The sequence below is a fragment of the Phymastichus coffea genome, unplaced genomic scaffold (assembly GCF_024137745.1).
Source record: "Phymastichus coffea isolate CEN01 unplaced genomic scaffold, Cenicafe_Pcof_1.1 PCOF00120, whole genome shotgun sequence".
Taxonomy (NCBI): domain Eukaryota; kingdom Metazoa; phylum Arthropoda; class Insecta; order Hymenoptera; family Eulophidae; genus Phymastichus; species Phymastichus coffea.
The window spans coordinates 1-69,529 of NW_026706931.1; the positions used below are offsets into that span (position 1 = coordinate 1).

The following is a 69,529-nucleotide window of genomic DNA, read 5'->3' on the forward strand; positions in this document are numbered from 1 at the left end:
GTTCCCTGTTTAGCGGGCGCCTTACGTGTGCCGCGCGCGACCCCGCGGCCCCCGGCTCGTTGCGGGCTGCGCAGCCCGCTGGGCATCGCCGCGACAATTAAAACGTCTGGCCTGCCCGGCAAGACCAGCCCGGCCTCTCCCATGGCGATTGGCGCGAGCTCAAGTGCGGCCCGATCCCCGCCCGCGTCTGCAGCTTTTTGCGCCCGCCGACTATTAGATTTGCTCTCTAGGACACTTTAATCAGAATGTAGCTATGTAAATTTTTGAATACACATCCCCTCGGTCGCCGCCGCCCGCCTCGCGGATGTTTGCACAGGTCAGCGGCGAAGCTATTTTCCTGCGGTCTTTTCTCTGCCCCGTGCCCCACGCGCGCCGGCATTCTCGGCAGTGCCGGCCGGCCAGCAGCCACAGCCGGGAATTAAAGAATTTGCAATTCTGAATCCGAGGCGATCGCGTCTGCCTGTCGCGGCTCGCTGCTCTAACTTTGGGGCTGGATTTTTTGCGTTTTCTTTCGGGCGTCGCTGCAGCGCCTTGCTCGTCGATAGCGGATCGTCGAGAAGCAGCGAAAATCGCTCGGCGCGCGACCGACTACACAAAGGAGCAGCGCGCACATTTGTCGAGCGGGGAGGGCGGAATAAAACGAGCGGCCAGAAAGGAGTCGGGGCCGCGCCAGAAGTAAAAGTAAAAAGGATGCGCCTGGGGTCGGGGGTGTAATCAACAAAACGCGGCCCGCGCACATATCCGCGGCCGTATATTCGAGAGAGAGAGAGAGAGAGAGAGAGAAAGAGAGCGCGCGGCAAAGGAGTGGTTGTAAGGGAGAATCAGTGCTCCTCGTAACAGGTCGTTCATTATGATTTAATACTAACACGGCGGTAATGTCGTCAGAGCTAGTCCTGCGTATAAATAATTCGCGTGTGTCCGGACGCCCACCCAGAGGACCGCCGCCTCCGCCGCCTCCGCCGCCACGGGAGGGGCGCCCGGGCTACTCACTCGTCCGTTCGCGCTTTTTAATGTCGCGCCTCGCTCCAGGATTACCCGCTCGCCGCTAAAAAGCAAGTTTTTAATAATTTTTCATTTTCTCTATATTTATTATCGCGCGCCCCGAGCCCGAGTCGCCGCGCTGCCACGCTGCCACGCTACCGCGGCTCGCCAATGTTACTTGGCCGCGCGCTCCGCAGTCGAATTTGCCAGTGTCACTCGTCCTCGCGCCATTTCTCATTTGTCATCTCGCTCCCCTTTCGGCGTCGCGCGCGCTATTTGTTGCTCGACGAGCAATCGCGCTCGCGCCGGATTGGCCGTCGAAGCGGCCGCGACTCAAGTTGGCCACCACTCGCCGCGGAGCCGAGTTGCGCGCAAACGGAAAGACCGAAAAAAAAAAGAAAAAACAGACGAGCAAATTGCTCGGCATCGCGCGCGCGGCGAACGTCTCTTTCGCGCGAGATCCCGGAGGAGCGATTAGCGCGCCAAGCTCCGGTTGCGGAGCGCACGAGAGAAAGAGAGGCGGAGGGAGGAGTCGCGGGGCTGACAGTAGAAAGCAAAATCGACGTCACGCGCGTCGAGGGAGGAGAGCCGAACGAACGAGCGAGCGAGCGAGCGAGCGAACGAAGGAGCAACGAGCCAAGGGGAAATTTGTCTGTGCTAATTTGTCGCAGAGATCGCGGAATTGAAGCGAGCAGCGCAGGCGGCATCGGCAATCCGAGCGCGCGCGGCTCTCTCGGCGGAAAAGAGGCGAGGGCGGCCAGGGCGATCGGCGCTGCTGCAGCCACGGCTCGCAGCCCGACGGCAGCCTTGTGGCAGCCGCCTAATTAGACGCAGCTAGCTAGGCATGTATGCACATTATCGAGCTGCGCGGAATATTATGAGATTTTTGCGATGGGAGCCTCGGGGGCTCCTCGGCTGGTTGCTCGGGGAGGCGAGGTAGCTCTCCGCGCGATGGCAGGCAAGGAGAAACACGAAATGAATATTCAGAAGTTATTAGTCTGTAGCGAAATGTGACGCGGGGTGAGGCCTCGGCTGGCGTCGAAGCAGCTTCGCTCCTCCAGCGCCTTTCGACGCCCCTGCCCCGGCTGGAGCGCGGCGGCGCGGCGGCGGCGCGGCGCGACCCCTTTGATATAGATTGAGCGATACACGGGCGAAAGCCCGAGCGGCGGAAGAAGCTGAAGAAGGAGGGCGCAGGCGGAAGCAGAAGAGCTGCCGAGGAAAGCACGGCGTACCTGCGGATCCGTTGGGCGGCTGATTACGCCGCTTGACGCGCTTGATCGATCTGCTGCGAGCAGCAGCCACGTGTTTATTAAAAACACACCGGCAGACAGCGAGAATAGTCGTCGAAAGGGAGTATTTAATAACGATCGATTTCCATCAGGAATGTAATAAAAGCGTCACGCGAGCTGTTATTTTTTATTTCAGCCGAAACGCCCCTTGTCGACGAGTCCGCCAGGGCTGCTGCGCCTGGCGTAGCTTATATATTACGTATACAATACCTGGCTGGTGTATCGAAGCCGGCTGATCTGCAGGCAAGTGCGAGTTTCTTCCCTCAGCCGGCAGCCCCCATACATCACACCCTCTTCTTTATTAAACTCATATTTTTCAGCGAAGCCCGCCGCGCTCGAACTGCAGCGCCCGGAGAGGGCCAAGCGAGCAGCCGGGCTGCCAGCCCCAACGTCCGCCGCCGATGCGCGCGCTATTCCGACGGTTAATTGGCGTTTCACTTGGAAAATGCGCTCATCGATAATCCAGCGGAGCTCGAGTTTTGGCGAGCTGCCTCTGTCGTCGGCCGCTCTCCATTATACGCCGCCGCCGCCGCCGCCGCCGCTGCCGCCGCCGCCGCCAACATCCGTCCAACTATGACTCGGAGTCGCATTGAATATTTCATCAGCGAGATTTCCTTCTTTTTTTCGCCTGCTCGTGCTCCCTGCCCCTGATTGTCACTCCAAGTGGTCCAGCCTGCCGCTTGCCGGCAAAATATTCGATGAACGAGACAGCCCGACAAGCGAAAATCAATTATTCATCCAAATTGGCCGGAAAAAAGTCCTAATTATCCGGGGCAAACAGCGAGTGTAGGTCCCGACTTAGTCCAAGCAAGCCAGTCGTCTTCCGCCATTCGCTCGACTCTCGCTCTCGTTCTGAATAACCATTTGTATTTCCAATTAGCTTTGCTAATAAGAAGATGGAGGCATCGCCGACGTCGTAAAAAAACGACGAAAAGAGCAACAGCAGAAAGGGGAGCTAGTGAAAGGAGAGAGCGAGAGAGAAAAGAATAAAATAAAATGTATAACCTCATCCAGCCACTGGGGAAATAAAGAAAAGCGGCGCGCTCGAGCTATGACAATACCGAGAGTCATTCGCTGTCCTCCCACTTGTATTCTCGCTGCTCGCTCCGCGCCGCTCGCTCCGCGCTCAGCTCTCCTCGACGACAATTAAAAACACTCCGATTGATCCGTTTGCTTGGCCCGCGCTCCTCTCATCGATGCTCGCTCCCCCGACAGCAGCCTCTCTCGTCCTCGCTATCCTTCCGCTGCGCCAGCCGCAACCGTCGCGCCATGCCTTGCGGAACGCCGTCGCCGCGAGCTCGCCAAGCGTTGGCTCGAGATGGCAGGGACCATTCGTCGATTGGCGAAGGAAAAAAGGCGCGAGCACGCGCCGAACGTAGCAGGAACATTCAAAACATATCGAGCGTTGACCGCCGATGGAGCGCGAAAGTCGGATATAGCCGTGCGCGCGTGTGCGTGTGTTCGCGACTCCGCCGGCTAATGCTTATCAAAGTCGCCCGAAGGGCACTTTCCGCGGCCAAATAGCCCGAATAGTTGACTGCTGTCGGCATTCGATCGCCAAGACGATAAGTGCGAAGACGGAGTGAGCCGCGCCAGTTGGATCCGCGAAAACTCGTGAAACTTGGACGTGCAGTGACCGGTGCGGCAGAATGCGGGTGAAAACAGTGCCACGACACCTGCCGCGCAAACTGCCGGCGAGCGGCGCATCTGCATCGAAGGTGGCGTTGCCGGCCGGGCGCCAGGTCGACCTGCCGGTGAGCAGCGTCCACTTGAGCAGGCTCGGCGACATTGTCGAGCAGCTGGATCCGGGCAGCGGCAAACAGGTACCAAGGTTTTTTCAATCGCAGCCGTGTCGGCGCGTTGTGTACATGCCGGAGCTCTGCGTCGAGCGAGCGCCAGTCTGTAAACAGTTGGCCTTCCTCGAATCGCCGATCGCAGCAAACATTCCACTTTTACGCGAGCCGCGAGGCCGCTGTGTTTACGAGTCGCGGCCAGACAGCGAGTACTCAGGCAGTCGTTTGAAACCTCGTTGCAGGACCGAGTGTCAGCGGAGCCAAGCGCCCTGGACCTGTCAACCAAGCGCAAGCAGGAGGTCTCGGCCGACAAGTTCAAGGACACGTACCTGTACCAATTGATGACGGACCCCCAGTTCCTGCAGCAGGCGAGCCGCGATTCCCGGCAGCAGCAGCAGCAGCAGCAGCAGCAGCAGCAGCAGCAGCAGCAACAGCAGCAGCAGCAGCAGCAACGGCCGCAGCAACAGCAGCAGCAACAGCCGCAGCAGCAACGGCGGCAGCAGCAGCAGCAGCAGCAGCGGCAGCAGCAGCAGCAGCAACAGGGCAGCAGCCGCTGCCCGTACTGCAAGCGCGAGTTCGGCAGCGAGTCGGAGCTGAGGGCGCACTCGAGCGTCGCGGGCGACGGGTCGACGAGCCAGCTGAGCTGCTGCGCCTGTGGCAAGTCGTTCGCGCAGAAGAGGTATCTGCGCTACCACCAGCGCAGCCACTCGGAGCGCAGCAAGTACTCTTGCGACATTTGCACGCGCAAATATTCGCGGCTCGACAATCTGACGCGCCACAACATCTTCCACACGAATCCCGACAAGTTCCCGTGCAATAGCTGTGAGCGAACTTTTGCGCGCAAGGACCTGCTGAACAAGCACCTGAAATGCCACGAGAACAAGTACAAATACCACTGCGACATCTGCCAGAAGTACTTCAAGGGCCCGGTCTCGCTAGACAACCACACCAAACTGTTTCACGCACCTCTGCGCCACTCGCTGCAATTATCGGCCGCCCCCGCCGCCGCCGCCGCCGCCGCCGCCGCCGCCCGCGCGCCCGCCACGAGCTTCACCAGTCAAAGTTGTTAGCATTTTTACATGTTGTAAGTTTGCCCGAATAAAGCTACAAAAAGACAGAGAAGTGGCGCTGTTTGTTATTAAGAATTCGTCCCGGCTTTAATAAAGTTCTTTGCGCTGCCGGAATTATTTTGTAAAAAGCGAGCTTAGCGACGTTTTGCCGGGCGCAAAGCGAGTGGGTTTTTCAAAGTTTGACCAAAGTAAAAAGAGGAAGCCCGCGCGCGAGTCCGCTTAATAAGAAGAGCGTAACGAGTGAAGCTGCAGCCGAGCCAGCAGCAGCAGCAGCAGCAGCAGCAGCAGCAGCAGCAGCAGCAGCGGCAGCAGCAGCAGCAGCGCCGGCAACGAGATCGGATTTGCCGTGTGCGCGCGTCCATCCCTTTGATCCAGTTATTCGTCTGACGTATATTGCATACGCGCTCGCGGCGCACCGGCCGGACCAAAAATTTAACAAAGTTTCGCAGCACGACGCTCCGAGATTCTGCGGTCTCTTTGGCCGCGCGCGCGAGCGCCGCTTCTTGCTGCCGGAGCCGCCGACGCCGCGACTCTCGCGCCTTGCCGTCGATAATACGCCCTTAGCTCGTTAGCGCGCCCACTGGCAGTCCGCGGCCTCGTTCGCCAGGGCGCAGCGATCGCGCCCCGATCGGGGAAGTGGCGCTCAGGCGGAAACCCGTTGGATGTGCGAATTAAAAATTCACAGTCTGGCGAAGCGGCGGCAGTGCCTTGTATCGGCGCGCGAAAGTGCGCGCCCGCGGCGGCGCCTTTTCTTTTCGTCAATGGAGCTGGTCGAGGGGGCAAGCCGTCGACCGTTTTCCGCCTCGCTCCGGTCGATCGCGCCGCGGCCACTCTCGCGCCTCCTTGGAATTGCAAATATTTAATAATCAAGTTATATCGCGGAGGCGCTGATCGCGGCGCGAGCGCCGGCCGAGGGGAGGCGATAATATCGAGCAAGAAAATGAGGAGAGCCAGGAAGTAAGATGAAAATAAGAAGTGCTCTGGGGCTTTGGAGACTCATTGGCCGTGAAATGTGGGGTAGAGAAAAGGTTCGATAATTGATTACACAGATTTTTTATGCCGCAAGAGACGTTAATTCCGGGCGTCGTCTGAGTCTGCCCTCGCCCGGCCCCGCCTCGCTTCGTATAATTCTAGGCGGAAAAATTGCCGAGGAAGAGGCGCCGGCCGGGGAAGCGGCAGCTCCACTCGGAGCGCTCTCCCTATAAAAACTTTGTTAACTCGGCTGCCTTCGATTACACGCTTCTCTCAATCATGAATTTATCACGCTACAGCGCCTTATCTGGGATTACTTTTTTAAAAATTGGCCAAAGTCCGATTAAACGGCTGCCAGGCGGCTTTTCGCGCGGCATCCGCAGGGGCGCGCGCACCGAACTCGCCGGCGAGCCGCGGATGGCCGATTCGCGAGATGCAGGGCACTCGCGAGTAGTGCGGTCGGCGAGCAGCGGCGGCGGCGGCGGCGGCGGCGGCGGCGGAGCGATTAAGCGGAGCGTGAAACGCGCGCCCCAGCTCCCGCCTCGCTGACGGCAGCGGCAGCGGCGGCGGCAGCGGCAGCGGCAGCAACTTAATGAATTCTTTAGCGAGATCAAAAAGAAATAGGCGGCTCAAGGGCAAGGCGCAGCTCTTCCGCCCGGGGGCGAACACGAGAGACTCAAAGTGCAACTGCTGTGGGAATTGAACGACAATTTTCCCGCTAGGCGCACTCGCGGCAGCCGTCAGCAGCTTTGATTTCTGCCTTTTTATTTCGACGGGCTGCAGCGCGGCTGTTTTCTCGGAGGCAGCCAAGCGGCCTGCCTGCCTGCCTGCCTGCCTGCCCCCTCTGCCTTTGCAGCTCGGCTTGCAACCCTTCCTGCATTGTGCCTGGCGCATAAACAGCCGAGTCGCGCGCGTTAATGGCTGCGAGCACAAAGCTCAATTATTCTAATGAAGCTCCTTGGAGGCGAGCGCAGAAAGCCGAGAGGGAAAGAGCGAAAAAGGCCCTTTCGATCGATTGTGAGCGCGCGCAAAGAGCAAATATCTTGCCGGGGTCAAAGGAGCCGCCCCGGTACTTGGGCGCGGAGTGCATTTGGCCATCAAATAACATCGGCAGCGCCTATAACCGGCTTACGCCCCGACATAAACTCCCTTCTTCGCTTCTCCGCGCTGCTCTCCGTCACTCTGCGGCTGCCATCGACGCGACGCTCGTATACTCCGTGTCTCAGGCGGCGAGCCAGCTCCGGGGCTGATCGGAGCGCCGATATCGCGCGTGCATCGCTCGGCGCGCGACGAGCGACGAGCGCGGCGTAAAAGGAGGACGCTCGGCAATTAAGCGATACTTTCGCGGATTAGAGCAGGGAGCCAATTGCCGCCGATAACTCGCCAATATCGCCGGGCCCCCGCGGCCCGCGCCGTAACCGTTTACGAGGCGACGCGCGCCGAACTGGCCGGCCGCTCGCCCTATTGGCGCGTTTATCGAAACGAAATAATGAGCGCTCGCCGACGCGCGGCTTATTGGACTTTACGATCCGCTCCGTCCGGGCATATTGCTTTCTCTCGATAGCGGCGCGCCCGATGTTTACGGCTGGCTCTCCGGCTGCCCTACTCGTATACGAGGCTCGCCCGAGATCAGCTGGAATTCCGCGCCGCGCGACTCGCCAAGCTTCTTTGCGGGGACCGCCGCCTCCTCTTTGCCAATTTTCCTCCTCGAAGCCCCGTCGTCTTTGATCAGCTCTCGCCACGGCCCCGTAATGTCCCCGGCTCCGCCATCGATTCGCTTATTCCGACGTCCCTGTCGCGCATTCGCCACTCGTTCTTAACCCAATAATACGCCTGTTAACGCGCTTAATTCGCTCGGCTTTCCTTATTTATAGCCTCGTTTTATCCTCGATCTTTAGCCCACCTACACCTTCGTAATTTACCCGGCTGCGGAGTTTGATGAAAGGATCCCGTTAATTGGGAATACTGATGTGTCTACGCGGCGACTATCCGATCGATTCCCTTTTCCCCAACTACATCACTCGCTCTCTTACTCTCTTACTCTCTTACTCGCTCTTATATATAGCGCCAGCAGCGCCAGCAGCGCCAGCAACGCCAGCAACGCCAGCGGTAGCTGCGCCAGCACGGCACGACGTCAAAGGGACCTTATTTATGAGACTTTCGGCAAACAGATGGATAAATCTGATATTGCGAGACGAGACTCGATCTCTTCGGCGGCACGACGATGCTAATCCGGGAAGCCCGATAGATGCTCCATCGCATTAATATTTAATGCGCGCTCATCGACTGCCACTAAACAAGTGCGCACGGGAACGTGTACGCGCGCAATCGCGACTTCCGTTTCGCTGATCTTTACTCCGCGTATAAATAACGCCAGGCTACCGGCTCGCATCGTATCTATCTGCGCGTGTTGCGGAATTAGCTTGCCACTCGAAAACACGCATAGTTTATCGACTAGCTGGCTGGAAAAACAAACGAAGCACTTCGCTCGATGCCGAGAGCGGCCTGACCACCGCGGGTGCACTGACTCCTAACTGGCGCAAGCGTCCCCACGGAAAAATTATCGAGACCAATGAAAATGACTGCATCCACGTTGGGATGATGCATCGTCGTCGCTGTGAGATCATGGCTAGAGAGAGGCCGGCTAATTGCACACTTAGTCGTTTCCGCTGCTACCGTTCCGCCGCCGCCGCCGCCGCCGCCGCGTCGACCGACTAAAATATATAAGCGCCTTTGTCTGGCGCGCGCGCGTTGACAGCAACGTAGCCGGATCTCCGAGCAATGTATCGGCGGCTAATGGGCGCTGAAGATCGCTCGGCAGCGGCGATGCGTAAAAGTCGCGCGCTCGCTTGGGGACTGGGGGGGAGGGGGCAGTCCGCGGGCAGCGTTTACGGCCGAGCGTTAATATTCAAGTCGATCTTGGGCAATGTACAGAGGCGCGCTATCGCTGCCATCTCGCTTGCGGATTGTCGAGCCTCGCGCGAGCATTGCGGCCAGCAGCTGTTCGCTTGTCTCCGATGGCCGATACGCGCTCGCACATCCGCGGCGGCCAACGGCCGACGCCGATTGAATCCGAGCCGCGAATCGCCGCGAAGCTTGCTCCGGCCTGCCGGCCTGCCGGGGCATTTGTCAGCATTACATAAATAAGCCATAAAGGGGCGAGCACGAATCGGAGTCGGCGTTAACGGCCGATGCGCGGAGAGCGAGCGGCTGTTATTTTTCATAGCGCGGAGCTCTTACGAGCATCTTCCGCGAGAGTGCGTCCGCCAGTTCGCCGAAGAAACTTCTCGCCTGGGCTTCGAGCTTTTTATGGCCTATAAGTTGAGTTATGCGCCACCCGGCGTAGATCAAAACTGATGTGTCTATTACAACGTAAATACTTAACGACTCGCGCACCGCCACCGCGGTGCGCCCGTTTTTTTCCTTTTTTCAGCCGCGACCGCACGTCCATATGGCTATCAAAGCTCCATCAATCATAACGGCTTCAATTTGCTGCCGGCCGCGAGAGCTATCGCGCGCAAACAAAGGCCTCGCGGCGCGTTTGATGCGCGCTCGTCGATACGCCTGCACCCGCGCCCTCGCGCCACCTCGCCGCGCCATTCTCCGCCATTAGCGCGGCTCTTTGATTGGCTCGGCTTAACGGGCCAGGCGACACGCATATAAATTGCTGCATTTCTCGCGGCTTTGAAGATATTTCGAGCGTGCTAGCTCGCGAGTTGGCTGTGCCCCCCTCCCCCTTCCGCGCGTCTACCTGCTCGCCTCCGAATCACTGCCCCCGTCCCGCACTCGACTCTACGGCTATCCGTGTCTGCCGGGCGCTCGCAATCACAACACGCGGCCTCGGCGCGAAGTTGCTCGCGGTGACGGACCGAGGTAAACAAACGTACTTAACCTTCGGTTCGCGCCGACCCAAGCCCGCTCGCTCGCTCGCGTCGCGTCGGGTCGCGTCGCGTCACTGTTCAAATCTCTCGCTGAATCTCGCGCGCGATCGCACCTGTAGCCTGCCAACTTTTATGCTCCAAAGCCCAAGCCCATGAATTACTTGCTCTCGGCACTGAAAATGTCCAGGCACGAGGGCCAGCGGGAGGCCGACTGCTGCAGGGCGCACCCGGAAAAGCCAGCCTCCGCGGAATCGTCGACGGCAGCGGCACCCTCGTCCAAGACCAAAGTCGTGCTAAGAATCCGACCGGCGAGTCCGCCGGACGAGAATAAAACTCAGCCGGACATCTACGTAGTGGACAGTCCAGTGAGTTTACTCGTGAGGCGGCTGACCGCGGACGACAGCGCGAGGCGGTCGAAGCCCAGCGAGAGCGTGGCCTTCAAAAAATTCTCGTTCGACCGAATTTTCGAGCCGCAAGTGGACCAGGCGCGGCTGTTCGGCGAGGCGGTCGAGCCTCGGCTCGCTGGCTTCCTGCACGACAACGAAAACTGCAGCGTCGTGAGTTATGGCTCGGTCGACGCCGGCAAAACGTACACGCTGTTCGGGCCGAGCAGCGACCCCGGAATCGTGCCGAGGAGCATAGCCTGCGTTTTCTCTTCGATCGACTGCGCCGCGAGGCCTCGGTACAAGCCGCAGCAGCATTCTCAAGGCGTGGTCAGGCTGGACGAGGCCGGCCGAGACGCCGAACGCGACGCGCGGCAGAGGCTCGTGTCCTGCCGAGCGGCGGCCGACGGACCAGGCCCCGACGAGTGGTGGTGCGCTGCCCTGCAAGACTGCCCGTGGGGCCGCGACCGCGAGCCCGCCAAAGGGCGCGTGTGCTCGCTATGGATATCTTTCATAGAAATATACAACGACGCCGTTTACGACCTGTTGGAAGTCGACGAGGACGGCAAAAACATGCCATTAAAGTTATCAACCGACAAGCATGGCTTGACTTACGTTCAAGGGATGCGAAGTGTCTGCGCTACAACTGGTTTAGAAGCTTATGGAATTTTGAATGCAGGCCAAACGAGGCTTAGTACAGTTTCAGCATCCAATTACAAAAGTTCAAGGTCTCATTCAATTTTCACAATGAGATTACTCAAGTACGAGAAAGATTCTACTCCAGCTGCAGTCCAGGTATTTCTCGCGACGAACGCGCAGCTAGTCGCGCAAAATTGTTTCGCATTCCGAGAGTGCGCACTGCATTGATTCACTTAAATTTTGCCTTTTCCATTTGCAGACGAGTACCATTTCATTTTACGATCTTGCCGGCACTGGCAAATTGCCGAAATCCGCGAGCAGCGACAAGCAATTGAAGGAGTCCCGAAGCATCAGTACAAGTTTGTTGGCCTTTGGCAGGTGCCTCAAGGCCTTAGCTGAGGGCCACTCCCGGCAAAGTACCGGTCCATTCCGAGACTCGAAGCTGACAAGACTGTTTGAGCATTCGCTGCGCAAAGAAAACCTTATCATTCTCATCAATCTAAACCCCAGTTTTGAGCTTTTTGCCGAGACGCAGAATGCCCTGAACTTTGCATTGACAGCAGTAAAACTTACTACGGAGTTTGCGAAAGAAGACAAAAGATTGTTGGATTATCAGTCACCGGTTTCGAGCCCGAAACTTCAACGGATGCCCTCGCCAATTCCCACCCAAACTCTCAGCGATCAAGAAATTAACGAGATTCTCACGAAGAACAAGCAGCTGCTCGATCAAATAAAGCAGTTGAAGTCTGCTGAGTTGACTCGAGAGTATAAGCTGCGACAGGATCTAGCCGACTTTTATACCAAGCAGCTCACTGATCTGGAGGACATTTGGAAGAATCGAATGTCACTGGCCGAGGAACAGAAGGAGTATTTGCTGAAATTGTCGGTAGACAGACTGGACAGTCGTTACAAATCGCGGCTCGGTGAGCAGCTCGATCGTAGAGGCAAAACGAGCGATAACCTATCGATCGAAAAACTCAACGAAGACAGCGCCAAAGTGTCAAAACTCGAAGAGTTGCTCGAGTCTGCGAAAGAGGAGAACGAACAGTACGCTATCGAGGTATCCTGGTTGAAGGCTCATTTCAAACGAATAGCTGACTTTATCGGGTGCACTAAGAAATATGACGATGACTTGCCTGTCGACGAGCTCTCAACGACGAATTTTCAATACCTCAACAACGACACAATTTCGCACGTTCAAAGTATCGTAGACTTCGTGCGAGCCTCTTGCGCGAACGAGCAGGCCGATAAGACGGTACAGTGCGACTTGGACGCCACGCTATTAGACCAGTACTCTAAGAGCATCGAGGCGTTATTCCATTCGAACGATATCAGCCTGGCCGCGATAACTGATTCGTCGGGCTTATCCAACGAGCGCTTGGACAAAAACGCACAGAGTCAGGGGGATCCGCGTGCAGGAGGACTAGTCGAGCGTCTATCTCGAATCGAACAGTGTGTCGCGGATTGTTTGTCCCATCGGAGAGCTCTTGAAGTGGAAAATCACGCGAAAGAGGAGCAGTTGAGAGTTTTGCGGAGAACCACCGAACAGCAAGATATTGATCTTTTGCGCGCGAGACAGCAACACTCGGAGTCTGAGTCTGCTCGTTTGCTCTTATTACGAAAGTGCGAAAGTCTTGAAATGGCTTCGAAATCGAGAGAATTTTTCAAAAATCCGGACTTCGATGCCGACGATCCGGAAAACTCGTTGTCCTGCTCTTTTCATCAAGAGGTAGTCTCGTTGAAAGAAACCGACGACACTTATCTGACAAGTGTACCGGACTCGAGTTCGCTCAACAATGAAAGCAACGCCACGAGATCCCGCTCGGACGCTAGTAAAGATGATTCAGGAATTGCATTTAGCTTGGATTCGGTCGTTGGCGTACGTAGACAGCAAAAATATTGCCAAACTGACGGACAATGGAACGAAGATCAGCACGAAATTTTGCAAAGCAAGTTGATGCAACTGAATCTCGATTATAATCGAATGGAAGCTCAACGCACGCAAGGCTCTAAGCGAATAACGGAATTGTCTTTGGAGCTCGAACGTATTAGGGAAGCGATGCTGCAGCTAAAAGCGGACACAACTAAGAAAGATCGAACTATTAGCGAGTGTCAGACGAATCTTCGCGATAGTAAAGCAGAAATAGATCGCTTGAACGAGGAGAAAAGACAGCTGGAAAATCAGTTGAATGAATTGCGGAATAATTTACTAGCGGTGAGCAAGGATTACGAAAGAAAGCTCGACGATTCACAGGTTGGCAAAATTCAGTGTAATTGCTTACCGAAAGAGTGTTTAATTCGTTTACGTGCATTTCAGCTTAAAGTGAGAGCGTACGAGGCAGGAGAATGCAGATACTTGAAAGACTATTGGGAAAAATCTGTGAATTTAGGTTTCGAATTATCGATGGCGTATTCGGAATTGGAAAAATTTTCATTGAGGTGTTACAAAGAACACGTCTTGAAGATACACAAGTTGGAGGAAGAGCTCAGCGAAAAAACAGTTAGCTTGGCCAAGTTGAACGAACAAATGAGAGCTTACGAAAGGGACTTGGCACAGACGATTGCACTGTCCGGAAAAGTTGACGAGTGCGAAAGTGTACTGAACCAGCTACAGAGGCATAAGGTTAACGTGGACAGCATGATCGCGGACAGGACAGAAGCTCAGCTGATTATTCGCGATCAATTGGATTATCTAACGCAGAGAATTGGCGAACGAGACGATCAAGTTTCGTGGTTGAAATGGCAACTCAAGGCGATAATCAAAGCAAACTCGTCGAATAGCCTACAAGCGAATATATTAGGTAGGCAAGTGACCAAACTGATAGAAAAACTGACCGCGATGAGAGAAGACATTGCTGAGTCGGAAACGGCAAGAACGGACCTCGAGAGAAAGTCAGCGAAAGAAATCGATAATCTTCGCGCTCGCTTGACAATTTTCGAAGGGAACGTCAATCTGCTCAGTCTTATTCGTAACTCCGACGAAAGCACGCAGTGCGAGATAGATAAGCTGAAACTGAAAGTTTTGGAAAAAGAGAAGGAGCTGGAATTTTTTAAGAAAAACCGAAACGCGACCATTCGGAGGTTCCGTCACGCTCGAACATTACTGCTCCGGCAAAACGGGCAAACGATCATGGACAATTGTTCATTTTCAGATACGAATGTTTAGTCAAGCAGCTGCAACAATCGTTGAAAATGAACGAGCATTCGGGCAGGCCGAAGAAGATGTTCTTCAACCAAAGTTACCGTTCGAACGTGTCGAAAGACACGACATGCTGGTGCGTCCGTGGCGCTGATTCGCAGAGATACGACTGGCAAGAGGTAAGCTGGCGTGAGATAGAGGCGACGACGATTGACGAGCCGATCGAACCGCTGTTTTCAGGTGAGGGATCAAACCAAATCAGTTGTACATTTGTCGCGCAAAGATGTCGAAACGAAGAGCAACGGCAGTTTTGAAAGTCGCATCGAGGAGGGCCGTTGTGGAGCAACGACTTGTTCCGGCCAAGAAGTTGAAGGCCGAATTTGAATTGGTTTTCGCGTTAGAAATAACTGGTAGCTCGTCGATTGCGTCGGGCTTATAACGTTGCAATGTAATTGGCGTGTAAATAAGGAATCGCGTCGAATAATAAGGTGTAAAAAGAGCAGCAGAAGTGCAGGTGGTGGTTGTGGTCAGCCGTCGACGCCAGTAGCAAGGAGGAGGAGGAGGAGGAGGAGGAGGTGAGGTCGGCGTGAAGGCGGGCGATAACAGGATTATCGATATTCGATTGTCAATGTCTGTTGTCGGCGACGGAAAACGGAGCGAAAGAGAAGAAAGGAGCGCGCGGGCAGCGAGTCTCCCTTGAGATGCCGTGGGTTTAATAGCGAGGCGGCCGGTCGTTCGTTACAATATAACTTCCCCCTGGCCGTCTACGTATATCTATTCGGAAACCTATATACGCGTCTATGTGAGCGCGCGCGTGTAGGTATAGATAGCGGCGCGCTGGCGGTGGCCGGAGCTATTTGGGCTAGTTTTGTGAGTACAGGGGCGAATCGTTGGATTTTATTGGCAATATGCTATAATTCCTGACATTAGATGCCGCTGACGCTTGCGGACTCATTACGCCCCTTATGGGCCTACGTGATCTTGGTCGACAGAGTCGGCGTCGCGCGATCCACACTTTTTGCGGATTCTGATAGGAAATTATGACGAGCCATTATCGAGACTCGCAGCCAGAAATCCACTCTTGCTTAATGGAAGATATTAGGGGCTCGTGCAACATCGCTAAATAGCTTTCCTGGGCCAAATATTTCCGAGATTCATGCGCGAGTACATCGCGTGAATTCTCAGCCGAGGGCTATAGAGCGGCAACGAGGGCAGCTTTTATTTTGCGCGTTCCCAGCAGTAGCAAGTTAGCGGCGCAAACTTTGCTCTCCCGCTCGATTGGCAATAAGGTTTGATAGCCGCTCGCGGGAAATATCGCCCAATTTCCTTTCTCTCGGCACGGCGGCGCTCCGCTCGAGAGTGCGCAGGCCCATCAAGCTTCATTCGCTCGGTCTGCCGATGCCCACTGCTCTCGGCCGGCGAGGCCGCGGGGCAACGAGTCGACGGGTGCGCGCCACTCGATCGGAACTCAAAGGGCACGCGGATGAGCCTCGCCTCCTTGATTCCTCGATCGCAGCTCGTTAGCAAATTGGGATCAATGGCGAGTCGCGCGGGGCGCGCCTAATTCGCCGTCGCCGACATTCAAGATTATCTCGAGGTATATCGAGCGGCGCTGGCCCTGCGGCAGCCGAGGACCGAGGGATAAAGCCGGCGCAGATATCGTCTTGTTAAAAGTAGCTCGCCTCATTGCCCCCAATATCTGTTTGGTTTGGCTTCCTTGCGCGACGCCGGCGCAGCCGAGGGTGCGGAGCCAGGCGAGAGCATCTCAATGGCCACTCAGCGTCTCCACGTGCTGCCTCGCGCCACAGCCAGCCGGCTCTCGTCTCCCGTCTCTCGTCTCTCGTCTCTCGTTACGCGCGCGCGCTCCCCGCGAAGAGACGTATCGACCGACGGAGCCGGCGGAGCCGACGGAGCCCGCGAGGTACTTTTTACCGCGGCCACTTGGAATATATCGGCCGCGCGTGCCTATCAAGCGGCCCGACGGGGGTGCCCGAGCCGCGCATTTATTTGATTGTCAGTTCAGCTCTCGGGGCGACAATATGACGGAGTGTGTCCACGTCTCGCTGGGGACGTAAGGAGCGGCCGAAGCCAATAGGCCGCGCGCCCCCGGCTAGGCGTGTTTTGCATATCTGACAAGGTCCACGGCCAGGGATTGGCGGCGACACCACCTCGAGGCACGAAAAATCTGGCCTCTAAACGCCCGGAATATCGGCTAAGCTGCTTATCGCCTCGATGCTGGGCGCAGCGCGGCAAAAAATGCGCCGAGCAACGGAAAAAAAGCCGAGCGAAGGAGGGGATCGGCGCGCGGATAAGGAAGACGACTAGGAGCGCCCGGGCTTATCGGAAAATAATCAAAGGTGGGCGAGATCGGCGGCTAGAGGGCGAGCGCCGGGCGATGTTATTGAGCGCGGCGCAATTAGGCAAATAAGCGAGCTAACGCCAAGTCGGCGAGCGAGAGTGCGGCCGAGGCCGGAGGGAGGGTGCAGTGACAAACAATCTGTCTTTCTCTCCGTTTCACTCGCGCGCGCGCGCGCGCGGAGGGACCTTATCTCGCTCTCGTCTCTGCCTTTCTCTTTCAGCGGCAAGAACATTTCATTTCATTTGTTCGTCCCTCGCCTTCTCGTGCAGGCAAGAGCGCCCCCCCCCCCCCATCCCAGCCCTCGGATTCGAAACACCCTCTAATTTGCTCCCGCGACTGGCGCTACGCTAGGCCGCCGCAGCGACTCCAACTCGCACGGCGCTCACCCTCCCTATCTCCATCTATCTCGCTCTGCTACTTTGCTATTATTCCTGCGGCGCTCGATCGCTAGAGCCGCCGCCGCCGCCGCCGCCGCACGACGCGCTCCGACGACCGCCAGACAGCGCCCCATCGAACGCCACGTCCGAGCTGCAGCATCCTCCGCCGCCAGCTGCCGCCGTTTCGCTGGCTCGACAAACTCGCGAGCCGCGACGATCGATCGGCCCCGCCAGAGCCCGGCCGACGGTCAATCACGCGGGCAGCCTTCGGAGGCGAACGCCGAACCTCGGCCGCTCGGCTCGAGCGAGCGCACCGACGTCGGTCGTTCGCGGACTCACGAGCAAGATCGCGTGCGCCGCTGGGATGAAGGCCGGCTTTACTCGGCGCCATTATTCGCGCATTGGCAAGCAGCTCGAGCGAATGGCCAGCGCCCGGCGCTTCTTCTCGGCCGCGCGCAACTGCCTAATAAAAGCGCGACGCTGATCTTCGCTCGGCGGAGAAACGGCCGCACTTGGCAGCAGCGCGCGCCCCCATATGAGCATTCTTTTGTCAGGCCGGAGCAATGAAGCCGCGCACCTAGTCCCGCTGCCACTCGTAACGGCTCGCGCCTCTTGATCCACCTTTGCCCCGACGCCGGGTTTATCTCCGAATAAACGGACGAGGCGGCGGCTGCCACCTAAGCGCTCGCCGTCGGTCATTCGCTTTTTGCGGGAGCGAGAGCCAAGGAAGAGACGCGCCGCCGGCCGCCCGCAATCGCAGCATCGGACTCGGCCGCGCTCGCTTTTTGCGCGCGAGAGAGATCGGCGATGGGCAATTAGCACGGCACGGATTCTCGCTCGGCCGCTCGCTTGGCGTTCTATGACGTTCGTCGATCGAGCGGCCCAGCCGCTGCCTTTTGATGCCCGCCGACCGACAGACAGTCCGTTGTCTCGGAGGAGACGAGCCAAACTTTGATTGGTTTTTGCTTGCGCTTCCAACGGAAGGACGAGCGGCTGTCGCATCGCGGCTAGTCAGCGCGACGCTGGCCAATCGAACGAAGCCGAGAACAGCTGCGCGGACGAGGCGCATTTCTGCCTCATTAAGGCCTGCAGTGCGAGCGGCGCGCTCTGGCGGGGCTGGAGCTCGTAAATCGACAGATTCATCAAAGCGACGAGCGAGGGAGGCGGAGGAGTGGCGAAGAGCGGGACGCGGGAAGAGTGATGGTGCGTGGAGTGGTGCCGCCAGCAGCAGCAGCAGCAGCAGCGGCAGCAGCGGCAGCAGTGGCAGCAGCGGCAGCCGCAGCAGCAGCAGCAGCAGCAGCAGCAGCAGCAGCACCACCACCACCACCACCATCGGAGTTTTTATTTGTCAGGCATCGGCCGATCGCGAAAAGAGGCCACGGACGCGTGCTCACCGGAGAGAGAGATTTGTTTGGTGTCAGTTGCCTGCAGCCGGCCTGGAGCACCCTCCGCGCGCGCAAGTCTGCCGCGAGTAGCGCGGCCTGATATCGGCAGTCGCGTTTGCGGCAGCGCGGGCCTGCGTTTTTCGACGGCGCCGCCGACTCTGGGGCTGACAGACGCGCGCCCGAACAATAACTTTGCCGCCGCGATTTTGTACTTTGGCGCGGGCGGGCATCGCTGGCCGAGGAGGGCGGAGAGCGGAATATTGCGGATTAAGTATTAACGCGGGCGAGCGCGCGCCTTTGCCCGGGGGAAGGCGCAATCGTCGTCAGGCGCCAGCTCGCTCGTTCGCGCGCTTTCATTTTCATATTTCACTTCAATTTCCACTTGAGCCGGCCGGCGTCAAGCGCGCCTAGCGCGGCTCGCATACTCATGCGGAATTCATAGGGTCGGCCGATCTCTCTCTCGCTCGCGGAATTCACATGGCTGCGCGCGCTGGGCCGAGGGACAGCCCAGATAGCCCACTGTCCGGGGAATATCAGCTGGCCGTTTGGCCAAATTATTTAGTAGTAATTACTAGCAACGTTTAATGATGCGCGAGCCTCGCGCGGCCGCAGCACTTTTGCTCCGCGCCTGCATTTTTCACACCGCTTGCCAACTTGGCAACTCTCGGCCAGAGCGCGGCCACATTAGTCACGGGGACCGCGCCAGCGCCGACGCTCGTAAAGTCGCCGCTCGGCCGTGAGTCCGATCGGTCGGCGCGATCGCTGCCGCCGATTGTGCGCCCGACAGCACCGCGCGCGGATCATGCAAATCAGCCGCTGCGCGCACTCGGCGTGCGATGCTCCTCGAGCGCGGAGCGCAGCCGGCCCGGGCCGCGAGCCCGTGCTTCTGATGGAAATATTGGCCATCATTGAAGTGTTGAATTGGTCGGGCGATAAATATGCTGTAAGCGCGCTGGTCGCTGGCCGACGGCCCTCCGATCCCTCCGCGCCCTCCGCGCCCTCCGCGCGCGCGCACTTTTGATTTATTCGGGCGAAAACTGGCGGCGATGAGTCCATTGGCGCTCGGCTCGATTCGAAACGAGTCCGCGGATGACAAAGTGCTGCCACGTCCAAGCCGCAAGTTGTTGCCGCACTCGAAGTGCGCGCGCGCGCGCGCGTTCCGCTCGTGTCGGCGCAGCTGCGCGCCCGAGTCCGAGTGCCGTCCGGGGCACGCGAGTATCGCCGAGTGCACGGCCGAGCGAAATCAAGCGCGCTGACTAATGACGCGCCGAGCGCTCGAAGCTCCATTCCAGAGCTGCGAACGCGTTCGAATCGAGCACGCGCGAGAGCGCTGCCCGGCGATCCGACGTTGCCCAGCGCTGCCGGCTCGCGGATCGTCGGGCAGAGCGGCGAGCTTCCGCCCGTAAATCGCCGATCGGCTGCGCGCGGATCCGACTATTAGGCGCATTCGTCTTGTTCATTGAACGCCAGCCGACGGCCGGCGCGTTTGGCCGAATTTTTCAAATCGAGCAGGCAGTGCATCAAGCAGAGAGCGAGAGAGCGAGCGAGCGAGGGCAGATACGAATTGCAGTTGCGCTTGCGGGGGATGCTTGATGTCGCCAGTGGGTAAATTTATACCGGATGCCAGCCACCTAATAACGTTATTGCGTTGTATAAACCGAGAGGTCGAGGCCGAGAGAGAGAGAGAGAGAGAGAGAGAGAGAGAGAGAGAGAGAGAATGCCATTAAAAGCGGCTCTCGTCATGCAGCCCTGCTCGTCTGCTCGCAGACTCGGCTGCAGTATAAATAATAGCGCAGGTCATTTGCGATTCGCCGTATTTAGTTTATTAGCGGGCGCTCGTCCGCAAGGCCGCGCCCTCCCCCCGATTTTTCGGCCGCTCCACAAATTACAGGATACTGTTTAGTGCGAATCGACCACCGCGGCCCCGCTCCGCTCCACTCCGCTTTACGACTGCCGCGACGCGAGGACAGTCTCGAGCAAGACAGATACCGCCGCACTCGTACGCGTGGGTTGAGCAAGCGCGCGACGAGCGTCCTCGATGTCGGGCCAAGGAAGGAGACGCAGCGGCCCCAACCGCGCTCCAGGAATACCAGGCGATGCTCGCCGTGCTAAGTGATCCTCGACGGTGTGGGCGACTCGCCCGCCTGGCCGATCACCGCACGCTGTGCGATCTCGACTGTTGCGCGGGGGCGCGGGAGCACGGGGGCGCGGGTCCGACGGCGCGGATAAAAAAGTGCCGGCGCAGTTGACGCAGCCTGCTGAATGGCGGGGGTCGGCGCAGTGCAGCCAGCGGCAGCCGGACAATGACGCGAGCTTGCGCGAGCGGAGGCTCGGTTATGCGCGTATTGCACGTGTGCAGCCGGTGCATCGAGCAGCCCATTGCCATTTGGCCACGCAACGGAATCGCATCGGGAGACTGACTGCCGTGCAGCCCACGGCGCATCGTGGGGCGCGGAGGGTCGGCGGCCGAGGGGGCGGCTAGGATACATATAATTACCGGCTGCACGGGCGACGAGCTGAGCCTGCTCCATTTCACACATCGCGCCCGGGCTGCCGCCGCCGCCGCCGCCGCCGCCGCCGCCGTGATCACGTCACACGCTCGACGCCTTCGCCCTCGGCCGTCAGCTGCCCGCCGCTCTTTCGCTGCAGCAAGCAATTCCGCGCTCGGCTGGCGGCCCATCGATTCGGCGGGCGCGCGCTCTTCGCCCCATTTCACCGGGGCCGCGAGAAAAACCCGTCGCGGGCTCTCGTTCTTGGCGCTGCGAGAGTGCTTTAGCGCCGGATTAGGAGCGCCGCCGGGAGCTTCGGCAGAAGGCGCCGCGGCAAAGCTCTCGGCTCGCCTCGCCGAATAAATTCTAATGTGGCGCCCGTTATAATTGCGCGCTTTATTCGTGGCCGGCGCGAACAACCGCGAAATTAGCGGCGATCGTTATTTACGTTTTGCCGGGGGAAGGCGGCTTAGAGCCACGACACTCCCCGGGTCGAATAAGCGAATAAGCCCCCGCCTAGTCTTCGCCCGCGATGCCGTCGCGTCGCCCGCTCGTCGGGCCCTGCTTTTTCGCGCCGCTTCCGAGTTTATCAGCGCTGCGCCGCGTCCGACTGTAGCGCGGCGGCGCGCTCGTTTTTAATATAAGGCCATCGTAAATTGGAGGGATGCCGTGGCATGTACGCGCTCGCGCAACGTCTGGATTTTACAGCGCGCTTTATGGCCCAATGCAAACAGCGCGCCAGTCTGATAAGTAGCTATCGCCGCGCCGAGTTAAACACGGTTTTTTCGGCGATCCAGCGCGCGCGTCGGCGGCGGCGACGGTGCCGATAAGCGTCCGGCGATAAAAGGCATCGCCGAGCGCGATGCCGAAAGGAAATAAAGCTGATGGGAAATTGATCTAATAAAGCCGATGATGTATGCAATTGGGCGGTAGCGAGCCGCTGGCATTGTCGGCGATGGACGGGCGGCGGCGGCGGCGGCCGGCAGTTTATCACGCAAATGGCCGATCAAGTCTGCTTATGGCCGGGCCAAATATAATAAAGTCGAGGTCCATATCTGGCTGCTTAAGGGAGTAGGCTCGTGCGTCGTGCGCTGTCCGAGATGAGCCGAGAGAGAGAGAGAGAGAGAGAGCGAGCATAAGGCGACGGGAGTGTGTGCGAGCAGGGCGCCAGACGGAACGCCGCTCGCCGCACACCGCGGGGAGATTCTTTCGTCATATTTTCTGATTCTCCGCCAATGAAGCCCATGACTATTTATCAGGCTAATGCCTGCTCATGACCGCCATTAACAACAATCTGCGCGATACATTGTGGCAGCTCTGGCGCGTATTAGCCGGCGCCTTCGTACGGCTCGAACGCATTCCGGCGGATTCGGCCGAATGGCGCAGCCTCCAAACGAAGCGTGCCCGCGGCGGGGAAGAGGCGCGCTCGATACCGACGGCGCGTGGCTCGCGGCCGGAGATCGTCCGTCGAACGGACGTGCCACCTGCGGACGACGCGGATCGCTCTCGGCGAGCCTGGGAAGGCGCCAGTTCCTCGCTTTCGTCGCTTTCGTCGCTTTCGTCCACCGAAATCATTCAAATTGCTGGAATGCTCGTGAAAAGGCGGCGGAGAAAGCCCAGCTCTCGCTCGTGCGTCGGATTAAAAGGCTTTTCGGAAGGGCCGAATCGCCTTGGACTTTCTTTCGGGCTCTGGCTGAAAATATAGTTATTAGTCGCGCATTACCGGGCGTGTGGTGACAGGCCATCTGGTGCGTAGCGCCGATTGCATTGGCCAGTTCGGAAGTGAATTGTGTCGCTGGCTGCGGCCAGCAGGAAATAACGAGCTCATAGAAAGTCCGTCGGAAGCGCTTCCTTCCCGAGGAGCTTGCGGTTTGCAAGGGCGCGGGCGTGACGCGGCAAAGGGCAAATAAAGAAGCGCGCGACGGCGAGGATCGCCGACAGGAGAGTGCGCCGCTGCAGCAGAGGCGGCCACCCGCATGGTCGCGCAGCCCGCTGACCTACACAGCGGCTCGCTGTTTGCGCGGCAGCGGAGGCGCGCGGGCGGCGGGGGGGGGGGGGCTGAGAGATAAAGGCGCGGAAGAAGCGCCGCCGACGGCTGAAATGCAGGCGCGTGTGCGCGAATTAGCGCTCGCTTCCAAAAGCCAAAAGCCCTAACGTGCCCGCGACAATTCTTGAGTGCTGTCTCGCGCAGAGCTGCCGAGCGGCGCGCGACACGCGTTCTCTACCCTTTCTCTCCCTCGCACTCGGCGGCGCGGCGCGCAGCTTAAGCGTCGCGCTAATGTTAACGTAAATAGATTATAACAGTCTGTTAAACAAGCAAGCGCGGCCCTCCTTCCGCCCCCCCTCCCCCCGCCGCCCGCACGGCCATTACTCACGGATCGCGTGAGAGGTGCGCTCGCCTCGCAGGCTTTCGCTGCTAATTCGCTTCCGGATCGGCCGGCTCGGAGGATTCGCCGATGCCGCCCGGTCGGAAGCCAAACCTCAGCGAGAGCCGGCCGCACCGGACGCGCGTGCATCTTGCTAGACACGCACGCGGCGCTTCCTTCTGTCGCGACGCCCGTAGCTCGGGCAGCGGGGCAGCGGAGCAGCGGGGCGCCCGGGGCGGCTCTAATCCGACTTTCTTATTGTCCTCCCCTCGGATGCATTTGGCCGACACTCGGCTCGTTCGCTCGGCTACTTTATAGTCCGTAAAAGCACCGACACGGAGCCGGAGAGACAGGTCGAACTGTGCTCTGCCAATGGATACGTAGGCTCGGCCGGCTAATGCATTTTTACGGGGGGCCAAAATCATTTATAAAGCTGTAAATGCGGGCTTATCGACGCCGGCTCCTGCCAATAAAACCGGCAGCGCCACTCGCAGCCGGGCTTTCATCCGTTATTTACAGCGGCTGCTTTGTTCGCGGCTTCCATCTCAATCAGAGCTGCCGAAGTTTCGTCGGGGCGCAGGCGGCCGGCGCACGAGCGCGCTCTTGGCGCGGCCGCGATCAGCCTAATTCCGGCGTTGCGACGCAGCGCGGCAGCAGCGCGGCAGCAGCGAGTGACGCGCGAGCGCGAGCGCGAGCGCTAAGTGGAACGGAGCGCCACGCCAGCGCTCGCGCGGCTTTCATGCGAATCGCGGTAACTATTAGCGCCCGCAGCGATATTGCTCGCGCGCAATATTCAAATGCACACCGGCGATGGAAGTCGTGTCTGCGCTTGCTATAGATTGCTCAGCCTCGGGCGAGCCGAGAAGCGAGCGCAGGCAGTCGAGCCGTTGCTCGCCCACGCAGCCGCCACCGGCGCACACTCGAATCACAATAATTCCGATATTGCCTCGCCTCCGCAATCGCCCATCTGGCCTGCCGTCCGAAAGCTAGCTCTGCCAGTCCGTCGTCCGATCGGATCTCGTCTGCCAACGGACTCGTCTGCCTTTCGCTCGGCATTACCGCGCCGTTGATGATGCGCCCGGGTCCGCTCTCCCTCTCTCTCTCTCTCTCTCTTTCTGGCTGGCTCGCTTTTGTCGTCTGCTGACGCTGAATTGCGGCCGATATCGGATACTGCAGCTTGCTCAGCCGAGAGAGGAGCAGCCAAACAGAAGCAGCGCTGGCGGCAGAGAGCACAACAGAGTTTTTAATTTGGCGCGTGTCACGTGGCAGAAAGAGAGGCAAAATAAACGGAATTGCAGTAGTAACGGTAGAGTAGGCGGCTGGCTTGCGAAGGGGCAAATCGGCGAGTTGGCATCGGAATGAGCCCGAACAGCGAAGCGAGCGCGCAGCACGCACACAGCCGCGACGACGGATGAATCTATCTAGCGTGCGCATTGTCTGCCTCGGCGCTGAATGGATATGTACCCGGACCGCGGCGCGACCCCCACCCTCCGCCGCTCGCTCCGACCGTTTCTCGATTCTTTGCCGCGAGAGACGGCATTCTCCATGGCAAATATTATTGCGCGGAACAATGATCGTCCTCGACGGCCGGGCCAATGAGCCGGCTGCGGCCGCCAGCCCCGCCGCCAGCCCCGCCGCCAGCCCTGCCAACGGCGCAACCCCGCCATCCGCGCACCTTGCGCGCGCTGCTTCCAATCTTCGACATTGTCTCCGGCGAAGCTCGCCCCGGGCCATATTGGATCTGCTCGCGTCGAACCAGCGACTCCAATCAAGCCGCGCTCGGAAAAAAATGAAAGAACCCGCTCGTACTTAGCGCACCTCCGTCGCGCTATTGAATCTCCAAAGAGACTAGCGCTGAATGATAAGTGATTAAAATCTTTTCAGCTCCGCAAGTATTCCAGCCACGGCTTTTCTCCCCCGCGCTCGCGCGCTCTCCACCCGTCGGTTGCGCTCGCAGTTGCGCGCACTCGCGGCGAAGGAGGACTGACGCGTGGCCGATCATTTCGCTCGTCATGGGCCGTTATTAGCGATGGGAACGGAGTTATTGCCGCGGCTCGATATCAGAGATGAAAAGATAGCGGCGAGGGAGCCAGTCAGCGTCGCCGAGACGAGCTTCCATCCGCCGAAGGGCAATCCGTCAGCGGGCGTGCGCCAGCCAAGAAAATTATCGAGATTGCAGATGGCGAGCTGCTATCGGGATCCCGCTGAATGGCGCCCGGATTAATCCCGCGCGATTTTCTTGCCCGAGGCCTCCTCCTCCCTTCCGCGGTTGCACTCTCCGCCAAGGCCAATGCTGAATGGGTTTCTAATCACGGCGGAGGCTCCGCGACGGCTTTGTCGCCGTTCAATCAGCGCGCGACAGGCCTGATTGCCGCTCGATCGCGCGTCAGCGCGCTTGACAGACAGCTCGGCGGCTCGCGGGCCCGGCAGTTCGGCAGACTCGAGCCGGCGGGCACGTCGCGCGTCAGCAGTCGGGAGACTGCCGATATCGCCCCTCGCGAAACCTATCCGTTACTCGCGCGCCGCTTCACGGCCGGAGCGATCCGCGCGAGCGTCTTCGCTGCGGCCGCGCCATTTCCGAGGCAGCGATGACGAATGACGAATGACGAACGGCGCGGCGGGGAGAGCCGGGAATGCGAGGGGAGCGCGGCCTGCAGCGCCCAGCGGATTCAGTAATTCGGAGCGCTGCGTGTGCGCCTGTGTAGGTGTATCTGCAGCGCCGGCACGTCGCTTCAATTCGGAATTTCGCGCGAGCGCGCGAGAGACGCTCGCCGTTGGGGTGGGATCTCGTCCGGCGCGGAGAGAGAGAGAGAGAGAGAAGAAACCGCCGCAGCGAGCGGCGGCAGCACCTCTTAGTCTAATTGAAAAGTCGGCAGAAATTGAAAATTGCGATCGCAAATTGCAAGCCGCTTTAGGCGAAAGCGCTAGAAAGTGGCGTGGAGGAGGGTCGCGGAGAATGAAGATCTGCAGTGTTTTGTGTTCGCGAGTCAGTGACTCGGGCGAGCCATGCGAGCGAGCGAGGGGCGCTCGGCGTCGAGAATTCAACTGTCGCGCGGGCCATTCTTCGAGAAAAGAGTCGTCAATTGTCGCCCGCGCCAGCTCCGTAACGTCGTGACGTCGCGAGGGCTGATTTCGCCGCTGCAGCGACGACGCATCCCATTAGCCCGCCTGCACTCTGTCGAGGCGAGACTCGCAGTCTCCAAATTGGTCGCTAAAGAACTCAATGACGCTACTCCGGCGGCGCCTCTATTCGCAATCTCAAATACGCACGGCTACAGACGACGCGCCGGCAAACAAGCGCGCGCGCGCGCGCGCGACAACCTGCAAACATTACGTAACCAGACGCTACGAGAGAGCTTTTTCATTGGGACGAGCCGGCACTTCCGCAACATTAAACGATTACTCTCTCTCTCTCTCTCTTTCTCTTTCGCCAGACTGACGAGGGCTGCTCAAAGTAATTGTGTTTATGCTGCAGCGGCCATTCAGACACGTCCATTCTTTCGTGTACGCGCATTCAAATCCTACAACTATAAGAGATTATCAGCATAGAGCCTCCTCGCTCCCCTTCAGCCGAGCCTCGCGCTCCTTTGATTCCTCCATCGCTCTGTCGGCGCTCGCCTCGCCTCGCCTCGCCCCGGCAAGTTCCAGTTTCTTTCATAATCACGTATGATTTCTGTCGCAGCTCCTCCGCCTAGGGCGCGCGCCGGTTACGGGCCGCGCGCGAGCAGCACCGAGACGACTCGTCAGCGACTTTGTCGTCTTTGCGCCGCGCTCGCGGATCGCATTGTTCGTTCGGCGCGACAAGTGTCCCGAGCGCGCTTTTCCGCCCGGCCCCAGCTCGCGCTGCTCTCTGCCTCCAATTTCCACCCCGGTTCAGCTATGCCCTGTGCCAGCCGTACGCATTATGGAATAATTGCGCGCGAGCGCGCCACGGTCGTTATGCGCTTAGCCGTCTGTTTCCGTCGGCTCGTTACCTCGCCGATGCATTCAATTGTAGCGGCGTCCGCGCGACTGCTCCGTTCGCTTTTTCCGCCCTCGCGCCTGTTCCATTTTTCCGTTTGCCAACTTGGCTTCTTTTATTTTCGCCTCCCTTGAAACTCCCACTCGTGAATGTGATTCCGTTCGCGGTGTACTTTCCCGCAGCCAGACTCGCAATAATGACTTGCTTCGCGCAACATTATTTTGCAGCAGCCCGTTCTTTGCAACGCCGACAACAAGCGTGCGCGCGAATGTCGTTAGCAAATGAAATGCAGCGGAGGTGGTGGGAGGGTGGGGGGGGGGGGGGGGGGGGGGGAGGATCGCCGAACTGAACGGCGAAACGAGAAAGAGATTAATATTTGTTGTGCGGCAGCGGAGAGCGGGGAGGGCTGATTGCTCGTAAATACATCAGCAGGATGTGTCTCATTCCGGCAGTTGGCAAAGCGGCAAAGCTCTTATTTCCCTGGTCGAATCGAAAGTCTCTCTCTCTCTCTCTCTCTCTCTCTCTCTCATCCAATATTGCGTTTCGTAATGAGTCAGAGCGGAGCCAGTCTGAAATTCAAGGCGAGGCAGTGACTCTCCGCGTGGCCGGAGCTCGCTCGAGGAGGCTCGAGGCCCGAAGGAGCTCAGGGGCCGCGCGGCTCGGGTTGCGAACAAGGAAATAACGGAGAAACGCCACTTTAAACGTGCAATTGCATCGCCAGGAATCAGACCCATTCCTCTCGAGTCGGCGTTTCTCTCTGCTCTCGTCGCCACCTCCCCAGCCCCGCGCAGACCCTTCCAGATTGCTGAGCTATTCTCACGACTGAATGTTTCATTAAGGCCAGCCGGTATTGCTCTTAGATAACTCTACGAGGGGTAAATGAAATTTGCGCCATCTCCGATATCGCAAGCTCCTCGCAGCTACGACAAGCGCGCGCGCCGTCTTTCTCCGATTTAATCGGATAAGCCGAGCGCCGGGCTCTCATCGAACGACATCGACGCGGCATCGGCGACGGGGGCTGGCCTAGATCGCAGCCAGTCGAGCCGCGCGGCGAGCGAGGAGCGAGATTGAGAGAGAGACAGAGAGAGAGAGAGAGAGAGAGCGCCAAGTGGGGAAGTAGACGCGCGGAGATGTCTACTCGACTGCTGCTGTCTGGCGCGACGCTCGGCGCTCATTCCCGCGATCTTCAATTAATGAAACTCGGCTGCAGTTGCGTCGCATGTCAAATAAATATGTCTCTCCTCCATCTCTATCTCTTTCCGTAGGTAGCAGTACGTGCGCGCGGCGGCGGCGGCAGTCGAGCAGCCCCCAGCGCTCGCTCTCGCCGCAGCTCGTCTTCCTGCCTGCCTGCCCGCCTGCCCGCCTGCCTGCCTGCCTGCCTGCCTGCCTGCCTGCCTGCATGCCCGCCCGCCTGTCTACCTGCCTGGCTTGCGCGCACAGCTCTCGAGGATGAATCGTCGCCGCTCGGTTTGATCCGCAACGAAATCGCGTCTATTCGCTCGGCTGCCGCCGCCGCCACGGCTGGCGCTTTCCGCGGCAATCAAAACCTCCCCGCGCAGCCTCGCACTCGCGTGCTCGACGCGGCAGACGCGCCAGTCGTCGTCGCCGTCGCCGCCGCGCGGCCTTTTAGACGGCGCCTTAATTATGCGCTGAACAAATTCCAGGATTCGAGCGAGCGCGCGCGTCGCCCGATAAAGAAAAGCTCGCCGCGCCGACAAAGCTGCGCGGCGGCGGCGGCGCTGATTAATATTCCCGCGACAAAAAAGGCCCAACTCGAATTTGCACAAAAGGCGCGTCAAGCGCGCCGCCGTCTGATTTAGCCGACACCTCGGCTACTGGCGCCGGCCAAAGGCGCCCGATGCCGCTGGCAAAATTAAAATTGCCCAAGGACCTGCGATCTCGGTGAGATGAGCACCGGCCGGGCGCGCGGGGGCTGCGGCCTGCCGGCGCTGCGGTCGCCGCTTAATTTTCTCAGGACGAGCGCGGGAGCAAGATTGACTTAGGTGCGCGCGCGCTGCCAAGTGGCTGCCGAGTGGCCGGCGCCAAGAGCTGCGGAATCATTGTCCCAAAGGCCCTGGGGCGCCATTTGACCTGGCCGAGAGCACCCTCGGCAGTTGCCCGCCGAATTCCCGCGGACGAACGGATTGCCTTTGAGCCGCGCGCCCGATGACGGCGCCCGGCCGGCAGGGGCTGTTTGCCGCCTCCCGCCGCCTCCCGCCGCCTCCCGCCGCCTCTCGCCGCTCGCATTATCCGAATCAGTCAGAGCGTGACGCGCGAGAGCGCGATTCCTATCTGCGGCCGTGGATCCCAGGCGGAATCGGCCGCGGGAGCTCGTTAGGCCCCGCATCTTCGGCTGATAGAGCGTGCGAAACGGCGAGCCGAAAGCGGGAGCGGCATCGATGCTCGGCGAAGGCTGGCCCGACGGGGAAAGTCGGTTCTCCTTACCGTTAAATTTATTGTAATTAATTTGCCTATCTGTGCGCGCATCGCCGGATGGGCGCGCTACCGGCAACGCCTACGGCGCGAGAACCGCGGCCGAGACAGCGCGCGCTGGGAGCGACCTTCGATCCGCGGCGCGCAATCGACTTGCCGTCGAAGCAGTCCGCGCTCGCCTGCGCAACGTGGGCGCGACGTGGCCACCGCTCGGATCGATTAGCGACCGCCCCGACTGCGATAAATAATGGTGCCGGCTAACAATATGCAAACACGCCTAATGCGGGGCGCGAAACGTAACGAGCGCAGGCTAGTCGATCCGTTAAAAAGCCAACCAGCCAGCCAGCCAGCCCTTCGGCCCCTCGGTCGCGGGGCTTATCGCTTGGACCGTTCAGTGCAAACATCGTGAAAAAAGCCAGAGTAGGCGAGAAAGAGCTGGCGCGAGTCGTTATCAATCCCGTTATTCGTGCGTCCCTGCGCCACGGCGCTCCGTTCGTCAGCGGGGGTACGGAGGGGGAGAGGGAGCTCGCGCGCAGGCGGAAGCCCGAGCGTAGCGTCGCTGCGCTTCCTCTCTCTCTCTCTCTCTCTCTCTCTCTCTCTCTCTCTCCCTCGATCTCGCGAGCTGCCAGCAATTAGCGATTACTGATTAAGTCGAGCGGCCGAGAGACGCGAGTCGGCGGGAGCCAGATACCCGGCACCGATAGGCAGCGCCGAGGAAGAGGAGGCCCCGAATACCTGCCCAAATGCTCACCGCGCCGGCAGCTCTCGTCGCATTGTATGCTAATGCGCGGCAACTCGGCGCGCTGGCTGTTCCGCTAAGGCTGCCCAGCCGAGCGCGCTCAGCCGACGCTTCCACTCGCGCTCCTGGTGGCCGCGCACCTGCTGCCGGCGGTTTTCCAGCCTCGCCCGCCGCCGGCGCGCCCGGCTGCTCGATCTATCGATCGCCGAACGGCATTTCCGCGCCGTTAAACAGCACTCTCCGATGGCCTCGGCAATCGAAGAAACGACGCCAATAAAAGAGGCCGAGGCGTATAATCGGAAGATTAGCCGAAGGAGCCTGGAGTGCAATTACGGGCATGGCCATTAGAGCCAATGCGATAAATTGATTGCGAGCGAGCGCCGGCGCGGCAGCCGGTCAAGGGGCAGTGGAGCCGGCAGAGGAGAGTGCATCGCCGCTGGTCGCGTGGTAGGCAGCATGTTATACGTTTGTTGTCTGTCGCGCGAGCTTTTGCTGACGAACGAGGAGCGCTGAGAGGATTAGCGCGACAAGACACGCGTGTACCGCCGCAATTGTCGCCGAGTAGGCAGAATTCGGCCCTTATCTCCCCTCGGCTGGCTGGCTGGCTGGCTGGCTGGCTGGCTGGCTTGCTGGCTGGCTGGCTGGCTGGATGGATGGAATAAAAAAACAAAGGGAACGGCTGAAACGAACGCTGGAGCGAGCTAGGCGGGCGAGAAAATGGAGCAGGCCAAATGTATGCGACTTGGCAAACGCAGGCAGCGGTGTAGCGCGGAGAATCCGCGGATCTCCCATCGAGAGATTAGCATTTCCGCTTTTCTCTCAACAATTTTGCCCGTTTCCCGGCGGATTAGCCGCTAAGCTGCAACAGTGACGAGCCGAGCTGAGAATTTCAGGCGCTCGATCCTCCTTCGCTGGCTTAGCCGCGCCGAGTGTCAGCTGCGCCAATAAAACATACGGCCAGGTCCGCCAGGTCCGCCCGCCGATACCAGTGGCGCGCGGCCTAAGTCAATTGCAAGTCGGGCGTGCGCGCGAGCGCCGAGGCCAGCTGGGGCGGGCAGGGGCCGCTGAAAGCTCGCCAGCTCTTTGACAGATAAAGAGCTTTCAACTGGCACGGCCTTTACAAATCAAAGCCGTGGCGCGCCGTTAATAAGCAGCGGCGGCGGCGGCGGCGGCGGCGGCAAAGAAGTGCGAGTCCACCGGGGGATGCTATGGCGGATACGATGCATTATTGAGTGCGACAGAGCAGAGAGAGAGAGAGAGAGGTGTTCAACTCTGTAATCGCGCTCGTATCCTCGCGAGCCCGCTAATGGACTCCGTCCGAGCCAGCTCCCGTATGTATGTTATTCTATCTCCTTTTTACTCGCCCCGTCCTCTTTTTATTGCCATTTTCTCTGCCTTTCTCATTTTCATTTTCATGCGCCTGGCCTCTTTCGCGCTCGCGCCGCCCGGCGCGCTTTGCCGGCGCTGGACTTGTCCCACGAGATAGCGCGGCGGCGGCGGCGGCGGCGGCGCAACTTGCCGATGGTGCGACGATCCCGCCAGAGCGCGCGCCTCGATTCGCGGAGGCCTCTGGCTGGCTGGCTTTGCTCGAGAGCGCTCGAGAGCCGGAGAAACGTAGACGCGTATTAGCTACTCCTACGGACATCAGAGACGCGTTATTATTGGATTACATTTTTAATCCGGGCTCGCTCGCCGCTCGCTCGCGCTCTCTGCCTTTCTGGCAGGCAAAGCCGAGGCCGAGGGAGCACGGAGAGGAGAAGCTGCGCGCGGGATCGAAAGCTCCGTCGAGCTGCCTCGCTCCTCGGCGAGCGCGCGCATGTGTGTCTGCGCGCGCGCGCGTCTGCTCCGCTTTTTCTCTTTTCTACTTCTTTCTCTCCGCCTCGCCCGCTCGTTCGTTTTCTCCTGCTCGCTGCTCCGGCTGCCCTCTACTTTCGTATTCCGGATGGAATTACTATGCAGGAGATTTCATTTGTTATATATGCGCGCGCGAGCGCCTGCGTGCCGCTGCAAACGAGCACATTTTCGCTTAGGTTAATCGAATTACCCGGCGGACTATGCATTTTGAAAAGGCGTAGCTCTTTGCCGCCACCTCCTCCAGGCCGTAATTAAGCAGCCGGTCAGCTCGCTCGATACACCTTCTGCCCGATGGCGGTCTGTCAGCGCCCCGAGCCTAATTATCGCGGGTAGCGCTGGCTCGTCGCTGGTGGACCCGCTCGGATGACTCGATGGCGCTCGAATTTTTCCCTCCCCCTTTATGCCCCTTTATGCCCCCTTTATGCCCCCTTTATGCCCCCTTTATGCCCCCTTTACGCCGCTCTCTTTCTTCGCGATTATTGAGTTATGTGCGCTCGCGCGCCGCCCGAGTCTGTCGCAAACAAGCCGCGCCTCGGCCCGACTAGACTCGCAGCCAGCGAATTTTACTGCCAGTCGTAAAAGTAAATTAGCCGAGAAACAATGAGGACAGCGGGCGTCGCGACGACAGCCGGCGAGCTAACGAGTGCGCCGGGAGATCCGATGGCTCGTCGATCGGGCCGCACTCGGCGACTCCGCGGCATCTTGCGCTCGTCTCGCGGCTGCTCCGTTCGTTAATTAAAAGGCACTCGCGAGCGCGCCGCAATTGGTAAGGAAGGCGCGAATCAATAGCGGCTGAATGGCGAGAGCGGCGTTGTGTTGCCTGGCGAGCTTTCATTTGCGCGGCGCAGGCGGCAATACGCTGCAGGCAGCGGCCAAGCCGCTCGTTAATGCTCGCAATTAAGGTGGCGAGCCCATTAAAATACGCAAAGCTAAATCAAAAAGCGAGCAAATAAACATTCCAATACAGCGCGCGGATACGCGCGCGTACGCGCGTGTATGCGGGCCAGGCTGAGCGCACGAGCGCCGGCTCTCTGTGCGCCGCTTGAAAGCGAAAAATACTCTCGGCATTCGACATTTAATTTCAAGTGCGACTTCTGATGTGAGATTTACCTCATTAGCGCTGATTCACATCTGAAGTACATCCGCGCGCACGGCCTGGGCCCGCGCATAACGGATACGCGGTTACATAACCCGATCCCCTCGCGCACGAGCTGCAGCTCCCGACTGAAGGTCCGCTGCTCTTTTTTTTTTTTCTTTCAATGAACGCAGCGATAAAGCGTTCGGAAGCGAGCGAGCACACGGGAGGCGCACCGACGCTCGCCTCTAATAATTTATTGAAGTGGGCCAGGAAGTTTCCACAAGATAAGGCCTCCGGCTCGCCGTTTTTTCCTCGAGCCCTCGGATCCTCAAATATTATAAAGTTTTACAAGCGCATAACGCGAAGCTGTGATTTACGAAGCCGTCGCGGAGCAGCTCGTGCGTGCGCGCTTAACGAGCTTAGCTCCGGCCGGCTCGTAATGCCCTCCACTCGATCGTTCGGCTCGCTCCAGCGCTGATGCTCTCGCGGGTCGCGACGATCGGCAGCCGGACGGCGCCTGGGCCGCGCCGGCAGGATATGAGCCAGCCGCGCCAAAACGACGAGGCAGCGCTTTGACCGCTCAGGCAGTACATCGCGGCAGCACAGCGGGCAACGCCGACGCCGCTCATCTTGGAAATTACTTCCGGCGTTACGCGCGCCGCGCGCTCCGATGTCCAACGCGACATTCTTGCTCCGCGCGCGCGCGCCTGGCTCTTCGCCCCTTTGCTCGCCGCTGGCTTCGCTTTGTGCCCAGCTCCCTTCCTGCTCGTTTCGCGGACTACGTGCCTACATGCGCACGACAATTCCATTGAAATTTCGGGCTCACGCAACGCGTCCAGTCGCAGAGCAGTTTCGCCTCTCGAACAATGCGATTTGATCGCGCGCGCGCGCGCGCGGAGGCAACGCTCGCGGCCGAGGCGACGTCGAGGGAAAAGAAAGGAAATGTGACGTTTGAAGAGCGCGGCAGGCATGAGCGCGCCAACAATGGACGCGCACGCAGCAATCCGTCAATCCGCCTCGCAGTCTTCCCTAACTGCGGATAACGAGCTTCCGGGGAACTCGGCATCGCAGCTAATCACACGCACCGATTCGCCGAGCTCGCCCTCCCTCTATCCTCTTTCGCAAGAGCTGCCCGCGTTTTCCCGTCGGGCGCATCGCGACGACAGTCACTTTACGTAACCGTCGTCTCTCGTTACGCGCGCGTGCACCGCGCTTCGGTACTCGCGACTGAAGCTTGCCCGAAATAAGTGCTCGTTCGCCGATCCGTCCGATGAGCCGGCCGTGCAACGTTGTTCGCGTTGATTGCCGTTAATTCGGCGCCGAGTTCCGCTCTCTCCCTCGTAATGGCGAGCCGAGCCGCGCGCGCGCTTCTTGCCTCGTCCGATCTTTGGCCGAGGCAGCCGGAGATCCAGCTGCGGCGCGCCCAAGGACCGATCGGAAGCGAGCGCGGCCGGCGCGTCGAATTCTAAGGGTTCCCAAGTGAAATGAGCCGAAGGGTCGAGCTGCCGAAGAAACGTGACGTGGGCGCGCTTTCCTTTCTGCAAATCTAGCGGGCTTAAAAAGGAAGGAAAAAACCAACGGATTTACAACCTGTTGCTCGGCAGTATACCCACTTAAAGATTCCCCTCGATATTGAAAGAATATCCGAACGACGCGGAGCTTGCAGACGCCTATATATATATATATATATATATATATATATATATATCTACGAAGGATGCGCGACGTCGAGCCGCGCGCGCAAGAGGGAGGCGAGGACGCCTTCGCGGCAGCAGTCCACTCGTCGTCGGCTCGTGCAGGCTCGATCGGTCAGCCAATGAGCCGTGAACCTCGCGATGGATTGGAGTGGTCGGGCGACAAACGCGGCACACGCGGCAAACGCGGCAAACGCGGCCCGCGATCAATCCACCGACAGGCCGATTTCTTTGAGTCGGGCCGCCTAATGGCTCGCATTCATCGCAATCAGTCGTTCCGCGTTGCCTCGCCGGCGAATTAAGCGGAGAGCGATCGACAATGGAGAGCGCCAGAGGGGAGGCTGGCTCGTTGCTGGAGCGAGTGCGAACGAGCGTGCAGAGGCGCGCACGCGAGCGAGAATGCAGGAGCGCGAGGTAGGAGGGTCGCGCGCCGGCATCGTTTCCCTCGAGAAGCTATCGGCTCGCGTATCGAGAGCGAGAGGGAAGGCAGGCAGGGCGGGAGGGGCAGGCTGAAAACCGTTCGCTCGGTGTCCCGAGGGCGAGAGGTGCGCCACAGATCGAAGGGGGGACATGCAACAAGTTGTTCGGTTTTCAAAGCCCATTCAAATTGATGGCTTTCCCATACCATGACAAAGTCCCGGCTGGCGAGCTTCTGCCGATATTGCCGCGTCCGCTCCGGCAGGTGGCCGCTCGGGCCCGCGAGCGGCGATTGGCGAGGCCCGCGAGCTGCTCGTTAATCGACGGACGCCGCTTCGGCCGGGCCTGCCGTTCGGCTGGCGGCCGGCCGCCCGACAAGGCCGCGCGTGCGGAGGAGCGGTGCAGTTATTGATTAGTTCGGCGTAGCAATCAGCGCGCCGCGGCGATTCATCACGGTGTCGGCGTCATCCGGTCGGTCGCTGGACGCCCGTGGCGCGGCGCGCCTCCGCGAAGGTCGGTCTTTAAAAACGCATTACCCGGGACAAAGTCGCGCGGCCGGTTCTTTATTTCGAGCGCTCGGCCGCGACTGATGACCAATAAGACCGATAGCCGCTCGATTGCCCGGACCGTTCAATTATTTCCCCATCAAAGCCTCGGCGTCGATTGCTCAGTGTCTGGCGCTGCGGCATTTTTTGCGCGGCCCGTAATAAGCCGCGGGTGCCGGCCGAGCGTGCGGTTTTTAATTGTGTGATCGATAATGCGAGCTCGAGGAGTCGCGCTGCTCGGGCCGCGCCGGCGTGAGTCAGTAGTCGCATGCACGAATCGCCGATGGAAGTGCAGTCGGCTGATAATCAAATTCTGCCGGGGCCATGACGAATCGGGCAATTAAAGTCCGATCGCTCGGCAACGATAAAGCGACAGTTGCGCTCGTCGATTCAACGGCGCACCGACGAGCCTCATTTTTAAGCAGCGCCCCAACATGCGAGCACGAAAGTCGTTTATTCCGGGCGCTAGCCGGCCGCTAGCTGGCTTCTTTATCAGTCGCTTATCGGATTAATTGCGCGCCGCTTTCTCAAGCTCGTTGCTGGCACGCGGGCACGCGGGCACGCGGGCGGCCAATCGAAGCGCCGCCGGAGGGCCTCTTCTCGAGCGAGGCTCGAAAAATGCGAAAGTCGGAAGCGCCGCGAGAAGACGAAGAAGGGGCGCGGGCGCAGGGCCGAGGGTAGGAAGGACGACGGGCGGACGAGCGGACGAGCGGACGAGCGGACGAGCGGACGAGCGGACGGACGGACGGACGGACGGGGAGAGCAGTTGCCGAGAGCGAGAGGAAAGTGCAGCACATAGAATAATAAGATTATTCGTATGGCGGGCTTTATCGTACGGGCGTTCACTTGGTATTCCATTTCTGCGTCGTAAACAATAATGCTCTTAGAGCCGCGAGAGGGAAAAAGGGAGATTCAGCCTGAAATATCAGGATCTCCTTTATTTTCATACGAAATTCGAATATCGTGCCCTCATGTGGAACGACTCATCGAGTTTCAGCGAGCTCGGAAGTTGCGTGTCCATTGCGCGCGCGCTCCGCGAGAGCAAAACACTGCTGCATGCTCGACTTGTCGAGTTCATTGACTGTGTTCATAGCGCTGCGAGAGTCGTAAAACAGCCACTCCGTAAGCTAAGAGACAATGAAGTGCGCGCGGTGCCGCAGTAGGCCGCGGCGAAAAAAACCTGCAGCCTCGTTTGGTTACTTGCGTAATCCGGCACTCGCTCTCTCTCTCTCTCTCTCTCTCTCTCTCCCCCCGTCCGCAGTTGCGTGCGCACAAACCGCCAAGCGTCTTCTCGCTTGCGAGCCTCGCTGCTTTTTCGCGTGCTCTTGGCTCGTCGTCGGCGCTAACGCGAGCGAGCAGCGCCTGCGGTAGGTGGGAAGCGCCGGTGCACCGACAGCTGGCGCCCTCGGCCGCCTCGCGCGGCCCAGTCGCCAACTAGGCCGCGTCTCTCGCTATGCGCCGAGCGACGAGCTGCATCGTCGTCCTCGCCTGGCCCGATCGATCGACGCGAGGAGCGACGAGTGCCGAGCGCGGCCTCGAGTTCGACTCGCCGCGGTCCGCGGTCCGAGGCTGCGAGCGCCGCGCCACGTGGATCGGCGCGCTCGCCCACGGAGACAAGTGCCGAGAGATAATGCGCCGCGGCAACAGGTGAGACAGGTGTTAGACCTGCACGCGGCGCCGCGCCGATAGCCGAGCCGGCCTCTCGCCGATCGGCTCGCCCCGGTGACAAGAGCGCGACGAGCGCCCCTCGGGAAACGACGGACGAGGCGACCAGGGCCGCAATCATACGCGTTTCTCGAGCTGTAGCGGCGAATGGCCCATAAAAATGCATGATTTACAGGAGTTTTTTTCTTCTTTTCGTTTTGTCTTTTTCTCTTTTTCTCTTTTTCTCTTTTTCTCTTTCTCTCTTTCTCTCTTTTTGTTTTTTTTTTTGCTGGCAAGCGGCGGAAGAGCGGCGAGCAGGCGCGAGTAAACGTTTCCAGCGAATCGGCCAAATCCGCCGAGGCGCAATTAATCAAAACGATCGGGCTTTAACGAGTGCTCGTTGCAGCCAGCGCGCGCATAGATTCCGTTGTGGCGCGGTAATCAGCGGCCTATAATTTAGCTCGATCGAAGCGGGCCCTAACGAACAAAAACGCGCGCGCCGCGCCGCCTCGAAAAGCATTACGAGCTGCAGCCAAATGGCTCTCTCCGCGCGCCGCCAGCAGTCCCGCAGCTTTCGCCATATTAACGATTCCCTAGAACAACAATTTGCCGAGCGTATAAACTTGCTGGGGCTGCCAGGCCGTATAATCGCGCGATAAAATCAACTAACGATCGCCTCGCCTTCGAACTATCAACCGAGTCGTGGAAGTCTTTGATATTTGGCGCGGCCGCGGCCGAATCATCGGCAACGGGGTAAAAACAGCGAGTGGCGCGCAGCCCGAACGAAACGGCGCGGGGCGGATCCGTCTATCAGGCTTGATCCCCGTGTGTGACAGCCGCGCCTGCCCGGCTGCGATATCTATCCCGTAAAACATCGAGTGAGCTATTCCGTTTCTCCAGTCGACTCTTGGCATCCTGCGCCGACGCGCATCTCTCGCTCTCGAAAAAACCAAAGCAAAAAACCGCACTCGGCTCGTCAACTTTTTGAATTAGGAAACGCTATGGACGAGTCGAGAGAATAAGCCGAGAGGAAAGAATATGGGACGAGAAGACAAGCGGGCGGGCGGGCGGGCGGAGCGAAGGCAAGAGGCGGCGGAATATTGCAAGCGGCAAAGCTCCAGCAAGCCGTGAGCGAATGCAATCCACGTACCGACTGCTTTCAAATATTAATGTCACGTGACTTATTATATCCTAGGCGAGGCGTGCGCTCGGGGCGCGAGCGGAAGAAGCGAGAGCAATGCAAGATAGCGCGAGAAAGAGCGCGAGAGGTAGAGGGCACCGAGGCAGGATACGTCTGCTCGTCTATACGCGCTCGCGCTGCCCTCACCGATTCTTATTAATTTTTCAGCGCCCGGCAAAAGGCAAACAGACCGCGGGGAAACCGCCGCGCGAATTGTTGCAGCCCCGTTATTTCGCGCGCGAGCGCAACGCCGTCACCGAGGAAATTCAGGAGTGAACGAACGACGACGGCCGAAGCGAATTAAAGACCGCGGCATCGGCCTGGATAAAGCCGAGCGGAAATTCTTCTAATTTTCGCGCGCGCCAGCTCGCGTTTTCTCGCATTGGCACGCGTTTGCGACGAGGAGGCGATCGGCGCGCGATTATCGAGCTTTCATTGAAAGAACACAAGCGGACGCGGCGAGATGCGGGTGGTGCGCGGAAGGAAAAGCGGCGGGGCGGCGGCGAGTGATTGATGAGGCGAGAAGGTGAGCGGCGAGCGCGGAGAGGAGAGCGGAGCCGAGCGATACACTTGTTCGGCGTGCTTTTTCCGAGCTCGCTCGCAGGGCAAAGGGTGGCGCGCGAGGAGCCGGTAAAATTTACATGGGCGTATTAAAGGCAGGCGGCGTGGTAGCGCGATATAAAGGGGAGCTGATAATGATCTGAAATTATCGATCCAATTGTTTGTACTGGCGCGGGGCTGGCGGGGCGAGGCGAGGCGTCGCGATTCAGCTTTAATAGCAGCTCGCTGCTAGAGCGGCATTAAATTTATCGTCGCAGCACAATTTCGAGCTAACTGATTCACTCCCCGCTAATAGTCCGCGGGGGTTGGGTTGGCTCGAGGCCTGATTTATTTTATCGGGGGGTCTCCGTCTCCAGCGGCGCGCAGGCTCGCCTACAACTCGTTGACAACGCGAATCGAAGCGGAGCGCCTCCGACGACTTATCGGCGTTGATGGCTTCTCGAGTTATCGCCTTGCGCGCGCGCGCGCGCGCGTAAACAGCCGGGCCGCGCTGGCGAAATATGAGTTATGCGCGCGTCTCGTGGCCGAGTGCAGTCGCGCGCTGCCTTTCGCGAGGCGCCGATAAGATCTCAATTTATAAGTGTCCCCGCGCGCGCGCGCGAGCGCGAGTGCGCCGGCGTGGAAGACCGAGCGGCTAGATGGGGCTGCGGCGCGCCGCGGTGTGCGGTATCAAGCGCCCGATGATATTACTCGCGAGCACGCGACTGCTTAGCATGCAAATGCATGAAAAGCAATAAACTACTCAATACCTCGCCGCGGCGGGAATTCGCCCGATCGATTTCGCGTCGCGAGCGCCTGCACGCCTCGCGTCCCTCGAGTCGCCGATCCTCGATAGCCGAAGATTGTCGCCCCGGCTAGCCAATTGCACTGGGCTTTGCCAGTAGTAGCCAGCGCCAGCCGCCAGTCGAGGCTTTGTTTGATCGATGAATTTGGCGAGTAGCGGCTGATCGGCTGGTCGGCGCATCACGCGACTGGGCGCGGATAAGAAGCGTAATTAAATTTGACAAACGAGCGCGCTGCCGGACACTGCAGCCTGCTCAGAGGCATCGCGTGCCCTGCGCTTACGCGGGCGCTCGGCCTCGTCGCAGCGCTCGACGTATCGATTGGCCGCGCGGCGCGGATCGCGGACCAGCTGGCTGGCGATCTAAGGCGCGCCCGGCCGACGCCTTGCACCGAATTAAGCCTTCGTAATCAGAGAACAATTAAGGCCGGGTAATAGATTGTGGCGCGAAGGGGAGCCTGCAGATCGGGAGAAGCAGCGGGCTGGCTTCGACAGTCCGGCGATTGCGGTTTGGACCCTCTTCTCGGACACCGCACAGCGCCCGCGCGACACTCGCTTAATTGTTACAATTCCTACAAACTACGAATTAATTCCTTTTCCGAGCCAGCGATGTCCCATTGCCTCGGTGCCCCGCCCCGCCCGCCACGCCGCTTGGCCAGCCGCCGCGAGGCGCAAGATGCCTCTACTTTTGCGAGCTCCGTGCTCGGTGACGAACGCCTCGCCGCTTCCAGAAAAGGCATTCGACTCACGACCCTCGATTTGGGATTCACGCGAGTGCGTCGACGCTGGCGTGCGCGCGCGCGCGCGCGCGCGCGCCAGTGCGTTCGTGTTCGTGCTGCGAACGAGCCTGATTGTTTTGTCGACACGCGACGCGCGCCTTTTGCCTTTGCCGCCTGTCGATTCGCCCGTACTGGCTTACTCAACGCGCTCTCCCTCTCTTTCGATCGAGAACTCGAGGCAAGGCCAAGGCAGCTCGCATGACGCTGCGAGATTAACGAGAAATTGGATGAACGATTCCATATTTCCGAAATTAAGCAATTGATTTGATATATATGATAGCCTTCGCTCCTCTCCTGCTCGCTTCTCGTTCGTTCACCTTCGCAACGACCACATCAGCAGTTATAGCAACAACGAGGGCGCGTGCAGCTCGGAGCTAGCGGTTCGATCAGCGATGCCTTACCATCGATCGTCAGTTCCGATAATTGTCTCTCGATCCGTTTGCCGAGCTCGTTTGAAATATTGAGTGCGAACCAGCTGCAATCGCCTCACTAGTCTTATGACTATTGAATAGAACCGCTCAAGAGCTAGCTGTTTGTCGACGTTGTTGCGTCGTGGATCGTCATCGTTGATAGCTTCGATAGCTGATTTGACGTTGGTAGGTCGAATCAGATCTGCGCGACGAAGCTACGGCAATAACTATCGTGCCAGAAGTGCATCGTCTGCGAATAAGCAAAGGCACATATAACGCCGGTGTGTTGTAGCGAGTCGCCAGTCGCTGGTGTGTAGCGGCACGACGGGGCGTAATACCGGGGCCGTAATGCGTTGGCACGATTATATATAGGTAGCTCGTAAGAATAAAGCTCCCAAAGCGGACCGAGGGAGGGAGCGGCGCGGAGGAAAGGTTATAGGGTCAATATAAATGTTTCTCGGCTGGCTGAGCGCGGCTCATCGAATAAGTACTCGGTCGGACGAGCGCATAATTTATGCCAAGTGATATGGATTTTAGAAGCGGGCGCCGCAACTCGTGAAAGTTTATTAAGCCCGCAGATTAAAAACAAGCTATGCGCCCGCGCGCCTGGCCGCCCCGAACGTCGACGAATCGGCCAATAAGTTGGCGAGCAGACGGGAGCGTCGGGATTATGGCACTTGAGCCGGCGCCGTCGATAATGAGAGAGCAACGTAAGCCTCTAATAACAATCGTTGAAAGTTTAATTAGAAACACACACAAGCTCCGAGTGCAAGCTCGAAAATTGATTTAGGTCCGTGTTAGCCTTTGGCTTTGGGCGCCGAACACTTAAAGCGTATCGCAAACTCGACTCGACTGGATTTATAAGAGAACAGCTCGGATATTGTTAAGCCGGCAAAGAGTCGGGGAGCGGACGGAGCGCGCCAAATTAGAATTGCATAGTTGATGAATTTGAGAAGTGGTCGGCAGATAGAGCGACAGAGGGGCTTCTTTCGATTGCGCTGCGCACTGCCAAAGTTTGCACGGCCCTCCTCCTCCTCCCCCTCCTCGTTATCCTTTCGATCGCTGCCGTCTTACGCCGAGTGCTGGTCTGCTCCAGGCGACACGAGCACTAACGGCAGCAATCCCTCGTGCTCTCCGTTCGCTCCGAGCAGTCCCCGAATGTGGCGGGACCGTCTTTCGCCGGTGACCGGCGGCGACCGAACGAGGCTGCCACGCGGGAGGTTCCGAGAGGAGACGACGCTTGCCGTAGGTAGCAAGGAGACAGGAGGGGCCGCAAGAGAAAAGCCAAAGGGTGGAGCGGCGTAGGGTGGCGCGCGGCGCGCGGCGCGCATGTAGCATTCGCATAAGAGATCGGGCGAAATTTCCAGAAGCATTATCCTTTAATCAAATACATTAGAGAAAATTTATCGCGCCCTCGCGAATTAATTAAATGCTAAAGGATAAATTCTCGCCCCGTGTCCCTCTCGGCGCTCGGGCGACAGTTTTGCCTGCTGCACGAGCTCCCGGCGTTGTCTCCCCGGGCGCCGCGGCGCTGCCTACTCGCGGCCCCGTATAATTTGCGGGCTCGCCTATTGCCGGCGATAAGTCCGAACGATTTGCACCTGCGCTCCGCGCTCCGCGCGCCGCGCGCCGCGCGCAGCACGCACGTGCGCAATATCCGAGGAGGGCTGCCGAGCTGGAGGCAGTGATGGATCGAGGCGGGTTATCAGCGCGCCGCGGCGGCTGCTGCTGCCGCCTCGCTGCAAAGGTCAGCCGCGAATCGAAGGGCCGCCCGGGCGCGCGCATTATTAGAGCCGCCTCGGCCCGCGGACAGCTGCTAAATAGAGGACTGCTGCCGCTCTCCGCCCCAGCGGCCGGCTGTCGCGCCGATTCCGATAATATTCTAATATAAATGAATGCCGGGCATTTGATAAATGGGGAAAATCCGGTGATCCGTATCGCAAGCCTCTCGCAAGCGCGAGCTTTCGCGAGCATTTGTCTGCACGGGCTCTCGGGTCATTTGTAAAACTTTCAACTTTGATCCGCTGCAGATTAAGAAAAATGTACGGAGCCCGCGGCTCGCTCTCCGCGAGCGCCAGCTAATCGGCCGGGCGCCTCGGCCAATTTTTCAAGCGCGCCCGCGGCCCCGTGAGCCCCGATAGGCGCGATCGCGTCGCCGCGGGTGGCGCGCCATCGCGAGCAGCCGAACGCCGGGCGCGTCCATAACTGATAGCGGAACGGATTAAAATGGAATTCGACGAGCTGGCCGCGGCTGATTAATCGAAAGCTAATTCAATTTTCCGCCGCCGAGGCATTAATTAAAAAGCGCGCGCGAGTCCGATAATCCGGAGAGGCTCGCTGCGAAATACGAGATCCGAAGGGAGTTTACGAGGATGGAGAGCTGCGACTTGGAGGCAGCGGCTCGTAAAGCGAGAATTACGCTCGCGCATAAAAGTGCAGGCTACCGCCAGATAAAGGCCAATTAAGCCCCGGTAAACGTCGCGGAGCGTGGCCAGGACGCGCCACCGACGGAGCCGCGCGACGCCGAGCGCCGAGCGCCGAGTCGAAGCGTCCAGCTCGGATTCTTTAAAACAATGCCGCGCTCGTAAAGTTGCTTCGTTAAACGTCAGCGGCGGGCCGTAAAATCGGTGATCGCGCGGCGCTCGAGATTCGATCGGCTGCGGCGGGGCGCGAAACGAGCGGGCCGGCCGCGGCGGCGAGCTGGCGCGCGTGGAGCCCCCCGCGGCGCGGCGAGGCGGCCGGCCGCGAGCCACCGCTTCGCACGCGGGCCGCCGGCTCGGGGCTTGATTAAAATCCGCGAGGCGAACCTCCGAACTTTATCCTCTCGGGTGTCCTTCTTGCGCGGCTCGCTCCCACTGCTCCCGTCGAAGCGCGCGGCGCAACAACCTCTCGCGCGGCTGTTGCCTGCTCTCCACTCGAGGGTCGTCGTACCTTCGAATCTTTGAAGGATGGCGCAGATGCCATTTCTCGAATGGTTAAGCAATTAAAATCGTGGCCGGCGCGGCTCGCAGCTTGAGAACCGGCGTTCGCGCGCTCGGTATGCAGCCTCCAAATAAAAGCTTATTTATCGACGGATAAACGCGTATTCAATAAAAATCCGCACTTTACGCAGGCTGATTGCAGTTTCAGATAAATATTCGTTGACGCCGGCTCCGGCTCTTCGACATCATTAGCCGCGCGGCGATACTCGAGCAAGAAAAGAAGAAAATTAAACGAGCGAACAATGCAAGCTCTGGGCAAAATTAAATCTTGATTAAGGGCTGTTATTTCGTTGGCACAAAGAAAGCTTGACACGTTGAAAGAGAAGAGTAAGAAGAAGAGCGAGAGCGAGCGAGCGAGCGAGCCAGTAGAAAAAGACGATAGAGAGAGAAACTCGATAGCGTCATTGTCGGGAGTCTCGTTGCAGGCCGAGCGCCGACTATTATGATCGCCGAGGATGAGACGAAAAAGTGCACTGGCGGCGGCGGCGACGGCGCGCGCGCGAGGGGGGTCTCTGACAAAAGGCAAGAGCCCTCGGGAGGCTCGCCAGACCAGCCCAGGCGCGGCTCCGCTACCGACTGACGGACAAACAAATATCGCAATACCATTGTTCCACCCGCTCTCGCAGTGTAGGCCAGTGCACTGCCCAGTCGACCAATTGAATATAACGAAATGCAAACAGAGCCATCGGGATCGCGAGAACGAGATGACTCGCCTCGACTCGACTCGTCTTCTCTCGTCTCCTCTGGCCTCCTCTCGCCCCTCTGGCCGCCTCTCGCCGCCGCTCGTCTCCTCTGGCGGCGCCCACTTCAGGGCTATTTCGCTTCTGCTCATCGACCCGAGTGCCCACTCGAGCGCGGCCGGCTATCAAAGCCTTTTTCCGAATTCAACAATTAGCGCGAGCTGCGCCATGCGCCATCGATCGGCTGGGAGCAGCGAGGACAACTGGACGCGCGCTCGGCCGCCGGCTCCGCCGGTCGTGCGCGCTCTCGCGAGCAAAAAGAGACGGGCCCCCGAGCGGCGAGGGAATGTCATTAAGCAACCTTGTAATTTTGCTCGTTTGACCGCTTAACATTCAGCGGCCGAGGCTCACCGCAAGATTTATCGTCTGCGCCCGGCGCTGCAGCCGGCGCTGATAGGCTCGGCTTTCATTATTCTTGAAAATCAAAATTGGTAATATCGAGCGCCGCCGGCTGACCGCAGCGATTGGCCGAGCCGAGATAGAGAGGCGAGCGCGGCCAAGGGAGCCCGACGATGTTGTAGCTGCCGATGCGCGAGCCAACGGCAGCCTCGCGCGAGCAATCTTCATTAGAGCGCGCGGCCGGCGCAGAAAAGGAGGAGCGCGGGGCAATTCGCGCGAATCCGTCACTCGCGCGCACCGCCGGTTCCGCGTCGGCTCGATCGCGAGCGCGCGTCGTCGTCGCGCGCGCGAGGCCCGGCGATGGGGGCAGAGGCAGCTGCTGATTGTGCCGCGAGGCCGGCGGATATAATTGAGCGCGTATCGCGGTAGCCGCGCCGCAGCGGAGGCAAAGAAGGCAGAGAGCGCGGCGCACGTAGCGAGTCATCATCATCGCGCGGCCCGGCATCCGAGGCTCCGAGGGAACAACGAGATCCGAGCGAGATTGCAGCGGGAGTGGAGATGCGAGCTTGGCGCCATCGCGTGATTACCAATTTGGAATTACTCCTCTCCGCTCCGCTCCTCCGGCCTCGGCGCGAGGCAGAAGCTGCAGAGAGGGATTATCAGCTGCTGAAGCCTCTCGCCTCGCTGTAATGCGCTCCGGCACATCCCACCAAGACGCGCGCGCTCGCGCACAATGCCAATGCCATTTCGACGGACGTTCTCGCTCGGCTCCTCTGCGGCGCTGCTTATAAATCAGCCGGATCCCATTATTTGCTGCTCGCAACGCTGCAGCTCGACTTTATACGAGTTCGCGTGAAAGGCGTCGAAAGAAGCGGCGGAGGCGAAGGCGAAGACGAAGGCGAATGCGAAAGCAATAGTGTCGATGAGAGGGAAGGCTCGGACAGGCAGCCGCTTGGACGATTCATCATCGCGTGCTACTGCTGCTGCTGCTGCCGCTGCCGCCGCCGCCGCCGCTGCCGCTGCCGCTGGGGCCGGGGATGTACAGTGTTTTTGTCTGTTTGTCGAGGAGGTGAGCCAGTGGCAGGCGAGACACTGATTGAATTGAAGTAATATCAGCAGCAGTGAGTAATGGACTCGGCGGATGAGGATGCCGTCTCGAACGTGGGTCCTGTCAGTGATTGGTGCGTGCTCTCTGTCCTGACTGCCCGCGCGGATCAGATAGTGTGTAGTCATGGCCGGTGATTATATCGCATTATGGCAGCAGTCTGCTACTGTGTACTCAGCCCTCGGAGATGAGCGGCGTCAGGCTCACGCGCGCGATCGAGAGGCCCCCTCGCTGCCTCCCGTGGGCTGAGACGCACGCTCGCCGATCGCTGATTGAATTGCGGCGAGATCGAGGGCCGCGAGCGCCGCGAGCGCCTCGGCAGTCGGGCGGTCGATCGACGGGCAGAGCGATCGAGCAGGTGCAGCTGTTGGCGCCTTCGACGATCAATCGAGCGATCAATCAATTTGCCGCGGCGAGGATAAGTAAAGGGCGCGCGAGCGTTGCGCCGGCTTGCGCCGATACTCGCCGAGGCATCCGTCGATTGGCATTGTGTGCCGAGCAGCGTCGGGAGGAGGCGAAGAAGAGCGAGCGAGAGAGAGAGAGAGAGAGAGAGAGAGAGAGAGAGAGAGACAGAGGAAGAGCGCGAGAAGAGGCAGAGAGCAGCAGGAGCAAGAAGAGTCGGGGCCGTCAGCCGATTCAATGATATCTCTGGTCTGGCGATGATTTATTCGGCGCAAGATAGCCGCGCGGCGAGGATTACGGATCGAGCGGCCGGCTGTCGGCTCGGCGGGGCTACTCCAAACAGAAGCCATTGTGGGCCCGGCGAGACGGACGCGGGCCGCTAGTCTGCGAGCTGTGTGGCGAGCTAGAGCGTCCACGTCCGCCGCGCTCGTCCGCGCTGCTTTGCATTTCTGCCGATAAGATCGGACCCGTCCGATCGCTGATACTCGGCCGCGGCCTGTGGCCACGCCGTCGGCCGGCTGCGGCGTAAGCCGATGCGCATTCAATGGCCCGATACGATTTTTCAGGGCGCTGCGCCCGCCCGGCAAATATTAATTTGCAGAGATTGAGCCATTATGCGCCGCGCCGCTGATATATAACGCATAATAGAGGAGGCGTGCGGCAGCGGGAACCAGAGCAGCCGGCCTCGCCGCGTCTGGGAAAAAAATCGCGTGCTCGCAAGAGACAGCGAATAATGACAGACTCGACTCGAAATCAGTTTCCTCTGGAAAGGTCGATTGTTGGCCGGCCATTTCCCATAACGGGCCGCCTGATTATAGCTTATCGGCGCCTCTTTCGCCGCAAATGACGCCAGTGTCGCGCGCATACAAAGTCTCCAGCCAAGACGGCGAAGGGTGTGTCTGCTGCGCAAGAGCGACGTTCGGAGACACGCACGCAGGCGCGCAGGCAGGCACGCACGCACGCACGCACGCACGCACGCGCGCGCGCAGGCACGCAGTGACTCCGAGACTTTTAACCCCATCGCGAGTCGTCGCATGGGAATGGAGAGCAGCGCGCGAGAAGGGGGCCATATAGGTGGCTTCCTTTCATCTCGGCCGAACGAGCGACGGCCGTTAACCATACGTTACATTGCCGCGCAATTATATCGCTGCAACGTCCGATGAAACGCTAGCGCGGACAATCAAGCGCGAGCAGCTCGCGCCGCGCGCGCGCCCAATGACGATTCGATCGAACACCGCTGCCTCGCCCACGTCGAGCACGGCCAACTATATACTTAGCAATGAACACTATGTATGGGTGGCATTCCAAATTGAGAGCTGAATTTCAATCATTATTTCACACCCTCCGCGGTCGATCGCGCTGATGCCGCCTCGCGCCTCGACCGCCGCCCGGATAATCACGCAAACAGCGCTACGGGAGGCGGCCGAGCCTGATCACCGGCTTCGGGCGCAGTTTCGAGAAACAAACAGTGCCTCCGCTTCGGCGAATCGACGGGAGTCCGCGCCATCGCCACCAACCGCGATTTTTCCGGGCGATCAGTGTCGTCGGCTGCGATCGTCCCAGAATTTCCGCGATAATTATAGAATAAATAAATGAAGGCGCTGCTGCGGTGGCGGCGGCGGCGTATAATATATCTACGTCTGCCAAATGGTAGCGAGATATACAGTCGTATATCACCGAGCGAGCTGTAGTTTCCAGCCGGTAAGTCATCGGTGAGGCGCGGCGCAGCTCGGCACTTTGGCTCGAATCCACGCGCGCCTTATGGCGCGCGTCGGCCGGTCGCCCGGCGAAATCGAAGAGTATGGACTTTGCGCGCGCCGCCTGGAAAAACAAGCGGCAACGGCCGGCATCGGTCTGCGCCCGAGCGTGGACCACGGCCCCGCGCAATATTTTATTGGCTTTGTTTACGAGGCGGTCTTCCTTGACGCGCCGACCTCCACTGCTCCTCTCCGCGCCTCGCTTGGCCTGCGGCCTTTGTCTCGTCGCGCCCGGCGAGCGAGGTTTCGGCGATCGAGCGCAAAGAGGTGCGCGACGCCGACGCTGCGCCCTCGGGCGCCGCGGTCGAGCATTACGGCGCGCGCACGGCTATGACCAATCAATGACTAATAGCTCGGACGTTTGGCGCGCAGCGCTCCGATATTAGCGACTGGCCATTTCCCCTCGCCGGCGCACCGCGGCGATACCGCGCCACTCGGCTATCATTAGCCGGCGCTGGACTTTTGCACGCTAGCGAGCCTCGATCTGTCCGTTATAGGCGATCTCGCGGCGATCGCTCGGCCATCGAGCCGCTGAAAAAGTCGCGACGATTTGCCGCGCCGACTGATGTTCGAGGCGCGCTCGGCGAGATGTGCCGCGCGGATAATGACGCGTCCAGCTGCGGGAATTTCACGCGCGATCTCATCGATAAGTGAACGGATCATCATCATCGTCGCCGCCGCCGCCGCCGCCGCCGCCGCGGATCACCAACGTCGTTTGCTGGCCCCGGGCGGCTGCCCCCCTCCCACGCGCGCCAGTATCCGTGATGTTGTTGCCGTTACGTGAATCTCGACTGCGCTTACAGCCATATGCGATATACGGCTCCCATCATCGAATCGAACCGAATAGATATACTTTAATTATCGCTTGCCTCGATCTTCGCAGTTTCACCCAGGCCTGATTGCCCGCTTGCCACCCACGTACTTCGCTTCGCTCCGCGCTCTCTCTCTCTCTCTCTCTCTCTCTCTCTCTCTCTCCTCTTCTCCCGTTGAATCTCCATTATATTACATGCAGAGCTTCCATATTGTTTTATGGTCACTCATCGGAGCTTTTTCGGAGTCCTACCGCTCTCGGTCGAGCTGCATCGTAACGTTAATATCGCATCATTGTCGACGGGACTACGACAGGTAATTTTCGTTGCCCACTGGCGTTCTTCACTCGTGCGTGCCCATTGAATGCTCGCTAGTGCTATTCTCTTTTATTTTATAGCCAATTCGATGGCAGGAACGGGTGCGAATTACTATTGATTTGAGGTAAGCTAAAGGATAGAACGGTCGAACGTGTACGCGTTGGTCTCCGCTGATTATTTGAGACGGTGTAGATGTAAAGGCGTGGATCGAAGAAAAACGATTATTACTTATTGGCGAAGCAAACCAGTTGGCAGGTTTTATTGCTTGCAAAAGAGCCGTATCAAGGCGAGCGCTTCGAGGGATATGCGTGCGGCGAAGGCGAAAGTGTCGAGCGAGGAGCGCAATAAAAGGCAACAATAAAGAGCAACAGAAGCGCAGTTGACATCAAAGAGAATGCAAGCATGTTTGAACGTGGCCCCGGAGTAAATGGAAGCAATAACATAGGTCGCTGACAACTTTCAGTTCGTTCCGGTCAATTTTTCGCGAGAGTAGGGAGGCCAACGATAAATAAGCTGGAGAGTCTAGCGGGAAGCGCGGGAGTTGGCCGACTGCGGCTATAGAGCGCACGGTAGGAGCGCAGATATCCGAACAAGAGGGATCAAAGGGAAGGGCGACTTTTGGCGCACATGTTTGACCGGAGCGGCAATGCTCGTCGTCTTTCCAGGCCTTTCTTTTTCGAGCTCTCGGCCCGAGATCCGGCCTGCGACTGCAATTACTTGGTCGCCTAGTCTATGTAGCTTCAGCGAACTGGCGCGCAGAGGCGGCCGCGGCGGCAGCCCATCGACGGACTTTTCGCCGAGTGGCACAAAGACGAGGTAAAGAGCTGGCCTCGAGCCTCGCGAATGCCGAAGCCAACTTTGCAGCGTGGACTTGGTTGAACTGGCGCCAACGGAACTCGTTATTATCGCGCTCATTAGCGGCGCGCGCGACTGCACACTCGGGCGCTCCGCGCTGTTTGCACCTTATTATTAAGAGGCGCGCGCGCGCGCGCGGCGCCAATCGAAGCCATCGACTGGGGCGAGCGCGCAGGTGCAGGCGCGAGAAGGACCACCCGGCGGAGCGAGCGCGAGGCAGCCACGGAGATTGCCCAGTTAAAAGTCCATTTGGCGCAGCAGTTCACTCTCGCTCTCGCGCGAATTCCTTGACGCAACCTCGGCCGCAGCGGCACCTCTCGCTCAGAGCTCGAATAAGCAGTCTTTATCCGGCTGCTTGCTCGTTTTTGCCCCGTTGCGCGCCCGACGCGCCCGACGCGCCCGACGCGCCCGACGCGGCCTTCGCTCTGCTCCCTCGGCCCATCTCCATTTATTTCGGCTGCCGCTGCCCGTCCAAAGAGACCTACACATTGTAGCCTAAGCCTGTCAGCGCTCGGCCAGCTCGGCTGACTTATTGGTCGCGCTCGCGCGTACGCAGTACACTATTACACCTCGATCGTTCGAACGTCGAGCCCCGCGCAGCCTCCGCTCGCCTCGGCGCGGCGCCGAAATAGCGCGCGCCCGTTGATTTTTACACGGAGCGCCGGTCGCTGCGCCGCAGCGGCGCGTGGGATTAGCTTTTGTCGCCGAGGCGTCGCGGCGAGCACATAGACCAAAGGAGGAAAGACGGAGAGGGAGAGAGAGAGAGAGAGCATGCGGATCGCCGGCAGCCGAGATGAAGACGGGCAGACGAGCGCAGTGGGGCGGACCGCGAGCGAGCCGGCAGGCTGCACCTGCTGCGCAGTCCATCACGCGGGCCGCGTGTCACCCACGCTACTTTACTGCACGGCGGACCGTGTTATGCCTGTTCGCGAGACAAGCCGACAGGCAGGCAGGCGGCAGGCAGGCAGGCAGGCAGGCCGCGAGCAGCCCTAATCGACCGAACAGCCTCGATCATTAGCACCTTATCAAAAGCTCCTCCGCCGCCTTCTTTCCGCGGCCATGCGCTGCCGGCTAATTAATTAGCGCGCGGCGCGCCGACTTGCTGCAGGCATGTGTAGTCGGGTTCGGGCTGGGCTGATTAATTAGCGCGGCGGCCGATGACGAGGCCGCCGAGCTCGTTCGGACGCTTCCGCGGGCTCGGCACGCGCGATTTCCGATAGGACTCCTCGCGGCTAATCGAGGAAGCGGAGCGTCGCCTAGAAATAGCGGAAGAGCGCGCTCGCGACGCCATTCACGCCCACGGCGTCATAAATGTGTACACGTGCGCGCGAGTACGACGCGCAAGTGCAGTGTTTACTCGGCGGCTGGCCGACTGCCGGCGCGCGGTGCGCCTAATAAATCAATCGAGCACTCTTTGCCTTGCGCGCGCGGCCGGCGGCCGGCGGCCGGATTAGACGCGAGGTGCAAAGACGCAAGCCTGCAGCTATCGAGCCGGCATCCAGCGATTAATCATTCGGCAGAGGTGCAAATTGCCGGTGGCTGCGCGCGGCGCCGCCGCGGCCTACACTTAAGCAACGCGGAATATTCATAGAGCGTTGCTCTGCAGAGCGGCGATAACAGCCGGCGGAATTGATGTAGTGCGCTTGCTAACAATAATCTGGGTCGAGCTGCGGGCGCGCGCGCGATCGATCTGGCGGGCCGCCGGCCGGATGAAAAAGCTGCCGCGCCGCCAGCACACGAGTAGCTGGCAAGTAGGTATCGCGTAGCGACGGATGAGATAAGCCGGGCTTTAAGTCGCGCGCGCATTAGCCCATCAATGTCATCTCGCGCGGCCGAGAGCCGGGGGACTTATCGGACACGCTGCAGCAGCAGCAGCAGCAGCAGCAGCGCGCACCTACGCTGGCCCGGCTCTCGCTGTCGACTCCGCTGTCGACTCGGCGCGGCTGGCGGTAGACGAATAAGTGCTCTGGCCTATTCATTGACGCGCTCGTAAAGCCGCTTCTTCGAGCAGATTCATAGGACGAGCCGCGTAGCGTGTAATTATAGGCGACTCGTGGCGCGCGCGCTCGCGCAAGCTTCGGTCGCGCCGCCCGACATAATTGTCATTCGTAGACATGTAAATTACGCGTACGTATATAAATGTCAATATGACAGGCCGCAGTCGGCTGCGGCGGCGGCGTGCTCAGCCGGAATTGTTATGTGCTCGAGCCGCCCGCTCAAAGTGAAATCATTAGTTTGCTTAAATCAATGCGCGCGTAAACGTCCGAGTTATTTATGTGCCGTCATTACGAGAACGTCCTTCCTCTGCTCTCTCTCGGCGCTCCGCGCTCTCGCGCTCGCCTTCGACCGCATCTTTGTGCGTGTCGCGCCAAACTCGGTCCGCCCAATTGCGCGCTGCGACGTACTTTGTTTCGGCTGCCGGGCAATAGCCGAGTGAGCCCGATTTGTCATCGATACGCAGGTACTCTTCCCAGAAGGGATTTTCATCGGCACAAAGAGCCCCACGGCTATAAATATCGGCCGATGCAAATAAGTTCTTGGCTCGTTTTATTGGCTTGGTCGTGGCTGCCGAGAGCCGATGCATAATCCTATCGGTATGCGAGGATATGCTCGAATCGCACATCTCTCGCCGGCTTCAATCAATTATGCGCTTTGGAGAGCGTATATCAATAACGGATTGGGGCTCGTGTCGATCCCGGGAACGGTATCAATCAAAGTGCCACTCAACATTAATTATCCGCGCGAAGCAGCATTTGCATAGGCGTCGCTAATCAATAGGCACTCGCGCAAACAAACCCGGTCCGCGCCGGCAGCGCTCTCATTTAAATAAATCGGAGTGCGAGAGGGGGCGGCCGGATACGTCGCGGCTGCTTTGAGCGTAGGTGGCCTCTGGCCCGCGCGCTCGTCGTTTGTCACGCTGCCGATATGCTGATGCCACGGCTCGATTAGCATATTTTAGCGCCAGCAGCGCTGCCGCGCGCCGGCTACCGAAACAGCTGGCCCGCGACTCGGCGGCTACTCCCTCGCGCTCGCGCGCCCGTCGGCGACCAGCCTCGCCCGACTCGCCAGCGCTGCATCCTCTTTTCCGCGTCGATTATCAAGTCCACCTGATTAATGCTCGACTCCGCCGGCCTCGGCCAAATTCAAGCCACGATTTATCATCGTCGGCCCCTGCCTAAGGCCGCGATAGCAACTGAGCTACGCGAGAAGGCTTTTAGTTTGATGCGTCCTACAATTATTATCGATGAGGCGTCGTCGAGGCTGCGAAAAAGGTCTGGGAAACGACGATTGTCGCGCGCCAGTGAAACAGTCGAACGCCGGCAGCACCATTGATCACCGGCGCGACAATGACTGGTCAATTTCCAGGCAACGTTGACAGATCTCCTCGCGGTGTCAGAAAATTCATTTATAAAACCGAGTCCCACATGATCTTCCGGCTCACGGCTCTACGCGTCGGAGACTTTTCCGTCAACATCGGAGGCTCGCGCGTAACACGACTAATGGTCGACGATTGCCGTCCCCTTTCCTTCTTTTTTCATCTTGTTCTCTCTCTCTCTCTCTCTCTCTCTCTCTCTCTCTCTCTCACTCTCTCTCTCTCCCTCTCTCAAACGTCGCACACCTTCGAATCGAAAGCCTCGAGCATGCCGATTAAATGGCTCGATTTGGAAATCCTCGCTCTCGTGATTAATGATGCCGATCTTGAAAAATGTTCCTTCTCGTGTCAAATTTTCAGCTCTATTGACGCCTGCATAACACTCTCTCTTTCTCTCTCTCTCTCTCTCTCTCTCTTGAAGGGCGTGTCGAGCTGACAGAAAATTTGTGAAAATCACGTAGCAACGACATCTTCATTAGTCGTGCACACAACATGTGTTAACATCCGTTTGCGCTCTAATAACGGACAAGTGATTCGTTCGTCTGACTTGAACAATCAACGATGAGCGATTAAAATCAATTTTTCTAACAATCCAAGTTATTTTTATATTCGAGTCGTTGGAGATTTGGAGTGCAATCAAGAGGTGGTTCGGCAGACGCACGTTCGATACTCTCGCGACTCGAGGATTCAAAGATGAATCTTCAATTCTCTTGGGACGAAGAGTAAACGCAGCTCTTGTCAGGAGTTGGCATGAGAGAATGAGAGAAGGAAGGAGATAGAGAGGAAGAGGAGGCAAGAGGGGTCTCGCCGGCTGAAGTGGCATCGGCGCTGCTCACCTTTGGTGGTCTGGCATTCTTTTCGCTCCAAGCTTGCGCTGCTCGAGTCCTGAGTGGAAATCAGTCAATGGACGTGCCAGTCCGCCATCAGCTTGAGGCTCCTGTTTCTGCTGCATCCCCGGTCTGACGTTCAACAAATTAAATTGTGCGACTGATACTTGAGATCTCGGAGCCAAAAAAAAAGGAAAGGAAAAAAGAAACACATCCAGTCCAATCGGCGTTCCAGCTCTCCGCTGACAAGGACCTGCTCCCTCTAGACTTACCAAGCGACTTAAAATCAATATGAAAGCAGGAATGATTTTCGGTTCTGAGTCGGGCACCCGAGCGAGCGATGACTATCGATAAACTTGTTGGGAAGCGAGCGATCGTTCGAGCGTGCAATCGCCGATTACACGCTGATCAGCAGCAGCAAACGGATGATTTTCCAGTGAAAAGAAGCAGGAGCGGGCGGTCTACGGGGAGGCAGAGGTAAGACCAGGCCTCAAATCAGCGAGCAGCGTCTAATTACGACCTCGAAGGAAACTGCAATTGCCCGTAATGGGTGCAACGTCAAAAGCGTCGTTATCGGCCCCAGTGGCGACGCTTGCGAGGAGCGCTCGGCCGAGTTGAGTGCGCCCGAGGTGGCGGACACGAGCGCGCGCGGCAGAAGCAACAGGAGGAGCGGCCAGCCGAGCGGAGCTGCGTCGCATTGCGCCTCGTCACTATTTTGTTTATTGCCCGTGAGCCGCGCGCCATTCACGGAACCGGAGGCAGCAGCGAGCTCCGACGTGGGCGCTGATGACTCGACTGGTCTCGATCGGACGCGCGAGGCTCGACAGTTGGCCGCGGGCCCGTCGACTCGGAGAGCTTCGACGAATCGCCGCCACCGCTCGCACCTGTTCGGCTCGTGATTGATGCCGCTCGAGCGTCATTCCGGTATCGCGCGAAAAATAGACCGGTCGCGAGGCGGCGGCCGACCATTGGCGCGCAGCGAGCCGAGGCGCGAATCATCATTATCGCGTTAAAGCTGCTCGTCCATCGGCCGATCGAGCCAGGCGGCCGCTAACAACGTCGTCTCTCTCTCTCTCTCTCTCTGCTGCATTGTCGTCGCTAATGGGACCTGCAGCCGCCGCCCGGCTACCGCGCCGCAGCAACCTAATTATGATTTATAGTGGTGGCTGCCGAGTCGAACGTCTTGGCCGTCGACGCGACCTCTTGGCCCCGCTGCCGTGCCCGCGCGGATGGTAGCGGCTGGCAATGGCGTGCTCTCAGCTGCACATTATCAATACAACGTATGCTAATTTATCCAATTTGACGAAACAATGGGCTCGCCGCTGGGCGCAGCCCCTTTTTCAGCGCTATCGAACCCATCAATTTCAGACAATAAGTTATAAATATTGAAATTGCCTTTGTCGTATCGTCAGCTTCGGCGCCGATCGAAGTAATCCGGAACGGGGCGAGAGCAAGAAGAGCAGTCGAGCGAGCGCGCGCGCGCGCGCGTGAGAGGCGTCGAATCCGCGACGCCTGCTCGAGAGGAGGGGCCCCACTTCCGGTCCTCGATATCCGAGCCAGCTATTATGCTCGAGCGCGCTGGGTGTGACTCGTCTTTTGCTCCCTGGAGCCCTGGAGTCGTGCCACGCTCCCGATCGGACCATCGGACGCCGCCAGTTTCTGCGAGCACGGCTTTCGGCTTTCGGCTTTCGGGAGCAGCGGCTGTGCGGCGCGCTGCCGTTGACCAGATAACGAGATGAAATTTACGACGTCCACAGATTGAGGAGAGCCAAGCCGGCCCGACGCTCGACGTCCGCGCGAAAGCGAGTCGGAAAGGAGATTCAATGAGAATGATTTAATTGTAGCGGTGCGTTAGGCTTATCCGGCAAAAATGAGGTCATTAATTTGGGGAAAGCAGAGAGAGAGAGAGAGAGAGATTGGGGGCCGCGATAGTCGCGGGCGATGGGCAGCGGCGGCAGGAGGCGCGCGGCCAGTCGGCTCAAGTGTGACCGGGTCGTCAAAAGGATTTTATTACACGGGCTACGCCGGCAGAACGCACCGTTGAAATCTTTATTTGGAATCATTCCAAGAACAATAAGGTGCATCTGCGAGCGCGTGCTCGCGTCTCGCCCTGGCACTTGCGCCGTTTCGCCGCGAACGCGCCGTTTCCTCGCGCGCGCACCCGAACACAACGAAGTCAGCCAGTTATTTTGATCATACTGGCAGATCGGGCGCACACCGAGCAAGCCGCGATCGCGCGTATAAATCAGCGCCGTTGAATCAGATAGAATTTGAAAAACTGGATAAAATACGTGTTGATATGGCGAAAAAACGAAGGCAGACGAGCACCGAGATTTACGAGGGATTGTCACGGCGAGGCTCGTAGGCGATATTCCGGGAATATGCGCGCGTAAAGCCGAGCCAAGTAATTGATTAAGAGCGGCGGCGGCGGCTGCAGAGGAAATAAGGCGGCGCTTGCTTAGCCGTGGACAAGCACTTTGAGGCGGCTCGGGAGGACACGCTTCCCGGGCGGCTGCCGCTACGCCGGGCGGCGCGGGCGTAAAAACAATGTGTATAATGCAGCAGCGCGCAAGCTCTTTGCAGCCGCGGAGCTGCGAGCTGCACTCAATTCATCAAGGAGTCGACTCGCTCGCTGGCGCGCGCCTGCGCGTAATTTAAGACTGCTTTTAACTCGCTGCGTGGCCGTCGCGATTTATGTGGGCTTCTTATAAAAGAATGGCCCTATCGGCTAGCCGGCTCGCTGGCTGGCTGGCTGAGCGCTGCCTCGCAAGCCCGCAAGCTCGCAGCGCCCGTCTCGCGTGCCAGCGGCCTGTCTCGATGGCCGCCGCGAGCTTTCAGCCTCTTCCTGCGCCAGCTTTCGCCGGCCGGCCGGGGATCAGTATAAATTTGCGAAACACCACTCATAGTTCCCGGGCCACGTAATAACAGGCCATCGATTACCAGATCTCGCGCGACTCGCTGGCCTGCAGCTTTCTCCGCCTCGTGAAGAATAGCCGCTCTCCGCGCCGCTAATCGGCCTGTTTATACCTCTTACTTAGTCGGCAGCAGCAGCAGCAGCAGCAGCCGCGGCGGAAGATATTCATTTGCGTGCCCGGCTCCGCAGAATTAGTACGTAATCTGCGAGGCGCGGACGATTCGCCTGCTAGAATAAGAATAATAACGGCTCGGCTCGGCCGCGACGATAAATCACGCGCGTCAGGAGCATTTGCCATTGATACGCATTGTATACGCAACTCCTTTCAAGAACATTCCTCGCTCGACATTCAAATGTTTTTCGTGCGGCAAAGCAGCTCCGCGCTAGGCCTAATGGTCGCAGGCGACGACTGCTAACGATGCGGGACGTTGACTGCAGCGCAGCCAGTAGCCATTGTGAGAGCTGCATCTGAGCCCTGGACGTTATCAAATCGTCGTTTATTTGTCGCTAATCCGAAAATTAATGATTAGAGACGGTCGGCCTGTCTCGCACGCATCCTCCGCGAGCGCCTACGTATCGTGGCAGTGCGCGCTGTATATATTTCATGGAATTTGCGTTGAGCGCGCATACGTCTCACTTGCCTGCTCGAATTAAGTGAGCTGCTCTCTAAGGCCGTCGCATGTACTTGGCATCGATTAATCATGGCCGCGCGCGCTTAGTTTTTCATTGGGCTTAGACCGGGCTGCGCGCGGTCGCGGCGATCGACCGTCGAGAGCGCGGCCGCCGGCGAATCGGACGGAGTGGAAAGCGCGGGAGCGCGCACCGGCAATAAAGGCGACCGAGCGGGGGCGAGATAGCGATCGAGCGGGGCCACTGGATCCATCAAAGCCGCGCGTAGACTCGGTGGCCGCAATATATATTCCCTTAATTATCCCGTGTGTTCGAGCGCGCGCGTGCATTCCGAGTGTGAACTTTCCATTAATCATCGGCGCAGCGGCGAAGGGTGGGCAGCCTGGTAGCAGAGTGCGGAGGCTCGCTCGCGCACAGCCATTTTAATTTAGACGCGCGCGAGCGCACTGTCCGCTCCATGTGTATTCGGGGAAGGGCCGGCGCGCGTGCAGGATCATTAGCGAGCCCCGGCTCGTCCTTCGCGCGGCGCGCCCGCGAGCCCTCGAAGACGTCTCCTCCTCGCCTCCTCGCCTCCTCGCCGGCCGTCGAGCTCGCGCCAATAAAGATAGCGGCCGGTCGCGCGGCGGCTCGGTCGCCCCGACCGCGCCCGACGCAATTCGCGCGGCCCGCGCCTCGCGCCAGTTTCGCGCCGAATAACGTATAAAATGAATTGGCTATAAAGCCGCCGCTCGCGCTTCCGTGCCGTGACGCCCGAGCTCATAACCTGACACCCGCCAGCCCGTAACGATGTACCCGGGCGATAGCGGCGATATTTCCGAATAATCTCTTATGGGCGGAAGCCTAGGCTGCCGCCGCCGCCGCCGCCGCCGCCGCCGCCGCCGCACTCGATATGCCGGCTGTTGCCGCGCAACTAGGCAATAATAGCGCGGCGTCGGGGCGCGCGTACGTGGCCTCGGAGCCTCTTCGACAGAGGGCCAAAAAGGCGCATAAAAACAGATGCAGACCACACACGAGTGTCCAACCGAAGGTTAGGCATATTCCTCGACAAGGACCGGTCGGTCACCGCAACGCGCGATGATGAATGCATTCTCTCAGCCTTTATTCTGCTCCTCGTCCTCCTCTCCTGCCCATTCTTCTTCTCCTCCTTCTTATGCACCCAGCAATCAAATTACAGATGCTAATTATTCACGCCAAATCTCAGCGGCCGACCTTTTCCGAATAATCCCGCAAGTCCTAATCATTATCGCGGCTCCTCTGCCGGCTTGTTTACTTTTTTCGGCCGCCTGCCGATTTTTCAACTCTTTCTTTTATCGAGAACGGCTCGGCTCTCCCTTTCTCGGGCCTCCGCCGCCTGATTATTGTCGGCGAGATCAAAAGTCCTCGTATGATTAGCTCATTTGTTCTCGTTTGAAAACGCCATTCCGTCAGAGCTCGTCACCGAAGGGCCTGTTTGCGGTGCGCACGCCGCCGCTCGACGCCGCTCGACGCCGCTCGACGCCGCTCGACGCTGATCTCGCGTGCGTCGCGAAAAGCAGGCCAGCGGCATTGAAGCCCGGTAGTGGATGGCGCTGATTGGCGCATTCACGAATAACATTGCGTTAGCGCACAATGAATGGCCCGGCTGATGATCGCGGGAGGAGAGCGCAGGTCGGCCGATCCGCCAGCGCCCCGAGATCCGTCCAGATGAGAGATGATCGCGCGGGCCTGCTTTTCATTTGCCTGGGCTGCTTTATCATCGGCACTCATTGTGCGCTCGGCATGTAAATCCGCGCGGAATAAAAGAAAAAGCCGTTTGATTGGGGCTTATTAGAGGTGGGTACGCGAGGCGTACGAGTGGCTTGTCGTGCGCGCCGAGAGAAGAAAAGGCAAAGGTACAAGGCAAGGAAGGCGAGGTATACACACAAGTGCGCCAGGAGCGGGCGAAGGGGAGCGCAGGCGAGATCGCGAGCAGCGCCAACTGAACGGGGAGACGGGGAGACGGGGAGACGGGGAGACGGGGAGACGTGCACAGACGGGAAGACGGGAAGACGGGGGAGAGTCCTCAATTGCACAATGGAAACTTTACCTGTTGAGCGGCGCACGCAGACAGGTGACACCCGCCCGAGGCTTTGTACTCGCCACACACATCCGTCGAGTCGCGCACACGTCTGATCGCTCCGAAAGTTTGATTTCTTGTGTCAGCGAGCGCGGCTGCACGAGAGTCGGGCACAATAAAAAACGGCCTCGGCTCCCACGCCGATCGCCACTCAACCGAGCGCGATTCGACGCTGCTCCGCGCGAACCTCCTTGCGCGCTTCGGCTCCGCGGCAACTGGAGTGCAGCACCTCGCCGCCGGAAACAATCGGCAATTAAGGAAGCTGGCAGGCAAGCGCCCCTGGCTCCGCTGTGCTAGGCGCCGAAATCGATCAAAGTCCAGGGCTTTTCCGAACTTTCTCCAGATTAGCATCGCGTCCGGCAGTTGTAATTTGTGGCGGGCTCCCGCTGGGACGCTCGTCGCTGGGCCGCTCGCTCGGCCGGCTCCGCTCTCGAAAACGTCAGGCGCGGGCCCGCACCCTTGTCAATATCGATGCATCGCCGACTTTCTTAACCTATTTATCTGTATATTTCTCTTTCGACTCGCGCCTCCTTTATTTGTCTCGGCGTCGGGGCGTCTCGGCTGCGACGGCCTGCCTGCAATCGCCTGCCTTTTTTCTCTGCCGGCCGCCGCATAAGCAGCAGCTTCGCAACTCGTCCTGCGCTCGAGGACTCGGGGATCGCTCCTCACGCCGAGCAAATTAAGCCCTGTCCGATGAATAACACGGCTCGCGCGCTCTCTCGCTGGCTTTGTTCGAATTTGACGTTTTCGATTATACGCGAACGGGCCCTACACACGTACGCGCGCTCGCTCGCTCGCCGCCCGTCCTGCCCGTCCTGCCCGTCCAGCCTCCTCCCGACGCAATTTTTATTAGACGTGCATCAAGATGCCCCGAGAGAGAGAGAGAGAGAGAGAGAGAGAGAGAATCCGCGAGCGATCAAATTGACAGTTGGGAATGCCCGCAGCTCGGTCCAAATTATTAATCTGCCTCGGCCAAGCTCGCGCGCGGCTGATCGATCGCCGCTCCGACGGAGCCGCAGCCCTTTCCACGAATAAAAAGCCGCCGCCGCCGCCGCCGCCGCCGCCACACCGGAGCTGCAAGTTTGTTTATTCCGAGGCATCTTTAGCATCGCCCCGAGCGAGCAGCCGCGCGTCAAATGCATATCGCGGACTACATCCTCGGCGAAATTTGTTGGAAACTCGCGCGACTCCAGACTTATCGGCTTTTCTTTCGCAGCCAGCTGAAATCTCATCTCGGCTCATCAGAAGTTGCCGAGGCAGCCTGACACTTGCTGCTGCTAATTTCGAGTTGACGCGCCTTGGACTAGATTGAAAGTCGTAACTCGGCCTGGAAATTCGATTGATTTTCATGCTAATTTGGAAACTACCTCTGCCCCGCCGCCCCGCAGCTCCGGCGCTCTGTCTCGGGTGGTGGCGGAGGCACGGAAAACTTGTCGCTCTCGTCGACCGGCAAAAATGAGGGGAGCGGCGCGGGGAGCAATCGGAATAAATTCGTATCGACGCCGAGTGGTGCAGGCGGCTACGAGGCGGCTGCGGCTCTGCCAGCAATGGAACTCGAGCGAGATTGCACGCTCGGCTGCTCGCAGCTACGGAGTGCGCCAAACTTTTAAACAAGACTTAACTGATTTTCGGATAGTTTAATATATCTAAGGTGTATCGCGCTCGCGGGAGGCAACGGCGGAGGATGGGCTGAGCCGAACGAGTTAAGTCGCAGCGGCTGGCTCGAGGGAGGTAGCGACGGCGAGGGGGAGAAAAGAGGATGAGCCTGCGAGCGAAGTGGGCTGACTGACGTGTAAAGACACCTCCACGTCCCGAAGAATTTAGCTAATTATAATATAGGATAAACGGTTTACGCAGCGCAGCTCGGCAGGCTGGCAAGCTTGTCGAGCGCCTCGCGAGCGACGATCCGGATAGCTGATGTGCGCGCGAATGCTGGCTGCGCCGGCCTCCCCGGCCTCCCCCGGCCGTCCCGCGACTCGCGACTCGCGCCGACGCGCGGCCTCTCGCCAGATGCTAACAATGCGCCGTGGCGTAGGACGAGGCGACTGCGGCGACTGCTCCGCCGAGAGCAGCGAGCTCGTCAAAGGACACGCGTGGGTGGATCGACACTGGACGCGCTGTCCGCGGCGCTTGCTACGCGCGCACGGAACCGTCGCACGGCTACGCGTGTGGCCGCAGCCCGCTACGAGTGCGCGCATAACAACTTATGCCAGATAAATTTATAGCATCTCCAGTGAAACGCCATTACTTTAAATGCAGCCCTTTCCCCCCAACTCTCTCTCTCTCTCTCTCTCCATCAGCATCTCCATCTGCGCATCTGCCTGCGCTGCTCGCGCGAGCAGTGCCGCCCTCTCGGAATCTCCTCTTTTACGATCTCTTCAAGTGGTCATTCGGCAGCCCTGAATTGCCTTTTGTTCGGCCGCGAAGCGCGACGCCTCGTCCATTTTTCCGGCTAATTTATCGCAAATCCAGTGGCTGGTCGCGACCTCTCGCGCATTTCAATTGAGAAATAAAGCGCGCGAGCCAAGGCGTTCGAGTAAATATAGTTATTTGAGCCGGACGGCGGCTCGAGGCCCCTGCCCTCGACTCGAGGAGAATCAATCGAAGGCCCATCGATATGGGCTTCAGCTCGCACCCGAGATCGCTCTGGGAATGGCCGTAAAGCGAGGCTGCGCGCCCCGAGTGCGCTGCCGAGCGCGCGAGCCGCGGCCAGTTGGCACAGCCTATAAGAACTGATCGTTACTGCTCTTGCCGCCCTATAATCTAGCGCGGCTAATGACGTCCATTACCTTAGTGCGCGAGCAGCGAGTAGCGCGGCGGCTTCTATTTGCTCGTTGGCAACGCCGGCGTCTCTCGGCGGAGCCGCGGCCGAGCCATCGTCGCAGTGCCACTGACCACACAGCGAATGCGCACGACGCGATCCTCGCCTTTTTGCCATTTTTCTTCGGCCCCGGCGCGTTTTATCGCTTCTTCGCTCAGCTTCCTCTCGGGCTCGGCTGCTCCGCGCACCGCGGGCTCCCGCGCTCGCGCTCTCAGCCTAATGGCCGCTTTCAGTGGCGGCCACGCGCGGAGACAGCAGCGCTTTTATTGGCAGCCACGGCCTGCAGTTTTGTTTATCTCTAATTGGCGATTTGGCTCCGACGAGAGTGCAAAAATGCCCGCGCCCTGCCTCTTGGCATGGGCTGCGCTCGCGCGCAATGATCGAGGACGAGCAGCGCGCCAGTGAAGTGTCTCCGGAAAAGGAAGAGCAGAGAGAGAGAGAGAGAGAGAGAGAGGAGCTGCCAATCGATTATTCGTCGGTGCAGCGGCGGCCGAGTCCAAAGTCCGCCGAGGCTCTGTCTGCTCCGGTTTATTATCCGGAACGTTTAGCGTTTTTAGCCCGCAGAGCTGGCTGCTGCGTCGCTGCCCGCCGAGGTGGGGGGCAGACCAGACGGCCAGCCAGGCCGCAAATTCGTTCGGCGGCCCATCCGCGAATCTTCGATGGCTCCACGCCAAGCCGTCGTCGCGCCGGGGTGACTCGCGGCAGCGCGGGCCAGATCTATGCGCGTGTTTATGTACATTTCCGAGCGTTTTTCACATTGACCCGTATCCTTGGTATCCTTGCCGTTCGCCCCGCCGTTCGCTTCTCTCCGTTTCATCCCGCTTTTTGCGTCGCTCCCGCGGACTCTTCCGCTTTCGTTCGGCGACAGTCAGCCGGATCGGTGGATCCTGCTCCGGCTCGGCTGGCCTGGCTGGCCCGGCGGGAAAGAAACCGCACGAGGAGCCTGGAGCAGACGAGGGCAAAGTTGGCGCAGTTCGGGGAATCCGCGGGTCTTCTGCAGGCGGATGCTTCTGCATACGTAAACTAATTAAAATCAATCACCGCGCGGCGCGTTCGCGCTCTCGGCTGCTGCCGGCGTCGTCGCCGCGGCAACTCTCGGCAGGAGCGCATCCTCGCCGGAGAGCGTGCGGCTGCGCCAAACCGCAAACACAGCAAGCCCGAAGCCCGAGCGAGCCGGGAGCGCAGCTACGGAGGCGCGATCAGCGCGCGCGAGGCAGGGCCGCCTTCCGCCGTGAATGAAAGATCGAGGCTTTGCGCGCGGTCGGCGCAACGCGAAAAACTCGGCGAGCGGCCGCAGAGTCGTTGATCGGCAGTCGTGGACGGCCGATATCGGGGCTGCGCGCGCCACTACGGTGTCTAGCCCTCTCGGCTCATTGAATCTCCGAGCGCTGACGCGCGAATTGCCCCATCCCCCGCGCGCCTCCTCTGTCGACTGCTCGGCGGCTGTCTGTAGCTTCTTGCTGCCTATCCCCGCGCACTTCTCGCTCTTTGGCGTTCGAGCTGCCTCGCGAAGCGGCAATAATTACAAGCGCGCGTCTTGCCTCGCCTCGCCTCGCCTCGCCTCGCCTCGCCTCGCCTCGTCTCGCCTCCCAACCTCCTCTCGCTGCCTCGCGAGCTTATCGATTTTCCCGAATTAATAATTGCAGTTACTGTTCGCGCTCAGCCACCCTTCCGCGAGCTCGCGCCGCCACCATACATTAACACAATAGTCCTTGGAACGGCACTCGCGATCTCCGAGGCGTGCGAGCGATGCTCGATGACTTTCAATCGATTAGCGCGCGCGCAGTGAGTCAGCAAAGTGATTAATCGCTAAATTAGGCCGCAGCCGGAGCAGCGCGACGAGGAGGGACGAGCGAGAGGGGAAGCCGAAGCCACGGCCAAGAATTAAGAGGGACGAGATTGGCGTTACAGGCTGCGCGGCCTCGCAGATTTATCGAGGACCGTCGCTGGCTTCGACATTCCTCGCTCTCCTCCGTTTCCTCCTTGCCGGCGCTCGCGAAAATATTATTAAACGGTTGGCGACGCCGCGCCAACTGCGGGCCTGCAGCGAGCGCGCGAGCCGTGCAGTCGGCGCTTCTGCTATTTGTCATTGTCCGCTTTGTCAGGGCGCGCGAGAAACAAGCAGCTCGTATCGATATCCGAGCATAGAGCGATATCGCGCGCTCGCCATCGAAACCGATAAATAACTCTCGGCTCGGGCCTACCCGCGGAAATTCCCCTTCGCTCCTCGTGAATTCCAATGGGCCTGCCCTCGAGTCGCGGCCGCGGACGGTCTCGCTAATTGTCCGTCCGAGCTAATTGTCGGTCGGACCCCGAGCGTCGATGCCGCTGTCGGCCAGCGCCTACGCGCGCACCCCATCTCGGCCAGTCGCGATGTCGCATTGTCGTTGAATTCTACGTTGTTTGCATGCTCGAGTGTGGTCCGCTGTCCAGTGTCCTCGAGCAGCTATTCCTGCGGCTACTTGTGCCAAGGGAATTTCTCATTCCAGCCTGGGCATCATTATAACCCGACTCGTTGTACTGCTGCTGCTGCTGCTGCTGCTGTGCTGCTGCCGCCGCCGTCGTCCTCGTCGTCGTCCTCGTCGTCGTCCTCGTCGTTTTTTGACAACTCTGTCCTCTCTCTTTTTCTCGCGTGCGTCGTAAATCAGCCTCTCGAACGAGCGTGCGAGAACCGCGATTTATTGATTTCGAAAATCTACACCGCCCGGATAGAAATCGCGCCCAGATTAATGCTCTCTCTCTCTTCCTTCCCCAGCGCTGGCATATATCGCCATTCGAATTTATTAATATTAGAAACCGGTACGCTCTCGTCCTTTTGTTTTACACGGTTAACAGACATGTTCACACGAGCAGCCGCGCGTTATGAAAAATCGAAGCCGAGCGGAGCTGCGCTTACACATAAGTACTTTCTTTGAAAGGGGCAGTCGAGCGAAGGAGAGAGAGAGACAGAGAGAAAAAGATTTCTGAAAAATGCTCCGTGGAGGCGAGCGCAATTGTGAGCCGAGTATGAGAAAGAACATCAAACGACGGGAGTTGCGGCGTGCATTGGAAACTTCGAAATTCCATCTTTGCTGCGCCGAGAACGGAGTGAAAAATGTGGGGCAATTTTTCTCGGGGCGGAGAAAGTGATATTTAGCGGGAAGAGGGCTTCGGGCGTGCACCGTCGGCGCGGGGCCCTCGAAACATCGTTTCGCAATCCGGCGCTGGTCCGCTGTTTGTTTACCTGGCCGTCGCCTTTCCGGCGAGGCAGGTAGTCGCGCGCCGCCGGCATTAGAACTCATTTACCGCAGCCAGAACTTCTGACACTCGGACAAGTAGCTCGGAGAGCGCGCGGATAAGCCCAGTCGGTGGGATTTCTTTGGCATTGTGCTCCTCGGCCGCCGACAACGGCGCGCTACCGGGAAGCCTATTGATTTACGAGCGCTCTCCTCGGGTTTGGTCTGGATTCGCCGGCAAACCGTACGGCGCCTGATTGTTTCGGGCTGCGAGTATGGACGCTCGCGGTCGACGGTAATCGAAATGATTGCCGCCGAATCGGAGTGGCCACCGTAACAGAGAGTCGACTAGGCGAAAGGTTGCGAACGCTGTTCCGCGTCTACATGTAGCATCGATCTCTCGCGGACCGTTGGGATTCGATTGGTTTTTTATAGAGATGCCGTGGCTAAGCGGAGGGGGCAAAAGCCTATAATTCCTAGACAGCCGCCGCAGACGTCCTTGAGCCGAGCGGTCCGTCCACGAACGCGGGAAGAACAGGAGATCGAGCTGCATAATGGACCGCAATAAAGTACCGACTAAAAAAGAGGCAAGTATTATTCAAGATTTGAGATGGCAGGGGCAAGCCGATTCGAGGGCGTAGCCCCATCGGCATAGGCTGCAGAGAATCGATGGAGAGCGAGAGAGAGAGAGAGAGAGAGAGAGAGAGAGAGAGAGAGAGAGAGAGAGAGAGAGAGAGAGAGAGAGATAGAGCGCTGTCAAACGAATGGGTGACATCGTGACGGATGGCGACGGCGAGCGTGACGAGCTCCTCTTCTCTGTTTGATTCGAGGTGCAGCTGAGCAAGGAGAGCGTGATATAGAGACATCAGGCCGCGCGCGTACGAGTTGCGCTCGTTCGGGACAAATCGGCGTGCAGGCCTATCGGCGTGTATCCATTTGTCATGCGGGGGTGCGCCATTGCTCAGCGGGAGTCCGCGCCGCAGCGCTGCGTCGGCGCTCGATCGACAGCTCGATACGTCGTGCCGTTGCGATCGGTGCGCGCGCGCCTCCTCCGATCGAGCCAATCGAGCAGCCTTCCACGTGGATGGCTTATTTGGAGCGACGACGCGCGTTCTAATAGCCTCCGCGGCACCTTTCAGCCGGTCCATCGGCGCGATTCCGTGTAGCGGCGCCCACGCGCCGCGCACACAATGGCCACTCGGCGAGCAGCGATGCTCCCGGCAAGCGGCAATGTCGCCATCGGCCTCTCGATTTCACCGAGTCTCCGGGCTGCCGCTGCTCCCTCCGCCCGTACCACGTGTCTTTCGCTATCTGCATCGACATCTGTAGCCAGCGAGCGAGCAGTCCAAGCAGTCGCGTCGCTGCTAAATCAAAGCGCGAGACAAAGAGCTACAAGGGAATTTGTTTTTATAATCTCGTGAATCAATTTGATTGGGCATACTCTAATAAACACATCGCATAAATCAGCCGCGATAATGGTCTAGTGCAAGCGAGAGCGAGTGTGTAGCCGGCGGAGGGGGAAGGTAGCGATAAACCTGTTTGTTTGACTATATAAGACACATTAGCACGTATTTTCGGGCCGTTTGGCGCATTAGCGCGCGACCGAGAGCTCGAGTATATAACATCGTACGTCCTACGCCGCGTCGAGTCCAGCGCGAGCAAACCACACCCGCGAGACAAGGACAACTAAAGAAGAAGAAGAAAAAGAAGAAGAGGACGAAGAAGAAGAAGACGAAGAGGAAGAAGAAGAAGAAGAAGAAGAACAAGAAGACGAGGAGGAGGAGGAGGAGGAGGAGGAGGAGGAGGAGGAGGAGGAGGAGGGGGTTAGGAAGAAAGAGAAAACTGGCGAGTCGCTTGGCGCAATCAGTGTCCGCACAGGCGGGCTGAGGCATTGCCTTGCCGACTTGTCTCGCTCCTCGCACACACCCATACACGCTGGATGGCGGTGGTCCGCTCGAGTGGCGATCACCCGTGGTGCGTACGCGCAGGCCGCAGCGCGAGCGCCGATATCGGGCAAACCTGTCGGGCGCTGCCCACACTCGATACGCGCGACCACTCGCCGAGCAAACAACGCGGCCGCCGCAAGAGCAGCGAGTGTCGCCGCATCCTCCCCGCCATCGGATCTCCGCCGATCGTTCGTTCGGTCGGTCTTCGTCAGCGCTACCGTCGTCCGCGGCAGTCTCACGGGCCGCTCGTTTCATCGGCAATCACGTATTTGGCTTAAAGAACAAGGATCCCGCCAGCGAGCAGCGAGCGGCAGAGCTGCGAGACGAGTGTGCCGTGGCCGGCGGCGATGAAGCATCAACGAGCCAGAAAGACGAGGCTGTAGGTTTTATCTGCGTCGCGGTAATGCGCGCATTCTAGCACGCCCGGCACTTTTCGAGATGGCCATTTGATAGAACGTGGACACGTAGGGCACACATGCCCCGAGCCCGCAGAGCGCTCGGGCTACGCGCGGCTCTGCTCGGGCGCAGGCTTAGATTAGGACGATATAATTGCGACATTATCATAAGTCACCGAGCCAAGACAGCCGCGGAATAATAATTGCCCTAAACACGTGTTTTTTTCTGCTGCCTGCGAACCTCGCCGCATCGCTCCGCGCGGCAATCCTTTATTTCGCTTTCGTTCCCGCGTTCCCGCGTTCCCGCGCTTCTTCGCTTCTCTTTCTCTCCCTCTCTCTCTCTCTCTCTCTCTCTCTCTCTCTCTCTCTCTCTCTCTCTCTCTCTCTCTCTCTCTCTCTCGCTTTCTATTCCAGCCCACTCCACTCCAGCTTCCAGCGCAAATAAGCCAGCTACAGCTTACACGCTTTTACGACGATTTTACGCGGATTCGTCGGAGCCATCGAAAAATTAGCGGGCCTCATTAGAGAAAGCATTGGACAGCAGCTTTCGGAGAAATTTAACGATGCGCGGCCACGAGAGCTTCGCATTAATTTATTGGACGTGCGCAAATAAAAATTTATTGTCGCATTTATCTGAAAAATCAATGCCATAAATAGCCGAGGGATTCTGTTTATGATATGAGCACGTTTAATTACTATGTGGCCATTGGAGGCAAAGATCTGGAAAGGAAAGAAAGGGCAGAGACGCAACTGGCAAACTAATGAAGTGGTCCTACGTGCGGATCATAAAAACTCCAGATAAAAGAAA

At 59.0% G+C, this 69,529-nt stretch overlaps 2 protein-coding genes across 2 annotated transcripts; both read left to right on the forward strand.

Annotated features, from left to right (window-relative positions):
* The first annotated feature begins 3,675 nt into the window (after window positions 1-3,675).
* LOC131671189 (zinc finger protein squeeze-like) lies at window positions 3,676-5,175 on the forward strand. The gene is made up of 2 exons (XM_058947433.1): window positions 3,676-4,093; window positions 4,306-5,175. The coding sequence occupies exons 1-2, from the start codon at window positions 3,920-3,922 to the stop codon at window positions 5,131-5,133; spliced, it is 1,002 nt and encodes a 333-aa protein (XP_058803416.1). The 5' UTR covers window positions 3,676-3,919; the 3' UTR covers window positions 5,134-5,175.
* A 4,990-nt stretch (window positions 5,176-10,165) lies between these two features.
* On the forward strand, window positions 10,166-14,531 carry LOC131671152 (kinesin-like protein KIF20B). The gene is made up of 5 exons (XM_058947364.1): window positions 10,166-11,164; window positions 11,268-13,262; window positions 13,326-14,089; window positions 14,161-14,326; window positions 14,388-14,531. Exons 1-5 carry the CDS (start codon window positions 10,166-10,168, stop codon window positions 14,529-14,531), a joined length of 4,068 nt encoding a protein of 1,355 aa, XP_058803347.1.
* The last annotated feature ends 54,998 nt before the right edge of the window (window positions 14,532-69,529 follow it).

Bases quoted from the DNA above. Each gene is read 5' to 3' on its own strand.
- LOC131671189 (XM_058947433.1), top strand. From the start codon at position 3,920: ATGCGGGTGAAAACAGTGCCACGACACCTGCCGCGCAAACTGCCGGCG. The intron at 4,094-4,305 runs GTACCAAGGTTT...ACCTCGTTGCAG, and splicing joins ATCCGGGCAGCGGCAAACAG to GACCGAGTGTCAGCGGAGCC.
- LOC131671152 (XM_058947364.1), top strand. From the start codon at position 10,166: ATGTCCAGGCACGAGGGCCAGCGGGAGGCCGACTGCTGCAGGGCGCAC. The intron at 11,165-11,267 runs GTATTTCTCGCG...TTCCATTTGCAG, and splicing joins CTACTCCAGCTGCAGTCCAG to ACGAGTACCATTTCATTTTA. The intron at 14,327-14,387 runs GTAAGCTGGCGT...CGCTGTTTTCAG, and splicing joins AGAGATACGACTGGCAAGAG to GTGAGGGATCAAACCAAATC.